Source organism: Schistocerca serialis, chromosome 6, assembly GCF_023864345.2.
Source record: "Schistocerca serialis cubense isolate TAMUIC-IGC-003099 chromosome 6, iqSchSeri2.2, whole genome shotgun sequence".
Classification (NCBI taxonomy): Eukaryota; Metazoa; Arthropoda; class Insecta; order Orthoptera; family Acrididae; genus Schistocerca; species Schistocerca serialis.
Genome location: NC_064643.1, coordinates 394,202,671 through 394,274,759, shown reverse-complemented (window position 1 = coordinate 394,274,759; position 72,089 = coordinate 394,202,671).

Genomic DNA, 72,089 nt, shown 5'->3' with positions numbered 1-72,089 from the left:
TTGTATACATCGGTAAAGAATGCTAAAATTTTTCTCCAGGCTAGCGTCTTATGTTATTTTTCTCGGAGCCAGCAGGCGCACGCGGCTGCCTGCTGTGCGAGTCATTGTCTGTCTCTTTGTTGGCGCGCGCCGTTATTGGGATTAGGAGACCTAACTTCTACAAATTCACTCTGACGAGAAGGCCCTGCCCTGTTTGAATCCCGCCAGTTCTGATGCAATTCAGGTCCGTCGTTACGAATATATCGTCTGTCGTCATGTCAGTAGATTTCATAGTTTCTTCCTTGTCCGTCACGTGGTGGAGAATTTCTCCCTGAATCGTAACGGTGCGCCGAACTGTTGCGTCTGAAGTTATTCTGCCTCCCTTGATAATAATTGTTTTGGTTACTATTGTCTGTTTCTCTGATTGTCTCTGTGATAGTCATTACTACAGAAATGCGATCTTTCTCTGTAACTATTATTACTCTGCCAGTGGTTGTCATATGGGTGGTGTCTGTTTTGGTCACGATTTGCGTTGTAAGAATAGGCTTGTCGTGTCCAGTTATTGCTTCTGTCGTCACGGAATTGTGACGGATGTGATCTGTAATTGTTGTGCTCCTTCGTTCCGCGATTGTCAGTGTCACTTTCCAGTTCTTGTAACAGTCCCTGAAACGCTTCAATGTCGTCTTTGCAACGTCCTGCCAAAATAATATGTCGCAAATGTTCAGGCAATTTGAGTAAGCAAATGCGGATGAGTTCTGAGGGGCTGTATGGGTCTGAAAGATACTGATTCTTATGCAACATGTCTTCAAAATATTTCATAAGACTGGAAAATTCAGATTGTTCGAAACGTTTCATCATTATGATGCTATGTTTTACTTGGCCTTGTGTAGCTTGAGACCAATATGCTGAGAGGAAGGCATGGTAAAATTCTCCTTCACTGTGACAATCGTGAATGACCGATCGCATTCTTACAGCTGGTTCATTCTCTAAGTAGCCACACATAAATTCTAATCTGTGCTCTAATGACCAGTTGGGAGGAAAACAATGAGAGAATTGATGGAGCCACGCTTGTGGATGAATGTCGTTGCCGGAATTCTTAAATGTTTTGAATTTATGTGTAGTAATGAACAGCTTATAGTCAAAATCATCATGTCGGCGAGTCGCATGTCGGTCATTGTTACGTCGTGTCGGCTGTTCAATCTCAAAATTCGGTGCACATTGCCAATTTCTTTCATAATTTCCGAAATGCGCTGAGTTATTATTTTGTGGTTGTTCCGTATTTCTATGTCCCTCTTCCCGTATTGGGGCGCGAGTGTCCTCTGAAATACGTAATTCTTGTACTACTTGTGCCAACTGATCTTGCACTTCCTGGATTTCTCTTTTGTACTGTGTATTGATTTGATTTTGATTTTGTTTGAATTTTCTAATTTGTTCATACTCTTCTGTGTCAGTGAGGGCTACGGGTCTTGTGTCATTCAGATCATCATCTACCTTTGTAGATAAGTTAGTGACCTGATCCGAAAGTTCGGCTACTTTCTCCGATAGTGAACACATTTCCTCAGTGTGTTTTTCTGAACCAAGTTTCAGAGTGTCCATTTGTGTTGAAATCGAATCTACTGTGTCCTTTAAGTTTTCCTGAGTTTTTGCAAGTTGCGTAACCGAATCGGTAGATGCACCTGAGTCAATTTTAGCTTGCAAGGTCTCATGATTTTCATGAACAATAGTTTGCAGTTCTTTTATGGCTGCTTCGTGATTCTGTAATACATTTTCATGACGCGAAAAAATAGGTTGGAAATGCTCACAAACTTGTGTTTTTACGTCATTACAGACCTTTTGACATTTCGATTCGATGTTATGTAACTCAGTGGTTAAATCTTCACGTGTTTGTTCAAGTGTAGTGTCTAACTTTTGAAGATTTTGTTCCATTGTGTCTAACTTTTTGAGATTTTGTTCCACTGTGTCTAACTTTTTGAGATTTTGTTCCACTGTGTCTAACTGTTGCTTTGTTTGTCTCTGGTGTTGTTCCATTATGTCTAACTTTTGAAGCTTTTGTCCCATTTGTTGCATTAATTGTAATAACAATGCACTGGTGTCTGAAACATGTTCCTCAGTGTTTTTCGGCAGTGAATTTGCACCGGCAACATTCACATTTTGACAAGCGGAAAATGTATCTTGACTCATTTGAGAAAACGGTGAGGACGCAAAACCTGAATCTACAGTATTTGCAAAATTGTGTCCTGTCATTTCGGATTCCTGAGGCGAGCTGTTGCCGACCGATCGATCGATAATGCTTCCCTCTTCACTAATTGTTTCACTGTCCACGCCATTGTTTCCCGCCCGCTCCATTTCCCTATGCACAATTACCAAATTACTACTTTGAACATCAGTTAATTCATTACTCGGTGGCGCTAACACACTGCTTTCATTTTCACTGTCATTTCTCAGTTTACTTTGGAGCCTAGTATTACGTTTTTCACACGCCATTATTGTCACAGTATTTCACGCGATAACACAGAAAAACGCAATTTGAAGAGCAAAATAAAATAACATAGCAATGGAAATAATGTCTACTTAATTGCCAGCGCAGCTGCGAAATACTTGGTGCAAATCTACATGCATGCCACAACTGTTTTACTGTACAACAATGAAAAACTACAACTACAAAGGAAATTCTCTCTATAATTACGCGCTAGCAATAAACAATAGCTACACTAATTACACAAACTACAAGAAAAAAATCAGAAGATTCCAGTGAGGTATCCTAGGCTAAGGGTCGACATATGAAACGTCCCCTTAGAACAATTATACACGACTGTCCTTAAACTGATACACAATATTTTTTTTTTTTAGCGCAACGCAATCTGACTTTGAAAAATCCCTACAAAAGAATGGCCCTGACTAACATTAAACTATACCTTTCACAAATCACTTACCTCACAAAAATCTTCGCTGCTCAAGCAACTGCAATACAGCGAGCGCCACTACTGCCAGCTAAATAAAAGATTCAAACTATGGAAGGCACTAACTACTGATAGGGATAGTTAGCAAATGAAAGATATTAGTAGAGAACAAACAATGTATTTACCTTGATATCATCATATATAAATATAGCAGTTCATGACAAATTACAAATCTCCGCCATCTCTCTCCCCACATCCACCACTGCTGGCGGCTCACCTCCAACTGCGCAACGCTACGCGCTGTTCACAACCAGCTGCCTAACACTACAATGGCGAGTATTACAACAATGCAAAGCAGCCACAGACTGCACACAGCGCAGCCAGTGATTTTCATACAGAGGTGGCGTTACCATAAAAAAACCTAAACAGCCTACTTACATAGAGAAAACATAAACAGCCTACTTACATAGAGAAAACATAAACAGCCTACTTACAGAGGACTTACTTAAAGCAAAATTTTAGAACATGTTGTCAATTTACAAAGTACTTACTTACGTAGTGGGAGTGTAAGCCCTGTTACAGTTACACGACGCTAGCTTTTTCACGTACATACATGATGCAAGATCAGTGCTGTCGACCGTGTTAGAGCAGAATGAGAGGATATCCACCTGGATAGAGTTACTGAAGTGTGTAGGTGCTGACGAGGGAAGTGGCATCGTACAAGAAAGGTAAACGCACTTTAGGTTTCGTAGCTCACGGGCAAGTTGGCATGACAGTAGGGTCCCTTTTCTGTACGTTCACCTATTAGTGTAGTAGTAAGGGAAACTATGTGTAGGTAATTTGTCCCTGTGGAAATCAGGCTTTATAGTTGTATCATGAAAGCTGTAAGCTCCCCCTACTAGCTATTCTTCTGTCCACTGCTGTTTTCTTTTTAAAAGAACATTTATTCTTTTCAATTAGCCTTCAACTTCTTTTTAATTATCATGTGTGGCAGTCATTAACCTTGTCCAAGCAACATTCGTTGATACTTTGTACAGACCTAACTGAAATAATGATTGCGTCTACTTCATTCAGATACTAGTAAAAAATGTTAGATTCAGGAAGAATGGTCGTTTGGAAAGACTTGACTGTGAAACATGAAGGCAGCAAATGTATACAAGAAGACGAGACAGTTTGGTGCTACTTAGATTTTGGTATCTGGGAATAGGTAACTGCCCACCGAAAGGAACAATAGAACCAAAACATGTTATGGCTGACATAGATTAGCAATGCAAACTGTAGGAACAAAGTAACTGGCTGTATAAGGAAAGATTAGCATATAAAAGTATAAAATGCTGGAGAGGAATGATCGTAATACTCATATGACTTACTGATTTTAACTGTCTTGTGGTTTGTAGGGGCTCGGCCTTGACGTTATCAGCACTCTTACTAAAATTAGTAGAAACGAATATACTTAAAACGTCTCAAGTACTATAAAAGAAGTAACAGTAAATCTTATACAAAATTTCACTCACTCTCTCCTAATCTTATTCATGTTCACCCGCACAGTGACAGTATCTCGCTTTCTTTATGATGCTGTAAAATCGGCCAAATCTTCTATAACATTAAATTAAAAAACATGTGACTGAAGAAGAAAGCTAAAATTGATCCTTAAGTCTATAGGCCTGGCTGAACACTTGTATAAATGAAGCATGAAAAGCAAGCGTGATAATGCATTAAAAATTTCTCCCTAGAGTATCTAGGACAAGTCGGACTTTCACAGAATTTTAAAACTGGTAACACATTCGTTTCACTGTTAATTACAATTCAGAGGACACCTCTAATTAAATTAACTGCTGACCTTTTATCCTAAGATAAAACAGTCAGCTTTGTGACCTGTGCACCACAACAACCTAACATTGGACATTCTTCTCACTGAGGGTAGAAGCTAGGCATCATTGGGCTATGTCCTACGAAAAGACGATTGAGAAGGACCTAATCTTCTATGCTTCACTATGTCCACGTTATTGAATTATTGGGTGCAGCTTTTTCCTCCTACTCTTCTTGCCATCTAGGAATGAGTGTGTGTGTCAACGGCAAGACGATAGCGTGTGTACACTGAACTATCTGATTATCGCTACACCTCTCCATGGCTGCAAAGTCTCCTCGTCCGTTTCTCTTACTAACAATGTGCTCGGGTAAGCCAAATAGCGTCCTGGATATTTTATACTACTGTATCTCCAGGATAATAGTGTTGAAGAGAATGATTGGCATTCAGGGACTTGGGATGGACGATAAATTTAGCTGTAGCAACACATCTTATCTGTTCCAGTACATATCTTAAAGACACGAACAGAGAAAACGACAGAGCGTCTTCCATGGGAGTCCCCATATTTAGGTTCATTAGTGAAAAAATAAACTGCAGTACACCACCAGACACAAGCAAGAGGGTTGCCATGCGCCACCGCCTCCGGCAGACATTCATGGTATGAAGATGATTTTATAAACGATCGAAACCGGTCACCACATTTAAAAAGTTATGCGATCAAGAGCACTTCCAGTTTATTTACAATAATTAAAGATTGCTGTTTTCCTATATAGGAACAATGTCCTTTAAAATGTTAAACTCATTAGCGAATATAGGGAAATAGTTGTGTTGCGCACTGAAAATGTAAAACATCGTATTAAAAACCACCACCTCTGTATCCAGAGTGGCTGTGGACTCAAACCATGGATTTGGGCTTGCACTTGCCCCATAACAGTTAACTATAGCTAATACTTTACGCTGATCTTTATGACCATGCTGCTCTTGGACACTACGAGAATAGGTATTCCACATTCAGGCGAACAGTAGTACGGTACGCTCGTAGATTAGGAACAGGGAAGAACTTACGTGCTCGGTGCGCAATGAAGAGTTGCCGCCAGACAGCTGGTGGCCCTGGACACACTATATGCGTGGACTGTTCCTGCAAGCACCCGTAACCAACGTGGTCCCCTCACGGTGCATAGCGTCAACGATTGTTAGATGTGTCGCTGGCCCGCACAGTATGCTCCTGTAGCGTAGGAGGGAGCTCACGAATGCCTCATACAGGGTGATTCACCTAAAGCTTGCACCGCAAATATTGCCGAAATGGAAAGTACTATTCATGTACGATTTTCGCAGAATGTCAGGGGCTCGTATTGTTAGTCAGTCCATAGATAGTAATAATCCTTAGAAAGTGTATTGTGCAAAAATACACTTTTTAAATGGAACATTGTCTATTGACATTAACAAATTACAAGTAGCGTAAATTAGAATGTCAGTGGTGTTTGTTGGAGGATTTTAGTGCGAGTCTATCACGAACGATATTTTGAAAAGTTTTCAGATCGACACTTGTTTGTATCATTCAACCTGCATAGTTGCTAGGTACGATGATATATTTTTTTACAATGTGTTTGTGTGTTCCTTGAGTGCGCTGTGACAATCTAATCAGTTAACGTGTGAAAGCCAAAGCAGAAGATCGTGAGTGGACGGTAGGATTTATCAATGCAAAGAAAGCGAAGTTCATGGTGCATGGAGAGCGTAGGAAGAATGCAGTTCATTCTTGTACTGGGTATGAGGTACCGATCCCCACGGGCGTCAACCATCTAGGCAGTTATTTATCAAACTCTTCAACCAGTTGCGTGAAAGTGGTAGTGTAACACCTAGGCAACGTAACAGATGGAAACCAGTGAGGACACAAGAGTGGGAAATTAATGTTCTTGCTGCTGTTACAGTCAATCCGCACTGTAGCTCCTGTACAATCGCACGAGTAAGTGGCGTGAGTGAGGAAAATGTCCTGCTCGTTATCCATCGACATAAGTTTCACGATCATCGCATCTGCCCATCAAGAAACGGTTATGAGAACCGTGTTAAGTTCTGTCCATAGGAATTAAGGCAACATAATCTAAATGTATCATGTCTCTTGTATAGTAATGAAGCCACATTTACCAATAAGCTCCATAGGTCTGTTGACAGTTCTAGCTGTCTTTGTCTGGTGGAATGCCAGTGTCCATGGAGTGTAAAAACGTAGTGCAGCATAGTGAACTATCAGCTCATAGTCCCGTTTCTCATAGGCAGAACAATGAACGCCCACAACTATCTTGGTATCCTGACAAACCATTCTCCACGGATGCTAGAGGACGTTCCTCTGCAGACCAGGAGGAACATTTGGTACCAACGTGACGACTGTCCAGCTATCAGAGCACGAAGTACTATAGCATGTCTTCACGAATTGTTTCCAAATTGTAGGATTGGACGCAGTGGACCTGTACCTTGGCCGGCCCGTTCCCCGGATTTGACGCCTGTAGACTTTTTCTGTGGAGGAAGCTGAAATACGCTGTCTACAAGAACATACCAACTACACCCGATGATATGCAACGACGGATTACTGCAGCCTGCTCCGACATCTCGTATGAAATGCTAGTACGTGTGCAGCAGTCGTTCCATACCCAGAATGTAAGCATGTATTGAGGCTGCCGGTGGCCTTTTTGAACACAACCTTTATGGACAATTCTCTCGTTACTGGGCATAATCCATACACTGTGTGACAGTTATTGAAAGATATAAAACGTAAATTAGTTACAAAGTACTGTGACCACACACTTTATTCAGCATGTAAACGTAACTACAGATATTTGTATTTAAGTTATGACATGTTCTATAAGCCTGCCAAAGGCGGTGATGTGGCGCAGACGAATAGCGAAGTTCTGCATGACCCGCTGACGTGTCAGAACATCGATAGTGTCGATGGCCTCCTGATTGGCTGTTTTTAGCTCAGAAATGGTTTTGGGGTTATTGCTGTACACCTTGCCCTCACAAAAAGGAATCACATGTGTTCAGATCCGGAAGGTATGGCGGCCAATCGAGGCCCATGCCAGTGGCCTCTGGGTACCACAGAATCAGAATGCGGTCCCCAAAGTGCTCCTCAAGGACATCAAACACTCTCCTGCTTCTATGTGGTCGAGCTCCGTCTTGTGTGAACCACGTCTTGTCGAAATCCGGGTCACTTTGGACGATGGGGATTAAATAATCTTTTTAGCACACTTCCGGAACCGCGCGGCTGCTACAGTCGCAGGTTCGATTCCTGCCTCGGGCATGGACGTGTGTGATGTCTTTGGGTTGGTTAGGTTTAAGTAGTTGTAAGTCTGGGGGACTGTTTACCGATTGATTTCCACCTTTTGTGCAGTTCATCTGATCGATTTCCTGGTGCTAGTTTGAAACACAGTGCGTGTCTTCTCGATGTTTTCATGCGTTTTCGCCCTAATTGAACGACCGGCATTGCTAGCTCTGTCATCATGAACACTACCTGTTCTCTCAAACTTACGAATCAAATTCTTGATTGTTGGCACGCTTGTCTTCAGCTTGAACTCAATTGCAAATTTCCTTTTAGCCGCAATTATGCTGTTGCTCCCATAGTAGGCCTTCACAAGCGCTACACGTTCAGGCGAGCTGTACCGTGACATTTTCACGTGCAAATGGCCGACAACAACAAGGTACGTGCGCATGCGCGTACTAAATCCCTTCGTACCCCGCCGAGAACCGTCCAGAAGTAATCAAATTTTATTTCATATTGTTCAATAATTGTCACTCTGTAAGTAGCGTATGTGTTTGGGTTGTCCTTAAGTGTGCGCCACAACAGGTATTGTACAAGTGTTGGTGTGAGAACTTTCCAAACTACGATTTAACGATGCTTCTGCAACTAAGACCACCGACATTCTAATTTACCCGACTTTTAGTTTGTTAATGCGAATAGATGTTCTTCCATTTAAAAATATGTATGTCTGCACAAAAATACACTTTCCATGTCTTATTACAAACGTGTTGATTAACTAACAGTACGAGCCCGTGACCACCAACCCATTCTGTGAAAGCTGCACATCAATAACATTTTCCATTTCCGCAATATTTGTGGTGCAAGTCTTAGTTGGTACAACCTGTATAAACAGGAGCAGATAAGCTCTGTCCGCTCCCAAAGGCCTGTGGTTAGGGCACTTTAAGGTAATGGATACTTTTGTGTTCTCTATTTCATGTAATTTACGTGCGGTGGACACGACGTTTGTTGTTGTTGTTGTGGTCTTCAGTCCTGAGACTGGTTTGATACTGATCTCCATGCTACTCTATCCTGTGCAAGCTTCTTCATCTCCCAATATGTACTGCAACCTACATCCTTCTGAATCTGTTTAGTGTATTCATCTCTTGGTCTCCATCTACGATTTTTACCCCCCACGCTGCCCTCCAATACTAAATTGGTGATCCCTTTATGCCTCAGAACATGTCCTACCAACCGATCCCTTCTTCTTGTCAAGTTGTGCCACAAACTCCTCTTCTCCCCAATCCTATTCAATACTTCCTCATTAGTTACGTGATCTACGCATCTAATCTTCAGCATTAGTCTGTAGCATCACATTTCAAAGGCTTCTATTCTCTTCTTGTCCAAATTAGTTATCGTCCATGTTTCACTTCCATACACGGCCACACTCCATACAAATACATTCAGAAACGACTTCCTGACATTTAAATCTATACTCAATGTTAACAAAGTTCTCTTCTTCAGAAATGCTTTCCTTGCCATTGCCAGTATACATTTTATATCCTCTCTACTTCGACCATCATCAGTTACTTTGCTCCCCAAATAGCAAAACTCCTTTACTACTTTAAGTGTCTCATTTCCTAATCTAATTCCCTCAGCATCACCCGAGTTAACTCGACTACATTCCATTATCCTCGTTTTGCTTTTGTTGATGTTCATCTTATATCCTCCCTTCAAGACACTGTCCATTCCGTTCAACTGCTCTTCCAAGTCCTTTGCTGACAGAATTACAATGTCATCGGCGAACCTTAAAGTTTTTATTTCTTCTCCATGGATTTTAATTCCTACTCCGAATTTTTCTTTTGTTTCCTTTACTGCTTGCTCAATATACAGATTGAATAACATCGGGGAGAGGCTAAAACCCTGTCTCACTCCCTTCCCAACCACTGCTTCCCTTCCATGTCCCTCGACTCTTATAACTGCCATCTGGTTTCTGTACAAATTGTAAATAGCCTTTCGCTCCCTGCATTTTACCCCTGCCACCTTCAGAATTTGAAAGAGGGTATTCCATTCAACATTGTCCAAAGCTTTCTCCAAGTCTACAAATGCTAGAAACGTAGGTTTGCCTTTTCTTAATCTAGCTTCTAAGATAAGTCGTAGGGTCAGTATTGCCTCACGTGTTCCCATATTTCTACGGAATCCAAACTGATCTACTCCAAGGTCGGCTTCTACCAGTTTTTCCATTCGTCTGTAAAGAATTCGCGTTAGTATTTTGCAGCCGTGACTTGTTAAATTGACAGTTCGGTAATTTTCACATCTGATAACGCCTGCTTTCTTTGGGATTGGAATTATTATAGTCTTCTTGAAGCCTGGGGGTATATCGCCTGTCTCATACATTTTGCTCACGATGTTTATGAATTAAAAATGTTGCCCTGAAAATACTTGAAAATATAGAATGGTGTACCTCATATGGAAGTCAGGTAAAATAAAAATAGGACGAGAAAGACTAAAATTAACCCACACAAGCACTTATCAGCAGAAAATTTGTAACCAATAGAGCTTAAAACGTGCTCGCCCACTGTAGAATGCAGAGGAAACGTAGTACACTCATGAAAAAGTATTATCTTTTCTAACAGTGAATTGCTCCCATATTATCTTATGACACCAAATATACATAAACTGTACATGCAGTCATGTTGGTTCAGAACCAAAAATCTAAGAACGGTACGTTGGATCAACAAACGTTACGTTACAATGAATGTCTTTCTGAGATACAGATAAATGTATAAATTAGTCTCCAACACAGAACTGGAAAACTGTGAAATAACATACAACAATGTAACTTAACCAAACTGCGTGTTTTCATTTTATTTATTAAGATATCTTAGACAAAAATTTTAAAGATGGTATTAAGTGGTGGTCGAACACGACAAGGTGAATGGCAAATGTGTAAAGAAATCAGTGGTACCCATTAGAGAACGAAATATATACTTCCCTTCTCTGAAAGAACACACCACAACAGGAGCGGATGGAAACAACAAATACAGCGTGAATAATACTTGGATGGAAAGTTACTTCACGAAAATATTGAAAAATAATTTTGACTGAAAGAAAATTCCTGTCCTGTAAAATGAATGAAGAATAACTAGCGATGTATAGGCAAAAGAACAGTTATGTGGTTACAAAATTATTCAACAAAACTAAGAGAGAGGCAATGGCACTATAAATTCACAGATGTTGTCTTTGATGATCCCGAAGTCGCTGATATTAACTGCTTTACATTACATGTTCGATAACCATGACAAACTATACTCGATAAGAAGGAGAGTCACAAAGTCCGTGAACCATCTGATAGAAACAAATACTATTATTTCATAAATGTCTTTCCAGAGAACGATATTCATTTTGAAAACTGTAGAACTTGACATAATACAAGGTAAGTATTGGAATATACAGAGAGCTGTTTAAAATGACAATCATTTTACTTCAGAGTGGAAACAAATGTTGCCTATGTCTAAATGACGGAACCAACGAATTAATTTGGAAAAATATGGTCTGAAATGCGTCACTAAAAGGAATAAATACATGAAATTGCTTATTACAAGCAGACAACTGTATTTAATGAACAATAGGAAACAACATTCCTAATTAATATTGGGAAAATGAAGTGATTGGCTTATGGAAACACGGAAATCAACGAGTGCGCATAAGCCCCCAGCGTTAAAATAAAAATTGACAATACGAACTGCGGCACGTTTCACCAGCGTAATAACAGGATTACCCCTGCCTAGTCGTCGGGAAATTACAAATAACACGATTAAAAGTGACCGTTTGGATATACGTAGCCTCAACCGAAAGAGAAGATTTTATTTTTGGTATCGAGTAAATAATATTGCAATAGTAACATTCTACGTACGTTTAGTCACGTCTGGTACTACAGAAAAGAGTGGGACAGCGTAATGTTTATCAGAACGCAATACGATGTTGGTCTCACGGAAATTGATTCACTGTTTGTAACAGTTCCTATGTATTTCAACGTGATAAACCAGCGATATGGTATGATCCGTCTCTATAAACACAATGCGCATCGAATTTTCGCTATTCTATATTATCTGTCATAAAACTCAGAGAACGTTTGGCCTTAGTTCATCCTTTCAGTATTTTATACCTTATAGCCCCATATTTGGATGAAATTCCGTAGGTGTAAAGTTATGTTTAAATGAGACAAGAATTAATTCAAGTTGTAGTCAGTAGCATAATAATTATAAGCTATCGCATGTTTAGTAGTGATATTACATGCAATTGCTCTGTCCAACATATTGAAGGACCTGAGAATCGCTATTTTGAAAGACAGGCTCTTGCTAAAATTACGGACATTCAATGTAACTGGCCTGATTAAAACAACCTGAGACAATCAAAATTTAATTTCTGGTAATTATAACAACGTAAAAAGAACATATCGATGACGCTTGAAAAAGTCTTTGCGGTAGGTCTCCTATTGTGTAACATGAAAATGGAATACATTCAGCTAGCAGCAAAAATCCTCGGTGCGATTAACAGGTTTTTAGTCCAGTGTGCCTGGAATCAATGTTTCTCTGGGAAGAAAATGGCACGGGTGTTTTGGGTGCATCTCCGCTCTAAAAGTCTGTAGGACGCAATCCCCAACTTTACATTTCGTCAAAAACTGGTCAGAGGGAGCATTGTTGACTTTCTACAGTCGGCAGCGATTTTCGTATTTCATTCGGAACGTAAGGCAACGGTTCATGTCATAAAATGTTTGATGAGAAGTTGAGCATAATGAACGACTGAAATCGTTCGTGTAGCTACTCGTACTTTCAATAGTTAACTCCGTCGATATGGACGAACAGATTTTAAGCAGCGTGGTGAAATGGCCGTTGACGCACGACGCTTGCATTGTAAAGTAGGAGCGTACTAATGCCTGTACAAGCAACCAGATTATATTTTGCAGTGTTTTCCCTTATACCTATTAATATGAATCCCTGGATGGTCCCTTTGAGAAAGACTCTGCCGATCTCTTTCCCACTTGCTGAGTTCTATCCGTAAAGACCATGCCATCCGCAGAGCGTGGGATGTCAAAGTGATGAATCCAAGTCAAAGTGAACATTCATACTTATTGCTATGTTCTAAACTCTCATTCGCTACTTTTAGATTAGATAAGATTTACTTTAATTCTAATTGATCCGTAGTGAGGAGGTCCTCTGCGATGTAGAATATGTCACTTCAGTCATCTGTCTTCATCCACATTTACAGTTAAGTGTGAATGTCCTTTTGTTTGATTAAATTTGCGTGTTTTTCTCTGTGTGCTTCATGATGTCTTGAGGGAGAGGGAGATGGAAAGATTAAGACTTGTCTTCTCTTCTCATTGTGAAGAAGATCAATTACAGGAAGATTACAGGTCTGTGCAATAGCTCTTTTCTTCACGAGTTCTGTAATATTTTTGCAATCTCCATTCGTATTAATTTGCTTTCCGTATTATCTATTTCTGATGAAATATCATCTTCAGTAGACTTTCCCCTTCTTTACACCTCGTTTGTGATTCAGAGTGCCCTTTTGAAATACATACACATTTAAGAAATTTTTGATTGCTCGTAAAATTCTCTGAATTCCTTCAGCCATTGTGCCGTCAGTGATGTTAATTTATAAAATATGGCCTGCACCTAATGTGCTGTTACCGTATTGTTTTCTTCACACATACTTTATTTTCTAAAGGTCACTTACGCCCTGTCATGCCCCAAAGAGGACCATTCCGAGTAGTTAAGCTTATTATTTGATGTTTATAGTAACGTAAGTTTCAAATTCTCACATTCTTCTTAGAAGCCTCGTTGATGTATTGGAAATTTGTTATTATTTTGCTTTTTTCTTGCATAGATAACCCTTTGGGGTTTGACTAAGGACCTTTGTTATATTAGTACTTCCTTCTTCCATACATTGATAAACTTCATTTTCCAAGATGCTGATCTTACTGCAAAAATTTAAGATTTATACTTTCTTGTTCTCTTCATAATCTATGGTTTTTTTGCCAGAAGAGTTGTTATCTTTAAATTTTTGAATATTTACGTAATTTCTTGGCAGACTGTGCTCACTTCACTCCGTTTAATGGCAAAAGATCCCCGTATCCCTTGCAGGTTGGGATTGTATAGTGAAATACTGTCAGTTTGATTTTCAGCTCTTCATCCTTCGCAAATATGACTTTCGTTGGGTTCTTTCCCCAAGAATGTGGTAAAGACGTTCATATTTTTCGTCTCAACAGTTTCTACTAACATATGACATCTTTTTTTCTTCATTTATCAGAATCATGTTTCCCACTGGTGAATATCTCCATCAATTTTGTTCTTCTTTTACATTAAAAACCTCACTATCATCTAGAGGTTTGTGGTCACTTATCACCTTGTACAACTTTCCATAGGAGGAGAGGAAACATCGACAAAAAATCAAAGACTAAAGAAGAATGAAAGCTGTAGTTGTGGCAGTTACGAACATCGAACGAAAATAGGGGTAAAATGTAACCAGGTGAATGGATGATGGACGAAGGGATTTCTTTGCTTCATGTTACTTGATAAAATTCCGAGAAGCTGAGCAGATGCTAGGCAGACATGTAATTAAGAAACCAATAACACGGATGCATGCAAGTGAAGAACGTCTTGCATAGAAGGATCTATAGCAGTCATTCTTGCAACTAAAGATGCATATGTCGTATGAAATATATGTATACAGCTACTTATTAGTTCACGGTAAAAAAATTTATTATAATGGGCACCACAGAAACATCATTTTATTGGACAAGTCATCTCGTTAAAGACACCCCAGCAAGAAACATTATTTAGTTTCCACGTTCTCGACTTTTTTGATGCTATCCTCTAATTTTCCTGCCCAATTTTTTTTCACTTTTACATAATTACGAGGCCCAGCGTTCCGTGTGCTGTGTGTATTATTTATTGTCTATCCCTACCGAATTTCTCCCTCTGTTGACTTTTCTAGAGCCAAGTTAAGAAATCTTCAATATCATAATGTCTCACTAACCTGTATGATATCTTGCAAGGGTCTTGATTAGATTTCATTCCATACCTATTGAATTTAATACTCCACCATTCCGTACGATATTTGTCCACTTAATTGTGAACACGCTACAACAGCACCACGTTTCATAGTCTTTCTTTTCATTCTTCTATGGATTTCCTACTCCAGATTTATACTTTCCTCAGTTATAAATTGCAAAGGGAATGTATTAAATCCTGAAGCACAAGTCCGATATTTATCAAACTTTTGCAGATTTTCATCAAGTTATGGGAATTAAATAATTAGACTTTCACTCGAATTAGAAGTCATGTCCACCGTCAACATTATTTCAAATTGTCCCCCATAAACGAATGAATCTACTGGCTGTGGTATTGACGCTAACACCCTCAGAACGTTATCTTGAAGTGTTTTTCATGCCTGAAATACACGATGTGTTATTTTATGAAGATTTTTGCTGGATCGAGGTACGAAAGTATTGTCTCCCCATCACATTTCACACCTGCCTTGTGGATGACAGGAAAGCATCCTCACGTTTTTGAAGGCATTTATTAGATGAAATGTATTGTGAGATTTTGTATTATCCTACTCGAATATGTCATTTGTTACAGTGGTTGTGAAGGGTACGCAAAAGGGCTTAGCATTTTTACAACATACTAGGGAACATTCAGCCTCCGCTCAACAATTACCAAATCAGTCCTATCGTTATATCCAACAGCTCCTAGTACCATGATCCCAGGAGAGGTTGAGATATGGCTTTCTAGGATCACTCCTTCCTATTGCCTCTCACCAGGATGTTCTACTGTGAAGCTAGGATCTACCTGAGCATCACAGACAAAAGCGAGATTTATCGAGGAACATCACAGAACGCTGGGCACACTTTTCCTCTCATAGTTTCACTTGTTCCCTAGTAATAACAGTCCACTTGTTTAAAAATATTAATTTTTTTACACGTTTATGGCATAGTTCAACATATGAGCACCATATAAATGTACTTTATTCGTCGTATTGTCTCACATGAATACAAAATTAACAATGACACAATACTACGTATAATGTCCTTTTGTAAGATGCACTGAAGATGTGCTATGCCCGGCAAATGTAAGTAACGAAACATTTTAAGTCTGCGCGACTTCGTGTCGCAACTTAAACCCTAGAGAGCTGCTCCAAGTCCCAGTGGTCTTTGGCTATACGTCATGCTAGTCTGTCTTGCCTGTGGTGTAAAATCAGTGCTAGAGGAGGCAACACTCTGGGTCTCTACACAGCGCCCAGTGGTCTGTTTCTCATGGTTTGCGGTGACACTCCAGGGGAACTTCCAAGGTGAAAAATTTTGTCCATAGCGGAGATGACATCCCTAAAAATCATTTCAGTTGTAGCGTAAACGTCTTACGTGTACCAATTCCCGAATTTCGTAGTGAACTTCCATAGAATGAAGTAGTATGAGAACTAAGAAACTCAGAAATGGCAATGAATTATACTGGGTGATTCCGTGAGGATGTTACAAACTTTCTGCGATCATGGAGATGGAAGAAGTACCCCTTTAAGTTAAGGGACCTGGTCCGGTAATGACCGAGTCGGAAGTTGTGAGTGAAATCGTTCTGATACCTCTGACAGTGGCCTCTTCTACTGCAAGCTGTTTGCTTCCATATTTTGGAAGAAGGTGGTACGGCGTACAACAAGGAAATACTGGATCCAAAATGGATGTCTGAAGAGCTGTCAACAACTATTTAGTAGCCGGCCGGAGTGGCCGTGCGGTTCTAGGCGCTACAGTCTGGAACCGAGATCCGCTACGGTCGCAGGTTCGAATCGAGCCTCGGGCATGGGTGTGTGTGATGTCCTTAGGTAAGTTAGGTTTAATTAGTTCTAAGTTCTAGGCGACTGATGACCTCAGAAGTTAAGTCGCATAGTGCTCAGAGCCATTTGAACTATTTACTAAAATAGATGCCTTTCACAGTAGCGAATATGACCACGTTCTCATAGCTCTTAAGGTATGCACTTTAGAGCTCATGTTTATCAGACATGTTTTCCTGCTTTGATCTATACTATCTCCTCCGAAAAAAAAGAAAGCAAAGAGTTTGCAGTAGAAAAGGTTCAGTGTCAGAGGTATGAGAACGAGTATCGCTTATTACTTTCTATTCTTCGTTTCCAAATCAGGATCCCTTACCTCAAGTAGATAAATTTACCCTTCTCCACCGTCCCTGATAGTTTGTAAACTCATCAGGGAATCAACCTGTACAAATTACAACATTCATAAGCACAGGATACAGCTGAATGGTATACATTTCTCCATCATTTTCGGAAGTTTGTAACTCCATCACGAAATTATGTTGTATAAATTACAAGCTACAGAATAACTTTCCGTTGCTTTTCGAGGATCTGACCACGTGGGCTTATTTAAGATGTTACCGGTTAACTTATGGCCAGATAAAGGCGCACATTCTCACCCTGACTGTACCTTCACAGTTACAGTCAGACATTCTTTAATAAATGCTTCACAGAGTTCTTGCTGCGTCAGATTTATCAATCTCGAGCTTTCGGTGACATCCACCGTCTTCATCGCCAGGAGTACCGTAGTTCACTTACCCGAATTATGCCATGCAAACGTCACGAAATCACGGAACTTCTATAGCCTACCGGAGATTATGTTGATGTCTTTAGCTGAAGAGCAATGATAACGATGCTTATGTCGTTACATAATGGATGACTCAGGTGATTTCTCTATTGCCTTTCAGCATCAAGCATCCGTTCCACGGACCGCTAAAGTTGTAGCCACTGTCTGTGTTATTGTTACACATTATGACCTTCAAACTACAGAGATTGCTGTGCCCGGTAAAAGATAAGCTTGGTCTCTGATTTCCTGGAATTTATAAAACACGTGAATGTGGTTGCAGTTACGTTCGTGAGTCAGTTCAAACGACTTCAGAACGCACGGACGCAACATTAACTGTAGCCATTTCGGCAAATCTGCTATTGCCCAACACAGCCTCGTGAACAAACATAGGGTTACGTTTCATAAAACGGAATTTTATCCCAAGCGTCTGACCGCTGGGATTCTGTCATAAAAGGACCCATTGACATCAGAATGTGTAACAATAGTTTTAACCGAGAAGGCTATGCCGTTAGTGGTGCATGGAAATTGGTTCTTTATGGTGAAAGGTAACAGAGAAATCAGCTGAGTCAACCACCATGCAACGAAATTAACACCAAAAGTACCATGCGAGTCATTTTTGCCATACGAGGATTTTTCTAGGGCCTTACCTACCTCCATAATAATAGCAGGACCCGTGATTTTTCATTATTTATGAGGTTGTAGAACTCACCAAAATTTATCCCCCAATCCCACGTTCAAGTACCGAACATTGACCTATTATGCCAGTAATACCTTGTGGGTAATTTTTGAGCCATACATTTTAAGGCAATTTTGCATCAGTAACACTGATTTTCAGACACTAAATAGTTTCTCGACCTGCCTCAACTTTATTCACGAGACGTTGGAGTATACAACGACACTTTGGGCCAGAAAGAAGTGGAAGAATGCGGAGGTTTAGCGACACTTTATATCAGCGCGGCTTTCTGTTTTCTGCGGACTGGTGACATGCCGGCCTAGGAAGTGACGCTGAGAAACCACAGAATAACACATTACACAGTGGCCCCCTACACTGGACACTGCTAATAGTTCTCCTACACGACAGAGGACGTCACGCGCGTCACCCTTACGGAAGTTTGCTGTCAGTATGTCATTGTCTGTGATCAAGCCGAGCGGGCTACGGCAGACTTGACGCCAGCGACATGAGTTTGCAGTTCACTTTCACAAGTTCGTCTCATGGCGAAATGACGTGACCTCACGGAGCCCGAGATTCTCTACGATCTGGAGAACGTTTCACCGATGCAATCGAGAGATGAACCCGGTAGAGAGAAGAATACAGAGGAGGACGACGATTCCGTTCAAGTGGAAACTGCAAGCTGAAATTATTCAGACGCATAGAAAGGTCAGACAGCGGAATGTAATCCATCTGACGACGACCTACGTCTTGTACAACGTATGTTTGAACCATTCTACCTACGTTTTTGAACAAATGGGCACACAGTCAACTGTATCGCTTTCTTTATTCTACTCTTTAGGTGTCGGATTTACAGAGTCCACCTGGAGGCGTTATTGTCCCTCCAAATGACGAGCCAAACTCTGGTGCACTTCAGGATTGGGTTTTCGAGGATGGCTGGACGGAGCAGTTATAGGCCAGTTAACTGATAGAGTCATTAGTTCACCGATAAAAAATCTTTAGTTAAAATGTAAACGCAATTTCACGGATCACACAATGTAAACGCGTAAGTCAATTTGTGTCATGGCCGGTCTCTTGCAATCTTTCCCTATCTCTCACATTTACAAAGAAGGTTTACATACGATTCAATTTGCGGGTGACAGTGGCAATGATCCAGGTGCTGTGAACGACACACAAGGTGGCGACGGAGTGGCAGTCAGTGCAGTTGACGTGGTTGCAGCACACTCGGTGCCTGACGTGGGTGCAGCTCATAATGGGCAGGGAAGAGGAAGCTCCACGTTGCCTCCATTCCCTGGCAAGAAGTAGACATAGATTGAGCCAGGCGATAAATCAGGTAGGCGAAGCATCGAGTATGCGTTGTGGGACATATCCAGGCCGAAAGGACGTGCCACAAACAAGTTGCAGACGACATGCCATTCTCTGCTTTGCGGCTAAATGTCATCGATGTGATCCTGAAACTGATAGAAAAGCACACTGAGGCGGCTCACAGCACAGTTGGTAATCATGGGAATGGAAGAACTAAATGCTTGCATTGGATTACTCTACAGTAGTGGAACATATGGAGCTCAGGGTATTTCATACAAAGTCTTATGGAGCAAAAAGTGGGGACCTCGTCCCTTTCAAAGGAACATGTTACGGAACAGGTTTCCGGAAATATGCATTAGTCTTAGGTTTGATTCTATGTCATCAGGAAGACAAAGTAAGAAAACTGATAAATTTTGCCTTTCTTCAGATATATGGTATCTACTGATATTTACATTGCCTGCCACAAGCCAGGTCGGAACATGACTGTTGATTTGCAACTGTTTCTGCAACAGCAGGTGCCCACTCATACAGTACATGCCAAGTAAACGTAGTAAGTATGGCATATTAAACTGGCTTTTCTGTGATTCATTTAGGTTCTACATCGTGCAAGGTTTCCTTTGCCTTCGAAAACATGACACACTCATGATCAAAGCAAGGGTCTTGGTCACCATATTGTTATGAGTGATTCCTCAGGTGTGGTCATAACATCACAATTGAGATCTACTTCACCTCCATGAAACTGGCGGATGAGCTGAAACAGAAAGAAGGAAGTTTAGTTGGCACTCTTCAGACATCACTCAAAAAGGTCCCTCCTGCAGCGCAAAGTGGAGACAATGAATTTTATGAATCTTCCTGGCAGATTAAAACTGTGTTCCCGACCGAGACTCGAACTCGGGACCTATGCCTTTCGCGTGCAAGTGCTCTACCATCTTTTTTTTTAAATAAAATAAAAATAAAAACGCGGTTCCCCCGCTTTATGGTCCACCAACGCGACCACTTTTCTTTTTTTTTTTTTTTGGGAACGGGAAGACAGGGTAAACAAACAATCTTTATTCGTGCAATTGTGCTGTCCTAGGGATAAGAAAAGCATCGAGACACAAAAACAATTTGGAAACCTTTTTTTTTCTTTTTTTTTTTGTAACAGGAATAAAGTAAATGACAACCCTAGTCACGGGCGGGAGTGAAAATGAAGTTATCATCTGCATCACAATCTCTGCAGCACGCGGTGTCGCATCATAAACCTAGCAGAAAGCCATATAATCTTGACCATTTCTGCCAGTGTGGGCGGTATGTATTTCTCCTGCGTCGACCATTCGAAGGACCATTATCTGAGGCGGTTCCGATGTTTACCATCGTTATGTGTGTGTGTGTTTTTTTTTCACGTTAACATAATCCAGTCATAACAGGCGCCAACAGGTAGCGGCCAGTTTTCTTTTCAGTGTGCTATATGCCAATATAATTGAACCGCGCAGTACTGTCTCTAGTCGTTCTGCTGCAGGAGTCTTCTCAGTTCTGGGACATCCCAGCTGTTGGGCGGATTGTGAAAAACACTTCCTAAAAAATTGGAAAGGTAAGTCCTGTATTTCGTATGACTCCGTATGAGCTCGTGTTGTTCTTGTAAATACATCCAATAATCCATCACGGACTTAATATCGGCCGGCCGCGGTGGTCTAGCGGTTCTAGGCGCTCAGTCCGGAACCGCGCGACTGCTCGGGCATGGATGTGTGTGGTGTCCTTAGGTTAGTTAGGTTTAAGTAGTTCTAAGTTCTAGGGGACTGATGACCACAGATGTTAAGTCCCATAGTGCTCAGAGCCATTTGAACCGTTTTTGGACTTAATATCGTACGAATACAAATATTTCGTCGCATGTCCAGCGATCCAGTTGACCGTATACGTCTTTTTTTTTGGGAAAAAAGGTTTTGTCCGGTAGAAAAAGTACATCCGATGTGATTTCTGTGTAGTCAGTGTGCCGAAGGAAGGCCAGTATTCGACGCGTCAGCATCCAGACGTCCCTCGCTGCGCCACACACTAAACCATGTTCTTCCGTTGCTAACAGTCCACAGTTTGTGCAAAGAGGAGAATCGACCATATGAATTGTATGTAATCGACTCCCGATCACAAGTTTACGGTTGATAAGAATATACCACATCGATCTCGCTGCTGTTGACAGTAATGGAGTATGCACTGCACACCAGATGTGGTTCCACGTTCTCGACGGGTATTTGAATTCCATTATGTTGCGGCCATGGTGATCCATCAAGCATCTATAGATCTCCCGAGTCGTGGGTTTTATCGTCGAAGGTACTTTCAGACGAACATAACTGTAATCAACAAGAAATGAGGCAATGTGTGCAAGAGAAGGCGAAATATTGCCCACCGCAATAGGGGGTTCGTTCGAAGGCGGAACAAGTACTTCTATCAGAGCTGACGGAATGGTATGCTTTCTTTGTTGCCAATTTCGTATCATCGCTCGCATGTAAAGCGCCAGAGCTTTGTTTCGCACGTTTGTGAGGTTGAGGCCACCGTTCCGGAACTGTAGCGTTAACGTATCATATTTGATCTTAAATAACATCCCAGTACTTACATAGTAACCAAAGGCAGCCATGAGGCGGTCTGCAATACCCTTCGGTATTGGTAGGATCTGCGCTAAATGGGGCAGTCGTGACGCTATGTGAACGTTGGTGTATGCCACACGTTGGATCATGCCAAAGGCTCTCAGTGATTTGTGGCGTATCGTCAGACGAACATTCTGCAGAAGCCGCCTAGAACTCGCCGCCGCTGACCGCCGTAGTGAACGGGTAAATGAAATCCCCAGATATCTCAGCGATTCCACTGTCTGAAACGGTCCCGGTACGTCTTTCAGACCCCTTCCAATGTGCATAACTTTGGATTTCGTCATGTTAACGACACTGCCTGCCGCCGTCCCGTAAGAGTCTAGATGTTCAACAGCCTGACGCACTTCATGTCCTGATCTGACAAGAAGGATCAGGTCGTCCGCATATGCGCCACAAACGAAAGAGTTCTCATTAAGCGCTATCCCAGTAAGTGAGCGCCTCATAACACACATCAGCGGCTCAAGTGCTATCGCAAACAGCATCATGGAGGGTGGGCACCCTTGTCGGACTGAGCTGTTAATAGGAATCGAGCCCGCTTCCCGACCGTTTACAATCACCTTCGATGTAGCCCCTCGTATTAGCCTCGTAACGGTGGAGATGAAAACAGGTGGAATCGCCATTCGGCTCATGACTGACGCCAAGATGTCATGGTTTATGCTGTCGAATGCACGATCGAAGTCCACAGATATCATCGCTGCTCGCATTTTACACGTTTCCTCAAGGGCAATAACGTCACGGTATTCACTTAACGCCGAGGAGATGTTGCTTCGCACCCCTAGGCAAGCCTGATCAGGGGATATTGTCCTGGATATCGCCAGCTTGAGACGAGACGCTAGTAGTCGTGCAAAGATTTTATAGTCGGTGTTCAGCATAGTGCGAGGCCGATATTGATTAACATTGCAACTCCACGCCATCTTCGGGATGGGAAGAAGAAAGCCCGTCACAAAATCCGACGGTAGGCGCATGTCCGGACGCTTCGCCTCATTGTACATCGACACCAACTGTGGCATCATCATGTCCACGAATTCTTGATAGAACTCTAGCGTAATCCCATCTGGCCCTGATGAATTATGGGCCGCTCCTTTTGTGAGTGCCACCTTTATATCGTCTTCTGTGAGTGGCTCCATAAGCGCTGCCTTATCTGTCTCTGTCAGTGTCGTTTGCAGATGTTGCAGTATCTCTTCCCCCACCAGACGGTCCGTCGGTGTACCGGCATAGAGGTGGCGGAAATGCTCTAAAAATTCATTTGCAATGTCCTGTTGTGTTGTCAGTTGACGGCCATCTAAACCGTGGAGCACTGTTACCAATGCCCGGCGGTAACGTTTATGCTCCCGCGACACATGGTGCATCGAGGTACGTTCCCCAGTGATGGTGTCGAGACATCTTGCCCGAATTGGGATGCCACCCAGTCGTCGTCGCGTGATCGATAGGATTTGTGCCTTGACACGATGAACTTCCGTATGATGTTCTGCAGACGGCACCTGGAAGGACAGCTCTCGAAGCATGGTGCAATAATAATCAAGAGTATCTCTTTGCTATCTCATCTTATCCCGACCACTCTGTATGAGAGCCGTTCTTATTGCCGGCTTAGTACACTCGAGCCACCATTGAAGCACGGAGGTATATGTTGGTAGACGGCGTTGACATGTGGCCCATACCTCCTCGACTCTCTGACGACATTCGGGGTCCGCCAAAAGTGACGAATTGAGCTTCCATGTCCCGCGGCTTCTCTACACACTTTGCCTAGGGAGTGATATGGTACAAATGTAAGCCAGGTGATCAGTAAATGCTGCAGGCCATCGTTCCGCGTCGACCACCTTATCCTTTAGGCCAACCGAAACATATATTCGATCGAGTCTGCTCGCCGAGTGACTGGTATAAAAAGTATATCCCTCACGGTTCCTATGAATCATGTCCCAGGTGCCGCTTAACTCCAGATCCTGGCATAGCACATGCAATTCACGACAGGTATTGTAATGTGGGGTCTGGTCTTTTTGGGCTAAAACACAATTGAAGTCACCACCTATAATGAAATGATCGAATCTGCCGGTAAATAAGGGCAAAATCCCTTCCGAATAATATCTCGCACGCGCCCGTCTGTTGTCTGTGCCGGAAGGGGCATAAACATTGAGAATGCGAATTTCATTAACAGTTTGCGCCCATCCCGGGCCAACATCGCCGTTCCACTGTCGTTATTCGAGTGCGGCGAGATGTAGGAGATGTATCCATGGACTTCCTGGAACTCAGGAATGTAAATTTCCTGCACCATCAGTATATCCACATTCGACGCGTATATCATGTCCCTAAACAACTGCTGTTTCACGGGCGATCTGATGGTATTTACATTCACTGTCCCTATTCTGTATGCCTGGGGTCGAGTAGCTGTCATTTCCACATGATGTTAAAATGACAAAGTTTCACCGTATCGATAGTCCCTTTGCACATCCGCAGAGGGTCGCCCGACGGACGTGTCCCTGCGGCATTAGGTTTCTTGAGATGCGGACGGATGCGAGTCCCCACCAGCAGAATGGTCCGCATCGGTGATTTAGTCGTCCTGCTCATACCAGCTGATATTATTGGGGTGCTCCAAATTTTCTGTGCGGCATTGATGTGTGACATCTGTTGTTCTTCCGCAGCTTTAGACTCCACCGCAGAAGGGGCAGCAGGCCCCTGAGCGGATGCGTCGTCTGAACGACATGACATCTTTTCATTGTCCGAATTCATATGGTCTGCGACATCCGAAGCTTGTGGTTCCAAGTCAGACAGGTCCATAGTGTTAGACTCATCTGGGCTCCCAAGAAGAGGAGGGAGCGTCTCCGCAGAGTTTAGTCGGCGCTTCTTGCGGCACTTTGGCGAGCGTTGTTTGCGGGCCCTAACCTCGGCCTCTGGTGTTGGCGAATCTTGCATCACCTGCGTTCTCACCGCCGCCACAACGCCCTGGGGCCGTTCCACTTCAGCTTCCATGCCTGTTGTGATGCTGTCATCCTCTTCCTGCACCACCTGTAATGTCTGGGATTGGAGGTTGGTCGGAGCCATTCCTTCTTCAGTGGGGTCCGAAGGCGTCTCAATCAACTGCGGCGTCGGTTCGATAGTGCGCTCCGACCTCGGCGTCACCTCCCCGCGAAGCGCCGCCACGCAAGTCATCGACAGTGACGTTGGTGTAGTCGGATTTTGGAGGTCTCCGCTGGGGAGTTGCACGAGTCTGCATACAAGCAGATCGAAGATGTCCTTCACCACCACACCCGGAGCATGTCCGGGGCTGTCCATCATAGATGACAATAGCTCGACAGCCGCCGATGTTGATGTACGATGGCACATGTTTCGTAAGGGTAATTCGCACCTGTCGGACACCATTGAGCACTGGATAGGTGCTAAAACTTGCCCAACGTTCGGCCGTATGACTGATAACTCTGCCATATGGCTGGAGCGATTCAGTAACCAATGATTCTGTTACCTCGAAAGGCAGCTCGAAGACTCGAATCGTACGCCGCCCAGGCCCGAATGAGCGACTAAAACTTCGCCAACATGACCAACGGAGTGTCGGAACTGGAATCCTCGTCTGGCGGCTTCAATGATCCTATCACATGCTGCGTCGTCAGTCATCTTTACGTAAAGAATGCTGCTCACCATTGATAAATGAATTCCAATAATCTCCGTGTAATTAAGGTGCACTTCGTCCCTCAAGAAACGTTCGATTTCGAAAGCCTTCGGTCGTGCATACTCGTTACAGAACGTGAACTGTATCGTAGTTTTTCGGAAATTGTGTGCCATTGCGTTCGATTCAAACAGTAACACACGCGAGTGACGACGGTGTAAACACCGCTTCTTCCGCGATCGTTCGCAGCCGGGACGTAAACAAGTCCGAGCTGCTCCGCGGCTAAAGACGGACTGCTGAGCTACCGAAGCACGACTCACGCCCCGTCCTCACAGCTTTACTTCTGCCAGTATCCCGTCTTCAACCTTCCAAACTTTACAGAAGCTCTCCTGCAGAACTAGCACTCCTGAAAGAAAGGATATTGCGGAGACATGGCTTAGCCACAGCCTGGTGGATGTTTCCAGAATGAGATTTTCACTCTGCAGCGGAGTGTGCGCTGATATGAAACTTCCTGGCAGAATAAAACTGAGTGCCCGACCGAGACTGGAACTCGGGACCTTTGCCTTTCGCGGGCAAGTGCTCTACCATCTAAGCTACCGAAGCACGACTGACGCCCGGTCCTCACAGCTCAGATGGTAGAGCACTTGCCGCGAAAGGCAAAGGTCCCGAGTTCGAGTCTCGGTCGGGCACACAGTTTTAATCTGCCAGGAAGTTTCATATCAGCGCACACTCCGCTACAGATTGAAAATCACATTCTGGAATGAATTTTATGCTATACACTTGTACAAGTCAGATGACACTCACCATATGAACGGGAATACCGAGAAGAAACCTCCAGAAAACATAACGTTTTATAACGAAACTAACAGTGGAGTTGATGTAGTTGTTCAAATGGCTAGACACTACAGTGTCCGAGCTTGCACTCACCAATAGCCTGTGCGTGTCTTTTGCTATATACCTGACCTTGCCATGATCATGGCCACACAGTTCATAAGTTACTTACCTTTCAGAAGATTTCTGGCATAGACTTTATTCTGAGAGTAGCACACGAGCTTGCTGCCCCCTACAAACTGCTGAGTGGAGCTAATATTCCATTCCAGGCAATCGATATCAGCGCTGGGATATATGGAAGCAGGTGGTGTTGTCAAATTCAGGTTAAGTGCAAGCAACAAAAGGGGAATAAAACATAAAGCGTTTGCTTCAAGGGCAACAAGCATGTGTGCAAAAGCTGCCTGGCAAGCAAAAACTCTTGTCGAATGGTTGAACTATGAGACTATCCCAGCTTAGATAAATATGTCAACTCTTTGTTCCTAAATATATCGTAATATTTATAATTATAGACTGAAGCTGTTTGCATGTTTAGTTCCTTGATTGCAATAAGCAATACACATGCAGAGCATTTTATTCGCCTACTGCGTTTTAGAATCTTTGACAAATTGTTGGTACTTACCTCATATGTTTGTAAAAGTAAAAGTACTACTCAGATAAAGAGTATGTTTTTACTCTGTTTAACTTGCTTTAACAATGATTGATGAAAGACTGCGGCATTTATTCTATAAATTTTAAAACAAAAAAAGTAAATTTCTGAAAATTTATGTTTGAGGGTGTACTATTCGTTTTAGTGACCGAATTATCTTTTGGTTACACTTTAGAGTGTTGCTGAACGTATTGTCAGCATGGTGACATTCAAAACACTATCCAAATAGGAATAAGGCTGTGGTTTCCTACTGTGAATCAAAAATGACCCATACAATACTACTATGGGTATGGCGAAGTCTGGTACTACTAGTGCTAATATGGCTACCCATGTTCATCAGTCACAAATATCGACATACTCTCGGTAGCATGTGATCCTGAAACTGATAGAAAAGCACACTGAGGAGGCTCACAGTACAGTTGGTAATCATGGGAATGGAAGACTTCGTGAGGTCTCCATGACGTAATCATTCCAACTACAGTACCTAAAAATCTATTGAAATCTCGTGATGGAGACAACAGAAGGTGTTGCCGAAAGATCGAGACTGACAAATCTGAAGTGACAAGAACTCCTTGAAGATCACATTCATTTACCTTCTATTGGACAGACCGGCCACATTAATATGACCACATCTCACAAGCGTGAATAACCATCTCCCGGAAGAGTCAATAAGGTTCTGGAAGGTACCGACAAGGATGTGGAGACATGCCAACTCCAGTGATCTGGCTAACTGCTCTATGTGTCCCGGTTGAGGATTCATAGCATGAACGTTCCGATCAAGGTCGTCTCCAGGATTCCCAATTTGGTTTAAACCTGAGAGTTTTGGTGAGCAGGGAGTACCATAAACCTATCCTGGTGTTCTCCAAGCTACACACGTGCACTGCGAGCTCTGTAACATGTTTCATTGTCCTGCTGGTAAATACCATTGTGCGACGAGGTAAAACCTTATGCAAGTAGCGTTGGAAATTATCCCCAAGGATATATGCACGCTTATGTTGATTCACTGTGTCTTCCAGAATTACGAGATCAGCAGAGAAATTTACGGAAACATTCCCCAGACTATAACGCCCCCTTCTCTGGCCTGGACAGTTCTGACAATTGTTTCAGGTCGCTTCACGCCAATGGTCAACTGTCCAATGGTGCATGAAACGTGATTCATCTAAAAGGTTACCTACCACCACGCAGTGGACATCCAGTTGCGGTATCGGCGTTCAGATCCAAACCGATGAACAACGGTCAGCATGGGTGGATGAACCAGACTCTTTTGAACGTCAAGTCATTCCCTCCTCTTTGGCGTTATGAGATTGAACGCACTGTTATCCACGTCCCCCTGCCACCCCTTATAAATCTTCCACTGCTCTTGTTGCCACCTATCGTCTATGCTTGGATATTGCACATTGACTTGGAACATAGACAGTGGTCATATTAATGAGGCTGGACTGTGATTTAAGTTGGCACATTTTATATATTGAAAATTCCTGGCAAATTAAAATTGTATGCCAGACTGGGACTCTAACCATGGACTGGTAAGTGCTCTAGCGACTAGCGCTATTCGAGCACGACTCACGATCCGCCCTCACAAGTTCACTTCCGCCAGTATCTTGTCTCCTACCTTCCAAACATCACTGAGCTATCGAATCATGTCTCTTAGGTTTTAGGAGATGAGGTATTAGCAGAGGTGAAGCTGTGAGGATGGTATAGAATTGCGCTTCGATAGATCAGGTGGTAGCACACTTCTCCGCTAAAGGTAAACATCCAAGGTTCGAGTTCCCATCCAGCGCACACTTTTATTTGGAAGAAAGCGCTTAGTCCTCGGCAGAGAGAGAATTATTTTGGATTTCACTCATTACCCATATGCGTTTGGTAGTCCTCCATCACTGATGTTGCTAGGTGGTAAGAGGGGAAATGTCCCACAGATAGAGTCGGTATCGAGGAAATCAAATACTCGGAGCGGACGAGGACCACCAGCGGAGTGGTAGATTGAACTCCACAGTCTGGAAAGGTAGTGAAGTAAGGGAAGAAACCCACGAAAAAAAATCGGTGCCTCCTGGAAGAATGTTGGAGCGTTGGATCTGCACCTCATCTGTGGAAAATGATGTGCTTCCATTCAGTTCCTATCACAGATTTCATACAACAAGAATTGACAGACTACGTCTTTCACTTTGCAAAACAACAGTTTGTCTTAGAAGTTGAAATATTTGCAAATTACTGAAATGGCTGTGTGCGTAAAGATAATTGATAATTTTACATCACATAATGTGCTATCAAGTGTACAGTACAGCTTTAGAAGTAGTTTAACAACTGAAAATGCTATATTCTCTTTGCTCTGTGAGGTCCTGGATGGGTTAAACAAAAGGTTTCGAGCACTAGGCATATTTTATGTTTTAACAAAGGCTTTTGATTGTGTTGATCGCAAAATATTGCTCCAGAAATTGAACCATTACTGAATACGGGGAGTGTCTCACAATTGGTTCCTGTCTTACTTCAACAGTAGACAACAAAAGGTCATTATTCACAGTGTTGGGGAAGGCTGTGATATGGGGTCTGCGTGGGGTACGGTCAAATGGTGTAGGTGAGGGAGTGGGGGGGGGGGGGGACGGGATCAGTGATGAGGACACTCTAGTTCTTTATTTATATAAATGATATGCCCTCCAGTATTACAGGTAACTCTAAAATATTTCTGTTTGCTGATGTTACTAGCTTGGTAGTAAAGGATGTTGTGTGCAACATTGGCTGGGTTTCAAACAGTGCAGTTCATGACCTAAGTTCATGGCTTGTAGAAAATAAACTAACGTTAAATCACAGTAAGACTCGGTTTTTAGAGTTTCTGACACAATAATTCAAGAAAACCCGACACTTTAATTTCACAGAATGCTGAGCAGCTCAAATTTCTAGGTGTTCAAATAGATATGTAAACTGTCGTGGAAAGCCCACATTCAGGATCATGTTCAAGGACTTAATACTGTCATTTTTACTATTCCAATGGTACCTGAAATAAGTGACCGTTCGACACGAAAATTAGTATATTTTGCTTATTTTCATTCGCTTATGTCGTATGATATTATATTGGGGGCAACACTTTTTGCATTCTTAAAGGATATTTTTGGCTCAGAAAAGGGCAGTTCGGGCAATAAGTGGTCTAAATTTGCGAATCTCTTGTCGACTCCTGTTCACTAATCTTGGTATTTTGACACTGGCCTCTTATATATATATATATATATATATATATATATATATATATATATATATATATATATATTCTTTTCTGTCGTTTCTTGTTAACAATATCAGAATGTTTCCCAGGCAAGTGGCATTCACTCAGTTAATTCTCGGTAGAAATCCAACCTGCATTATTTTGATCGGACTTCCTTAACACTTGTACAGAAATGTGTGCAGTATACTGCTGGATCCATTTTCTATAGGCTACCACAAGAATTCAAAAATCTTAACAGTAATCCACACGCTTTTATATCGAAACTGAAGAGTTTTCTCATAGATCACTCCTCCTATTCTCTTGAGAATTTCCTTGAAAAATTTAGCGGATTCTTATGTTATATTGTTTACTGAAACTTATGGCTTGACCTTTTTTCGTTCATAAACATTTCATTTTTATCTATTATTACTTTTATGTTGTAATTTTCTGTAATGACACGTTCCATAACCCTCAAGATTTGCTCATCAATTTGGTCCTACGGAACTTGACATGTAAATAAATAAACAATACAGCGATAAAATTCTGTACCTAAATAGGTTCCAGAATTAACTTTGCGTGGAAAGGACAGAAGATCCCACTCCTATGCACGAACACCTGAAAGGAAATCTTTTGGAAGCAGCAAGAGAAGCTTTTTGAAAGGGTAAATTGAAGGAGATATATGTAAAACATTTTTCCAGTGAGCTGAAAGACACGACTCAAGAAAACAGAGAAGCATGTATGAAATGATTAAGTGATAAGATTTGGTAATTATGAGACATATATGTTGATATCGGACAACAGGATCAGTGGATGGAAAGGAGTAAACACTGGGACAGGCTGTGTAGGAACATAGACGGGACAACAGGATATAATAAGTCTATTGAAGACATAACATTATTCAACATTATTTCAGGAAAATAGGATGGATTACAAAGGAGAAGGAGAAGTTAAGATCTTAGAAGAAAACAATATAAAATTAACGGAGGAGGATGTGAAAGAACAGCCTCCGGAAGCAAAAGTAAATAAATCCGAAAGACCAGGCAATATATGAATCGAACTTCCGGAGTATGGAGGAAGTGTAGTGGTGGCATTACTACTTGAATTTTCTGGCAAAACAGAGGCGACAGAAGATTCACCGATATTACGGACTTTGCCATATATTCGCTCAGTATTAAAAAACAGGTAGCAACAGGGTACAATCAAATTATAGAGGAATAAGTGTTCTGCATGAAACAAATTGGCTCTTCGCGGGTATTTTGAGTAAAAAAATAGAAAGCGCTGTGATGGATTTAAATGAAGAACAAAGTGGCTTTAGCCGAAAACATTAACGTCTTTACGACAATCATAATATCTGGGAACTACTGGAAAAATGCAACGAATACATTACCTTTATGCAGAAGGCTTATGACTATTTGCTACAATAAAATTATGGGAAGCAGTGAGGATTAATCTGGTCAACAAGTTATACAAGAACACAAAAAAACGATTAAAATGTGAAAGAAAGTTACCCGTAGCATTTTCGTCCTTGAAGGTCTAAACCAAGGGTGTTGAATGTTATCTACTCTGTGTAACATTCATTTGGAATTAGCAGTGAATGGATGGTACTGGAAATGCTCAGGCATGGGAATAAAGACTGGTGTCTATACTCTCCTCTCTTACGGATGGCCAGGTAATATTCTCTCAGGATGAAGAAAATGTGGAATACATGCTGACTAAGCTTAAAGAGGAACATGGCGAATGCGGTTTGGGAATAAATCTGGACACAACGCAGAGTATGCGTGTGGGACAAGATTTGATGAAAACTGACACACAGGATGGAGAAATAATGTCATGCAGACGCTACAAATACAGGGGAAAAATAGTAGATAACTCCAGAACTTGGGAAAAGGATATTAATTCCAGAACAGCAATGAAAAACAGAGCTGCTAAAGCGTTGGAAAGGGTAATACAGAATAACAATACCCCTCACAACAGTAAGAAAAGAACATTTCACAGTATGGCGGAGAACACAGTACTATATGGAGCTGAGACGTGGCCTCAAACAAGGAAATTTAAGGAGAAAATTGCAACAGTGGAATTGGCGTATGTGAGAAGATGTCTGTAGTTAACAAGGCAAGACAGGATGCGAAATGAGGAAGTATGGAGGCGAATGGAGATAACGTGCTCCGTAAGTAGAGCTGGAGAACAGAGCGCCAACGAAGATTTCGTAGTGGGAGCCGTCATGCAGGAAAAGCAGAGGAAGGCCAGTGCTAAGATGGGGAAACAGTGATACCGGAAGCAGTGGAAGACATTAATCTGGGACTGGACGACAGAAACGATAGAGGCCTGTGGATGTCGACAGCATGTAACACCTGCGACACATCGGGCAGGGGGGGGGGGGTGCACGCCGAAGAAGAAGATGTTGTTATTGTTCTTATATTCATATGCGACCGTGCCATGTTAAAAGCGTGGATAATCGCGAGTAATATTTTAGCGGAGACTAGGAGAGAAAAAGCAGTGACGACCCTGGATCTGCACCTGTTGACAGACACTACTACTGCAGCCTCTATCCAGGCATCAGCTGTTGTCATCCACCAAGTCGTCAGGGTCAGGTCGGAGAACGCCAACCAAGTCTGCTATCCTCTCATCATACACTCCTGGAAATTGAAATAAGAACACCATGAATTCATTGTCCCAGGAAGGGGAAACTTTATTGACACATTCCTGGGGTCAGATACATCACATGATCACACTGACAGAACCACAGGCACATAGACACAGGCAACAGAGCATGCACAATGTCGGCACTAGTACAGTGTATATCCACCTTTCGCAGCAATGCAGGCTGCTATTCTCCCATGGAGACGATCGTAGAGATGCTGGATGTAGTCCTGTGGAACGGCTTGCCATGCCATTACCACCTGGCGCCTCAGTTGGACCAGCGTTCGTGCTGGACTTGCAGACCGCGTGAGACGACGCTTCATCCAGTCCCAAACATGCTCAATGGGGGACAGATCCGGAGATCTTGCTGGCCAGGGTAGTTGACTTACACCTTCTAGAGCACGTTGGGTGGCACGGGATACATGCGGACGTGCATTGTCCTGTTGGAACAGCAAGTTCCCTTGCCGGTCTAGGAATGGTAGAACGATGGGTTCGATGACGGTTTGGATGTACCGTGCACTATTCAGTGTCCCCTCGACGACCACCAGTGGTGTACGGCCAGTGTAGGAGATCGCTCCCCACACCATGATGCCGGGTGTTGGCCCTGTGTGCCTCGGTCGTATGCAGTCCTGATTGTGGCGCTCACCTGCACGGCGCCAAACACGCATACGACCATCATTGGCACCAAGGCAGAAGCGACTCTCATGGCTGAAGACGACACGTCTCCATTCGTCCCTCCATTCACACCTGTCGCGACACCACTGGAGGCGGGCTGCACGATGTTGGGGCGTGAGCGGAAGACGGCCTAACGGTGTGCGGGACCGTAGCCCAGCTTCATGGAGACGGTTGCGAATGGTCCTCGCCGATACCCCAGGAGCAACAGTGTCCCTAATTTGCTGGGAAGTGGCGGTGCGGTCCCCTACGGCACTGCGTAGGATCCTACGGTCTTGGCGTGCATCCGTGCGTCGCTGCGGTCCGGTCCCAGGTCGACGGGCACGTGCACCTTCCGCCGACCACTGGCGACAACATCGATGTACTGTGGAGACCTCACGCCCCACGTGTTGAGCAATTCGGCGGTACGTCCACCCGGCCTCCCGCATGCCCACTATACGCCCTCGCTCAAAGTCCGTCAACTGCACATACGGTTCACGTCCACGCTGTCGCGGCATGCTACCAGTGTTAAAGACTGCTATGAAGCTCCGTATGCCACGGAAAACTGGCTGACACTGACGGCGGCGGTGCACAAATGCTGTGCAGCTAGCGCCATTCGACGGCCAACACCGCGGTTCCTGGTGTGTCCGCTGTGCCGTGCGTGTGATCATTGCTTGTACAGCCCTCTCGCAGTGTCCGGAGCAAGTATGGTGGGTCTGACACACCGGTGTCAATGTGTTCTTTTTTCCATTTCCAGGAGTGTATATTGCTTCTGGACGGTCCCGTGTCAACATCACTGTTATCCTGCCTCCATCTCGACACCATTTTCTATGCAGTTAATATATGACGGTCAGCTGTCTATACAATATGTGGCTATGATGCTTCCATGTCTCTCATTCCAATGACGTATGACTAGGGCCTCCCGTCGCGTAGACCGTTCGCCGGGTGCAAGTCTTTCGATTTGACGCCACTTCGGTAACTTGCGCGTCGATAGGGATGAAATGGTGACGATTAGGACAAGCCAAAACCCAGTCCCTGGGCAGAGAAAATCACCGACGCAGCCGGGAATCGAACCCGGGCCCTTAGGATTGACATTCTGTCGCGCTGACCACTCAGCTAACTGGGGCGGACTCTCAGTCCAATGCTTCAGCTTTTGTCAGACTCCGAAAAATGTCGGTAATCTGCACTTATGCGTGCTATGGGCAAATTAACTAAAGCCTTTGATACCGTTTCGCCAGTTCGCAACCAAAGTGCGAATTTCCATCCTAACGTATGCTTAGACCTACACTATTGATTGATTTTACACCCCATTAAAGACTGCGTGTTCCCATTGCTCGGCTCTGACATCTCACAACAAAACTGTCACCTGTCATCTGATATTTTGGGCTAAGCTACTCATTACTTTGTAGCCAGAATCTGCATTGAAAAAATTAAAACAGTCGTAAGAAACTATACTGTCAGTATTCTGTTCTCTTCCTGTTAGTGCACGTATTACTTGATAAACAACAATATCATCTACATCATTGTGTCACGTGATGAAGCTGACATGCGATAGAGGTAGATTCAGCAGACCCTTCTGGGACTGCTGTGCTGCAGTCGCTGCCCGAAACGTACTAGTAAAGTTGGTTTGAAAGATTGAAAGGTGGCAGAATTTTCCCAAAGCTGTATAGAAGGCTTAAGTTACTCCCACACTCCACAGTCATCATGTACACTATTCGTCATCTTTAGGAACGGTTCGTATCTATAACCAAAACACGCTCGAATTAGCCTTAAGTGGAATAGACTTATCCCACAATCAGCGTCAGTTTAAAACGATATTTGACAAGAATAATGTTCTTTTGTTGTATTATTGAGAAAGAATGTGTCGCCTATGATAATCTGCTAAGGTACGATAGAGGTACTGAAAAATTACTGTTGTGACTGGCCATACGGAACGTGTGTGTCAGGATTGGAGACTGCGTTAGTTCGGTCTCGGCGCGAACCGTTCTTCTCAGGCGAGCTCTCCGGCAGAAGCGGCGAGTATGTACTTTGCGCCCGCATGGCGCGCCCGCATGCTGCCTTGCCGCCGGATTCAAGCCAATCAGAATGATCACACAGTGCAGGCGGCCATCAAAGGTTAACCGTCCATTACGGCCGCGGGCGGCGCTGTGCATTAGTCGCCGCGAAAGTGAATCCTCTAGCACGGCGTGCGTTGCAGCGTGGCAGAGAGGCGCATGCGCGGTGGTGCGGTGGCGGTCGCTCGCCGGCCATCCCTGCATCCCGCTGGCGTGGCTGGCTGACTGCGCCCCTAGACCGGCCGCCAGCCAGCTTGCTCGTCCGCTTGCTCTGCGCACCAGGCCGGAAACCCTGCTGTCCAGTTCCTCTCCCTCTCTCCCTCTCTCTATCAGTGCTAAGAGTGATCGACCGTAAACACGCAGCGTCAGTGTAGATCTACGCGTTGGTCATTCTGTTTAGGTCGCAGCAGAAGGCAACTGTTACAGAAATAAAACAGGAAACAGAACGACGGGCGGACTTCCGTTGCTTTACTTGTTTACATTTCGTGGTAAAGTTTTTCCCAAACCGCTCTCACGCTAGGAGCCTAAAATACCTTTTGGAGATAATTTCACAGGTACAATTGAGAGAGTCCAGATAGGCAATGGACGGTCAGAATGGTTTGAAATAAAGAGAGATTTCCAAAAAGGAACTGCCCTATCACCTATCTTGTTTTTAATACCAGCCAACAAGATCATAAAATATATCAAAAAATAAACAATGATCCAAATGCCCCGGTTTTTGCTCATGATTTGATAGTATGGGGACAGACAAAAGCTGAAGCACAGAAGAAACTGATTGACTGAAACAACACATTCAAAAATTTCGGAATAAAAGCTTCTAAAACAAAGACAGTAGAAATGACCATCAACAGGCAAAGGACAATATCAAGCATATTTCTAGAAGGAGTCAAAGTACACTTCTGGTCGTTAAAATTGCTACACCAAGAAGAAATGCAGGTGACAAACGGGTGTTCATTGGACAAATATATTATACTAGAACTGACATGTGATTACATTTTCACACAATTTTGGTGCATAGATCCCGAGAAATCATTATCCAGAACAACCACCTCTGGCGGTAATAACGCCTGGGCATTGAGTCAAACAGAGCTTGGATCGCGTGTACAGGTACAGCTGCCCATGCAGCTTCAACACGATACCACAGTTCATCACGAGTAATTACTGGCGTATTGTGACGAGTCAGTTGCTCGGCCACCATTGACCAGACGTTTTCAGTTGGTGAGAGATCTGGAAAATGTGCTGGCCAGGGCAACAGTCGAACGTTTTCTGTATCCAGTAAGGTCCGTACTGGACCTGCAACATGCGGTCGTGCATTATCCTGCTGAAATGTAGGGTTTCGCAGGGATCGAATGAAGGGTAGAGCCACGGATCGTAACACATCTGAAATGTAACGTCCACTGTTCAAAGTGCCGTCCATGCGAACAAGAGGTGACCGAGACGTGTTACCAATAGCACCCCATACCATCACGCCGGGTGATACGCCAGTATGGCGATGACGAATACACGCATACAATGTGCTTTCACCGTGAAGTCGCCAAACACGGATGCGACCATCATGATGCTGTAAGCAGAACCTGGATTCATCCGAAAAAATGACGTTTTGCCATTCGTGCACCCAGGTTCGTCGTTGAGTACACCATCGCAGGATCTCCTGTCTGTGATGCAGCGTCAAGTGTAACCGCAGCCATGGTCTCCGAGATAGTCCATGCTGCTGCAAACGTCGTCGAACTGTTCGTACAGATGGTTGTTATCTTGCAAACGTCCCCATCTGTTGACTCGGGGATTGAGACGGGGCTGCACGATCCGTTACAGCCATGCGGATAAGATGCCTGTCATCTCGACTGCTGGTGATACGAGGCCGTTGGGATCCAGCACGGCGTTCCGTATTACCCTCCTAAACCCACCGATTCCATATTCTGATAACAGTCATTGGATCTCGACCACGCGAGCAGCAATGTCGCGATACGACAAACCGCAATCGCGATAGGCTACAATCCGATCTTTATCTAAGTCGGAAACGTGATGGTATGCATTTCTCCTCCTTACACGAGGCATCACAACAACGTTTCACTAGCCAAAGCCGTTCAAGTGCTGTTTTTCAATGAGAAATCGGTTAGAAACTTTCCACATGTCAGCACGTTGTAGGTGTTGCCACCGGCACCTACCTTGGGTGAATGCTGTGAAAAGCTAATCATTTGCATATCACAGCATCCTTTTCCTGTTGGTTAAATTTCGCGTCGGCAGCACGTCATCTTCATCGTGTAGCAATTTAATGGCCAGTAGTGTAGAATCTGTTTCCCATTTCAAGTACCTAGAAGCATGATCTGGAAATACAACACCATGAAGCATAAAATACTCAGTAGGACCCAGAAACCATCCCATTTTTACAGTCACATCAGAAATCTTCTCTGGGATAATAAAATGCCATGAAAATAAACAGCTACCATGTACCACACCTACTTCGCATCAATCCTATGGTGGCAACATGTACTACACTTAACAAAGAACTGAGTAGTATACAGGCAACAGAAATGAGATTCTTTAGAACTCTGGACCAAGCGACTAGAAAAGGCGAAATCAGGAATGAGGTGAATAGAAAATTAGCTAGTATTGAGGTTTATATTACAAGTGTCATGATGAAGCAACTTCAGTGGTATGCGCACATAAGCAGAATGAAGAGCGTAAGACATCCCAAAACGTATTTCAACCTGAAGCTCGTAGGAAAAATACCACGGGGAAGACCAAACAAAGGCTGGATAGAGTCTGTAAGATCAGTAATATCAGATGTGGAGGTGAAAGGACACCAGCAGGAAGTAACCCTGGAGCAGAAGATTTATGACGACAGAAGGAGATGGCGAGCGCTTGTACACCACACCCGGGAAAATAGAGTTGGAAATCGATGACGACGATGATGAGTACAGAGAGCATTCTCTTGTTGTAGAAAGAAATGAAATACGTGGGTTTAATTTAATTTAAGCGCACTACAGTGGAATGGCTATGCAATACTGCAATGCAATGCTAATTATAATTATAAGTTAACGTTAAACAATATATTTTAAGGTTTCTGTGAAAAGTGGAGCAAATTGTCCAACATAAACTTCTTTAATTCAGTGTTAGGCATCACTACATTATCTAAACAATATTTAACCCATTAATTGGCAGTATTTTTTTCTTCAATCTTCATTTATTGCTGGGTTGTCTGATTGAATTAGAGTCTGAGAGAAGGAATGTAAACTGAAAAAAGGAAATAATCTTGGAGTAAAAGCTATATTTTAGTCGAACCTCAAATAGAAGTAATGACACAGGCGACTCTCTGTGTTTCGCAAAACTGAAACATCACTTGAATCCGATTTTCTCTCATAGACAGACATACGACAAAAGTAATCGCTTTGGGAACAGCACATGGCCCACTACTTGAATCCGAATTTCATTGGTTTCCATGGAATGAATTGCTTTAGATACTTATGTCCGTAATTTGGAACCATTAGCTCATCAGTACTCAGACTATGAGATAAAACTTTAAATTTTATGAAATTATTATTATTAAGTAAATTCATCACCGGACGAATTTTGACAGTTTATGCCTTTCCTCAGCTGGAATTCAGTACAGATCTATACCGTAACTGAATTAAAGATAGCACCTGATTTCCAGATACCTTTGCAGCTCATACACCGTCGTTAGCTCATTATATCATAGTCATCATCTTCGTTCCAATATTATTGTTCCCGTGTGAGAGCATGACATCCAGTGAAGAGCAGTATGCTTACGAATATTTTCATGCATTTCTTGGATAACTCAAAACTGCGATTATTCTTCTGTGCATCATATTGGACACTGGCAATAAACTTCAGTACTTTTTCTTAAAAACTTCTTCAAAGTACGAAACGGCAGACTTTTGTTTTAGTTCTGCTACCAAATGACATTTACACTGTTCAACTTCTGCTAGATGAGGGATAGGTTTTACTGTGAACTGTACTCGCTGTTGGCCAATTAGAAATGAAATTAGCTTCCATTTCTTCTTGCGATGACCTGAATATTCTTTGTCCTCCCATTCTTCATTAGTATCAACTTTCAAGGTGCCTGAAAGTGTATCTTCGATATCATCATAGATATTTTCTCCTGGCGACTTCGAGGGATCTCAACATAGTCAATGGTCTCACTCACTTCAACCTCATCATCAGAAAAATCCATGAAATTCTGATCATTCACAGTTTATTCAATTTACATTACAGAAAATGCTTTATAGCGAATCATTGTGGCCAGGAGAAAAGAAAAACAAAAATTAATTTAGGCGAGATCTGCCATGAGTTCCAAATCGAAATCGAAATTCTGAAAGCCCTCGTGGGAAAATAAAATGTGCGTTGGAAGTAAATAACAGATAAAAATCTTCTAAACAATAACAGAACAAGCCAGCACACAGTGCTGGAAGTTATCTACATATTAATGTGATGTCCTCAGCAGTATAGTCCCTTAGGAATTCACACATTTGCTTAATATTTTAAATTACGCTGCTTTGAAAATGTTCTACTCTTGTTACATTGACAATCTGTATCTCTTCATGCAAATAATCCATTGCAGTCCAATCGTTCAACAATAGCTGACTACCAATAAATATACCAGCTTGACAAAGTTCTAAAGGAAATTGCAAAGTTCTCACAAATGCTGCCAAAATAATTACAAATACAAAATTTCTCTTACGAAGACAAATTCCCCAATGGGGATGATGCCAGTTAATGGGCTACGTGCTCTGGTACACTGCCGAACATTTGAATCCTTGGGCGCCGCTTATACGGCCTTTTTTAATTTTCGATAATCTTTTTTTTTCCAGTTAGGCTCGATTTCATGTAGAACCCAGCACGACGAGGGAAAAGGATGAAGTCCTTGCAACCAATATATTCTACTTATTTATATCACATTCCATATTTGAAGAAGTTCTCATGACGGGTCACAGACGCGAAGATAGATAGAGAGAGGAAAGAGCGAATCGTGCTCGTCCCTTTGATTACCCAACCCCGTCTGCCCCCACTGACTTTCACTTTCTGGGGAGGGTAGCAATCATAACATGTACTGTATTCCCCTCCAGAAACAGTTTACAGAAGATTATGTATTTATTCAGGAATTAATTAAAATTAAACTGCCATTTGTCAAGGAAATTTTGTGGTTCCCCTTTACAGAGCCACACTAGCTCTGCTGGAAGTCATGATCCGTTGGGAAAAAGCACAAATTCCTGTGCTGGAGCTGATACACTGCAGGCTTAAATTACAGTGTTCGTATCATAATGGAGACATTTGCAAAAGAAGCTGAAAGTTCAGGAAAAAACACAAACGTAAGACGTAGATAATGCTTTGTGCATTATAATTATTGAGGAAGATAGCCACGAAAGGTTCGAAACAGGGCCTAAACTCATGCATATAATCTTTCGCTTGTCATCAGAGAGAGAGAGCCTATGAGTGAGCAGAGATGAGAGTGAAGCGAATATGAAATATAATATTTCTTTAAGTACTTAGAACAAAAATTTTTCATGTAAACGTTTTTCGCAATAAAAGAAAATGAAAATTACAACTAGTGTACATTCGATGCACGTAATTTTAGGCACATTTGCATTATTTAACTTACTATGGGAAATATATGGTAAAAATGCCTATGGAACTCCTGCAGATTGATATTTCCAGTCCTAAAGTATTGCATTCGTTTCCAGAGCAGCGAGCATCAAATACAAATACATACAGCGGTACTTGTCTTTTATCTGGAATTTTTTAGAGTAAAGGTCATTTCAGTTATTATGAAAGCATGAGATGCAAGTAAAGCTCATTTCAGTTATTATGTAAAGCATGAGATGAATAAAGTAATTCTCAGAATCAATTTTGAGAGAAAATGTCCTTTGGGAACGCTGAACGTTGAACGTTTACAATGAACTGCAGTCACTTTTATCGAAGCACAATCTCCCTGACCCAGAAGCTATCACGCGAGGTGAAAGGCGGAAGTTATTTATTTCTAGTAATAATTATGTTTCCGTTATGAATCTGAATTATAGTACAAGAAGAGAAAGCTATAACTACTGTTTATATTTTCCGTATCACAATATGTTGAAGATCATACTGCGCCCTTTCTCAAGCCAAAGCACCGTATATATGTCCTGTTTGTGATGCCTGTCTCGCGTCCTCGCTCGGTGGCCGTGTTTCATCCTGCAGTAAGTCTTCTGAATCAAAACTAAAAATGGTCAACTCGTTGAGTGACAAAGCTGAACAACCGGAAAAAATATTAAAGGTTTTGATCCAGAAATTCATCAGATCCAGCGAGTTGTCAATAATGAGTTTAAACAGTTTGTTTGTAATAAAATGCGGATATATTTTACCGGATGTGATTTTGGTGACCAATTTCTTAAGACAGTTCCTTCGCAGTGGCACGAAAAACATCATGCGAGGGTCACATTCGTCCGTAAGTTTCGCAAATCTCTGTAGTTCAGTAACAGATTTAGATGACTTATAGTGTATTGTGTGTATTAAACCGGGGACCTAGAAACGACGGAGAGGCTTCGTCCCGCCGTAGCCCTCAGTGGTTCACAACCCCACAACAGGCAAAAGCAGTCCAACCCCCGAGAAATGTCTCATGCCAGGCGACTGTAACTCCGAATGTTTTCGCGGTAGAGGGGGTAGAGTAAGTATAGTGTACGCGTACTGGGTGTCAGTGCTTGCGCAGCAACCTCCAGTATAGTGTATCTGAGGCGGAATAAGCGGAACCAGTCCGCATTCGCCGAGGTAAATGGAAAAGCGGCTAATAACCATTCACAGGCTGGTAGGCACACCGAACCTCGACACTAATCCGCCAGGCGGATTCGTGCCGGGCACTGGTACGCCTTCCCGCTCGGGAAGCAGCGCGTTAGACTGCGCGGCTAGCCAGGTGGGCAGTGACCTATAGTAGTAATCACGCTTACTTGAAATTTGGTTGAATCAAGAGGCATTAGCAGTTCTAGGCAGTGGGTTTACCATCCAAGTTTTCGGTTATAGCTCTCAGGTTTCAATATTTTAGAAACCGATTCTCATAACTTGTGATGTTCTTCAGAGCTTGTCATCTGCGTGTACTTGTCGAAATTCAGTGTTAATACATTTGCCTAGAAGCATTTTTTAATGTTTTCGAAAATATCATCAGCTCAGAGAAATCATTGTCCTGTCATTTATTTTTGAAATAAAACAGTGTATTACATGATTTTTCACTATTAGCTAATTTCTTCTCCTTGAGCATTTGAAAGCTACCAGGACTTGAAACAAATGACAAACGCCACAGCACATTCAAGAACAGTAAAATAGTCAGAAACATAGACAAAACTTTTTACAGACTTGCTTCACAGTGAAATAATATAATCAAGTATCCTATTCTACACACATTACTGGTACCAGTAATGAATGTTTGCAATGAAGGTGGTGGTAAGGGGCACAGCTTATATTTACATCACTAGTTAGCACCGTTCACATAAAAATCGTAATAATACGAATTATATTTACTGCTACCATAAGATGACGTTACAACTTATTTACAAACAAGTGAATTTTGTCTGTAAAATGATAAAACGCAACACTTGCGCTGTTCTCAGTCTATTGCACTAAAATCGTTGGTTCACATTTGAAACAAATCCTTACATCACACGGTCGACGTCCAAACATCCAATGGAACAGTTGTCATAGAATTTAACTTTGCGATTATTTCGTCACAGATGCAATCATAGCTTCAACAAAACAATGAACACATGGTCAAAATCATTACTACATATGCCTAAACCAAAAGTTATTCAAAAATCTTTTTAGTGAAACATGTTTATATCGGAGATATTTGGAGCCTCAAATATTTTGAAGGAAAGTGCGTAGTGTACAAGCCTTTTATTACGTTCATGAGGGAGCAAAGAGCAGCCCAAAACATAGAAAGAACCTAGCACAGTCGCAAAATTGCTACAATACGCATACGAAACCAAGGACTGTGTTCTCCAAGTCTTCTGCCTGCTCGATGAACGATTGCATACAGTACTTCCACAGTCATTAAACTAAAAATAAATATAAACAAATGATTGCTAGAGTCCCCAAAACGCTGCTCAGGCATGCAAAAATTAATACGGCATTGTCGATATTAAAACCTTTTTTCTCTTTCGAATTGGTTTGAAAGTAGTGTAGTCGACCAACTGGTCAGTAACAAGCAATGTCATCATGGAACTATACATCGAGATATATAAAATAGTTTTGTTTTCATAAGATTCGAGTACACATCAGTTTTCGCTCTTCTAACTCTTTAGGCAAAATAATTCGGGACACCATACAAAATGGTAATCCGTTTACCCAATCGACGATTTACAAAGTCAACTGTGACACTAGCGACAGCTTCAACAATGAACTGACGGGCAAATCATTCAGGGAATGATTTGCGTCTCACCTTCGTAGTAAGTTCTATTTGAGAAAAGATACTGATGACGCTCTGCGTATACCACATGAAACAGATAAGGAAGGTGTCAGGAACGTTTTTATAAGATATGCAGTTTTACAGCCAGTTTAATAAACACCCAAAAAATATTTTGAACGCATAGATAGAGTTGAAGAAAACGGTATTTAGACAATGTTATACAACTTTGAAAAACTTTTACTTTTATGCTTGGAATCCTATGTATAAATCCTATCTAAAATTCCTATCTAAAAAATGCGTAACATGTAACATTCTCTAATGTTGCTTCCTTCCACATTGACTCTGATACAATTATTCTCAGTTATGCGGACCTTCCTGCGAAGAGTGCTGTATGATTCCCGGGTACTTGAGGCAGCTATGTTTCATTGCGTTGTGTCCATATCTCCATCCATTTTAATACTTTTGCAAGCTACCACGCAGCGACTATTTGAAATGAACTTTCTGTGGGAGTATTGCATTCAATCCCTCGTTGAAGCTCGGAGAACACAGTCCTTAGTGTCATACGTATATTGTAGCAATTTTGTAACTGAGTCGTGTTTTTTTTCTGTTTGTTACGTTTTTGCATGCCGTTGCCCCCTCACACACGAAATACAAGGCAATCTTCACCTTTCCTCAAAACATTTCAGGCTCCACTTGTCTCCGTCATATGCAAGTTTCATTTACGAAACTTTTGCGTTGCTATTGTTTTGTATCTTTTAGAACACAATCGTATAGTTAAATACACTGACATATATGCAATTTGCCTTTTAGACGTTGATCGTGTGATATGAAGTTATATTCTAAATGTGTACCAACAGATTTAATTAGGCTGGTGCTGGCACGGCACAGAGACCCGCATAATTGGTGCAATTTGTCAGGCGGAATTCACATGTGCGTAGACAAGAGGTAACGTCATCTGATGGTGATACCAAATGAAAGTCATATTATCACAGGTTTTACATGAATTGTATTCACTGATGATATATGTGCAAGTTGCGCCCCTTACCACTATGTCCACAGACAACTTTCATGTCAGGTACAATCACATGGACCTTCTTCCGCAATAATGCATGGAAAATAAGATACGTGAATACAGTATTTCACTGAGATGGAGGTGTGTAAAAAGTTTTATGTACATTTCTGATTATTTTTCTATTCTTGAATCTCCAGTGACTTTTAGCATTTATTTCACTACCAACAGCAGATCAGCAGTCGAGCTGAGTGGTATACCATGTCTGATTGCTTGGAATTCTGAGTGGCTATTACTATGTGGTCGACACGCAACTGCTACATCTTGATTTCTGTCATTCAGATAAGAAAAAACCATGAACCTTATGCAGCTTCTATTGTGTAATATGTTTACTTGTGCTATATCATGAAACGTCCCCTTTGGAAAAATGAAATTACTGTGCTGGAACACCTTTTACGTTATTTGATTTGCAAACAGCTGAGCAAAACTGAACGTATTCAGACATTTCTCTCTTTACTTATTCTGATCATCACATCGCAACGCAATCTGACTTACAATAATCCCAACAAAAGAATGGTCCTGACTAACAATAACCTATACTTTTCATGAATCACTTACCTCACAAAAATCATTGTTACTCGAACTACTGCAAAACAGCGAGCGCCAATACTTCCAGCTAAATAAAAGGTTCTAACTACTGAAGGCAGCAACAACTGATAGGCATAGTTAGTAAATGAAATATTTTGATAGAGAACGAACAATGTATTTACCTTAATAATCTTCAAAAGTCATCATATATATATCTATCAATTGATGACATCCATCTTTACAAATTTCCTTTTTCTGGCGGACCCACGTCCATATCGTCCGCTTATAGTAACCTCTCAAAACTCCGGCATCTCTCTCTCCACATCCACCACTGCTGACGGCTCACCTCCAACTGCCCAAAGCTACGTGCTGTTCACATCCCACTGCCCAACGCTACATAATAGAATATTCCAAAAATGAGTCCAACGAGCCACAGACTGCACACAGCACATTCAGTGATTTTCATACAGAGCGCTACATGGCGTTACCAACATAAGAACCTAATCAGCCTATTTATATAGCCCTCCTGCTCCCCACAAAAAGTTTTACAAATTGTTTTGGGCAGTGGTCAACAGGCATTTGCTAACTTTTTTAATATTAAGGATAACAAATATATCAATTGCACACAATTATTGATATCATGTTGGTCAAAAGGAAAAAGTGTTCTCATAAAGACAGTCCTGATCATTCATCACAGTAGTAACTGCAGTTTTTTTCTCAAAGTCTCAGCAGTAAAAGAAAATGCACACGAAAGTAGTGGCTTTCCATTCAGTCTTTAAGAAGTAGTGTTGTCCTTCCAGCGGAAAGACGGTGCTGACTCTTGACATGCAGACAGGTAATGGGCCACAACAGAGCAAACCCACAGCAGACTCAGTCGAAGTTATGAACTATATTGGTAGGAATGTCATCACAGAGCAGACCCACTCTACTTCTTGTGGTGATTATGGTATTGGTGGACCACCAGAGGTGCTGATCCACTGCAGGCCTTGTGGACATAAGGGCACTGGTGGGCCATCAAAGTGCAGGCCCACTGTAGTCTTTGTTCAGATAATGGTATTGGTGGGTCACCAAAGGTGCAGACCCACGGTAGTCCTTGTAGAGATGGCATGCAACCACCTCTTACAACTGTGCAGCTGCACAATCACCATCGAAGTGTCTTGCGGATACTGTAGCAAGTCCATGAACCACCACTTGTGTACTCACAAAAATTTTGTTTGTAATTGTCCTTAGAACCAGCAGTGCTGTTAACCAGTCCCTTACTGAATTATCGACACACATACGAGGACTAACAGTCCTTTTTTTCGTCATATATTGTGCATATTCTATGACCAACAGGAAAGTGTGCAGTGAAATGAAAATAATTAATTTGAAGGACTGGTGTCGATACAATTACAAATTTAAGACATGAGAATACAATTACAAAGGTACAAAATACATAATTAAAGAACATAATAGTGGGAATTAAAGGAGATGGGACCTAGATAAACTGACTAAACCAGAGGTTGTACAGAGTTTCAGGTAGAGCATAAAGCAACAATTGACAGGAATGGGGGAAAGAAATACAGTAGAAGAGGAATGGGTAGCTCTGAGGGATGAAGTAGTGAAGGCAGGAGAGGGTAAAGTGGGTAAAAAGACGAGGGCTAGTAGAAATTCTTGGGTAACAGAAGAAATATTGAATTTAACTGATGAAAGGAGAAAATATAAAAACTCAGTAAATGAAGCAGGCAAAAAGGAATACAATCGTCTCAAAAATGAGATTGACAGGAAGTGCAAAATGGCTAAGCAGGGATGGCTAGAGGACAAATGTAAGGATGTATAGGCTTATCTCACTAGGGGTAGATAGATACTCCCTACAGGAAAATTAAAGAGACCTTTGGAGAAAAGAGAACCACTTGTATGAATATCAAGACCGTTGAAGGAAACCCAGTTCTAAGCAAAGAAGAGAAAGCAGAAAGGTGGAAGGAGCATATAGAGGGTCTATACAAGGGCGATGTACTTGAGGACAATATTATGGAAATGGAAGAGGATGTAGATGAAGATGAAATGGGAGATATGATACTGCGTGAAGAGTTTGGCAGAGCACTGAAAGACCTGAGTCGAAACAAGGCCCTGGGAGTAGACAACATTCCATTAGAATTACTGACGGCCTTGGGAGAGGCAGTCCTGACAAAACTCTACCATCTGGTGAGCAAGATGTATGAGACAGGCGAAATACCCTCAGACTTCAAGAAGAATATAATAATTCCAATCCCAAAGAAAGCAAGTGTTGACAGATGTGAAAATTACCGAACCGTCAGTTTAATAAGTCACAGCTGCAAAATACTAACGCGAATGGAAACACTGGTAGAAGCCTACCTCGGCGAAGATCAATTTGGCTTGCGCAGAAATATTGGAACACGTGAGGCAATACTTACCTTACGACTTATCTTAGAAGAAAGATTAAGGAAAGGTAAACCTACACTTCTAGCATCTGTAGACTTAGAGAAAGTGTTTGACAATGTTGACTCGAATATACTCTCTTTCAATTTCTAAAGGTGGCAGGCGTAAAATATAGGGAGCGAAAGGCTATTTACAATTTGTACAGAAACCAGATGGCAGTTATAAGAGTCGAAGCGCATGAGAAACAAGCAGCAGTTGGGAAGGGAGTGCGACAGGGTTGTAGCCCCTCTCCGATGTTATTCAATCTGTATATTGAGCAAGTAGTAAAGGAAACAAAAGAAAAATTCGGAGTATGTAATAAAGTCAATGGAGAAGAAAAAAAAACGTTGAGGTTCGCCGATGACATTGTAATTCTGTCAGAGACAGCAAAGGACTTGGAAGAGCAGTTGAACGGAATGGACAGTGTCTTGAAAGGAGGATATAATATGAACATCAACAAAAGCAAAACGAGGATAATGGAATGTACTCGAGTTAACTCGGGTGATGCTGAGGGAATTAGATTAGGAAATGAGACACTTAAAGTAGTAAAGGAGTTTTGCTATTTGGGGAGCAAAATAACTGATGATGGTCGAAGTAGAGAGGATATAAAATGTAGACTGGCAATGGCAAGGAAAGCGTTTCTGAAGGAGAGAAATTTGTTAACATCGTGTATAGATTTAAGTGTCAGGAGGTCGTTTCTGAAAGTATTTGTATGGAGTGTAGCCATGTATGGAAGTGAAACATGGACGATAACTAGTTTGGACAAGAAGAGAATAGAAGCTTTAGAAATGTGGTGCTACAGAAGAATACTGAAGATTAGATGGGTAGATCACATAACTAATTAGGAGGTATTGAATAGAATTGGGGAGAAGAGGAGTTTGTTGCACAACTTGACAAGAAGAAGGGACTGGTTGGTAGGACATGTTCTGAGGCATCAAGGGATCACAAATTTAGCATTGGAGGGCAGCGTGGAGGGTAAAAATCGTAGAGGGAGACCAAGAGATGAATACACTAAGCAGATTCAGATGGATGTAGGTTGCAGTAAGTACTGGGAGACAAAGATGCTTGTACAGGATAGAGTAGCATTGATAGCTGCATCATACCTGTCTCAAGACTGAAGACAACAACAACAACAATAGTACAGATAACAATTGTAGTAACACGAGCTTTACAAAAGAATAGAAATAAACATATACATCAATGTTACATGAATTATGACACAAGTAAATAAATAAAATATTGAGAATACTTTTTGAAACATTAACTTCGCTCATGAGCATTAAAACAGAACAGAGTAAATAATCCTTGAACATCTTTACAAAGTGAATAAAATATTATTAATGCTGAATGTTGCTTAGTATTAGCAAAATTCTACAACATAACTTTTATCAGATAAACACATGAAGACAGGAAGAGCACAAATACACAAGGGTCAACAAACACATAGCGGAATAACACAAAAGGACAGCACAGGGTTTATTTTGAGTGTGTCATTTGGTACTGCAGTATTTATAGTATTTGATTTGCAAACAAAATTTTCTTTTCTTCTCGGAGATCTGCCTTAGTTCATCATTTGTTTCCGAGAAAATCCTACCTAAACCTGTTGTCCCTAAACCCTACATTTTTGTTGATATCCTCTTCCAAAATAATTATTCTTCATTGTACACTACTTTTTTTGCCAAACCTTTTTCTTATAGTTTCTCAATGCATTTTTTCCAATTGATCGCAACTCATTCTCTTATACAGATTACCGCTTTGATACAAATAAAATTTCACAGGTCGAAATATTTGCGTTACAAATCTGTAGAAACAAAATCTTACAAATGTAACAGCGTCCAAAAAATTTTCGCCGGCATTGTGATACATTCACGCATTTACACACGTTTTATAACTCTTAAAGTACGATTCTTGGTTTCCAACATCCTTTTTCACAAGTCAGAGTCCCTAACCACTACTCATTATTCCTTACCTTATTACACATATACATATTTGTCGACACTTCTTCAATATTTCATCACAATAAATATGTAGCATAATCAAATTTTTCGTATAGCTTCAGCTTATTGAACATAAACATATGTTAACAGCATAATACACATCGTCATCACAATAATAACATCATAACACCTCAGTCAAAACTCAAAAATGTCGTAGCATTCCGAAATAATTTCAAAATCTAAAAACAATTATCTGCTAATTTCCATCCGTCATTTACCTCAAACGTACTTCAGAAATCATGATCCCATATCAAATATCTCATTCAAAGCTTTCATAGTATCACAATGGTTCCTAAAAAAATATGAACAGTTTACAAAGTACTGACAAAATACAGTTTCATAAGTGCAAAGTTATCCAGCTGTGTAACTGCGTAAACATCTGTCACTGACGTAGTAAAAAAAAATGTTTGTCTCTCAGTTAAATGACCATTAGCTGTGTAATTCTGTGTTACAGAAATATGGTAATGATGTGTAAAGCTGTATAAGCAAATACCACATTACCTAGGGCTCCTAGCGCTTGCCACGCGCTTAGTACACTAAGTAGGCACGTACACCCTCAGGATTAATGTAATTATACCCTGAGGTGTTACAGATTATAGCATCAGAATGAAACGTCTCACTGAAAACCTTCTTTCTATCTTTGTAATTCAAGAATCTTTCGAAAAATGTTTTGAGCACAAAAATTAATCAGCCAAATGCGTGTCTTGTAGCGCCGAACTGTACATCTTACTGTAAGATAATTTCTGTCATTACATAACGGTAAAAATGTGCCAAGCGTCGTAATTATCATCCTCCACATGCAAAGTTATAGAAAAGTCAATGTACTTCCATCGTCATAAACAAAAGTGAAATGCTATGCATATAGATGTCGTAGTTATTACGTACATTACCGTGACCAAGAAAGTACGGTACTGTAACATGTAGTTGTGTAACAAAAAATACCTATCTCATTGTAGCTATACCACAAAAGTTACTACTAAATATGTTTTACTTTCCAGAATAATACAGAAAAACCGTACAGATATAAAAGAGATACAGCGCAAAAGTAACAATGTAAGTTGTGACACTCATTAGTAGCATCGTGATATAATCGTATAGCTGTCAAGCAAACCAAATACTAAGTCATCTGTAATCTCACAGAAAGTACTTTAGATCCAGAATGTATTTTGAAGTAAACCAAAATGCTGCATTAAAATCACGTTATCAGTATGTGTTCTAAATATGTAAGCCTTATAGCTGTTACGTAATCATGCAACTAAGAAACAAGAATGAACACACAATAACACTGAGCCGCCTGTTCACTACAACAATGCATTTGTAATTACCGTCGAAATAAGTTCCCTAGGTCCTTGCCTCGATAGTTCACTTCAAAACATTGTTGCATGTTAACAGTTTCTAAGTTTGACAGAGCGTACTAGTAATGTGAAGTGAAAAATTTTATGGCAAAGACTAATTTAAAAAGCAGATTATCTCTCAATGAGAGGTTTTACGTGTGTAGTATGGTGTAATTCTTCACTCTTCCTAGTATGCAGAGTTTCAGCTTCAACGCAATTATCATGTGGTATACGTCGGTAAGGAATGCTCAAATTTTTCTCAAGGTTAGCGTCTATGTTAGTTTTCTCTGAGCCAGTCGGCGCAAGTGGCTGCCTGCGGTGTGAGTCATTGTCTACTGTCTCTGTGTTGGCGCACGTCGTTATTGGGATTAGGAGGCCTAACTTCTACAAATTCACCTTGCCGAGAGGGCCCTGCCCTGTTTGAATCCCGCCAGTTCTGAAGAAATTCAGGTCTGTCGTTATGATTATACCTTCTGTCGTCATGTCGGTAGTTTCTGTAGTTTCTTTCTGTCGGTTAAGTGGTGGAGAATTTCAACCTGAGTCGTAACTGAGCGGTAGACCGTTGCATCTGAAGTTATTCTGTCTCCCATGATAATAATCATTTTGGTTGACATATTGCCTGTTTCTCTAATTGTCTTTGTCATAGTCATTACAGCAGAGAGGTGATCTTTCCCTGTAATTATTATTACTCTGCCAGTGGTTGTCATATGGGTGGTGTCTGTTTTGGTCACGATTTGCGTCGTAAGAATAGCCTTGTCGTGTCCAGTTATTATTTCTGTCATCACGGTATTGTGACTGATGTGACCTGTAAGGAATGTTTTCCTGTTTTCGCATCCGGTGACTGTCTGTGCCAATTTCTAATTCTTGTAAGATTCCCTGATAAGATTCAGTGTCGTCTTTGCAACGTCCTGAAAAAATAATTTGTCGTAAATGTTCATACAATTTGATTAAGCAAATGCTGATCAGTTCTGAGGGGCTGTATGGGTTTGACAGTTACTGATTCTTGTGTAACATGTTTTCAAAATATTTGACAAGAGTGGAGAATTCAGATTGTTCGAAGTGTTTCGTGATGCTATGGTTTACTCGGCCTTGTGTAGCTTGAGACCATATATGCTGAGAGGAAGGCATGATATAATTCTCCTTCACTGTCGCAATCGCGAATGACCGATTGCATTCTTACAGCTGGTTCATTCTCTAAGTAGCCACACATAAATTTCAATCTGAGCTCTAACGACCAGTTGGGAGGAAAACAATTAGAGAATTGATGAAGCCACGCTTGTGGATGAATGTCGTTGCCAGAATTCTTAAATGTCTTAAATTTACGTGTAGTAATAAACAGCTTATAGTCAAAATCATCATGTCGACGAGTCGCATATCGATCATTGTTATGTCGTGTCCGTAGTTCCACCTCAAAATTCGGTGACTTTTCCAATTTGTTTCATAATTTCAGAAATGCCCTGTATTAGTATTTTGTGGCTTTTCCGTATTTCTAACTCCCTCTTCCCGTGTTGGAGCGCGAGTCTCCTCCGAAATATGTAATTCTTGTATTACCTGTGTCAACTGATCTTGTACTTGCCGGATTTCTGTTTTGTACTGTGTATTGATTTCATTCTGATTTTGTTTAAAATTCTTAATTTGTTCATACTCTTCTGTGTCAGTGAAGGCTACGGGTCTTGTGTCATTCAAATCATCATCTACCTTTGTAGATAAGTTAGTGAAGTGATCCGAAAATTCGGCTACTTTCTCCGATAATGAACTGGTTTCCTCCGTGTGTTTTTCTGAAACAAGTTTTAGAGCATCTGCTGTGTCCTTTAAGTTTTCCTGAGTTTTGCAAGTTGCGTAACCGAATCGGTAGGTGCTACTGAGTCAATTTTAGCCCACAAGGTGTCGTGATTTTCATGAACAATAGTTTGCAGTTCTTTTATAGCTGTTTCATAATTCTGTAATACATTTTCATGGCGCAAAATGATAGGTTAAAAATGCTCACAAATCTCTGCTTTTAAGTCATTACAAACTTTTCGACATTTCGATTTGATTTTAAGTTACTCAGCAATTAAGCCTTTACGTGTTCGTTCAAGCATGGTGTCTAACTTTTGAAGCTGTTGCTGTGTTTGTCTCTGATTTTCTTTCATTCGTTGCATTAATTGCAATAATAATGTATTAGTGTCTGGAATATGTTCCTTTATGCTTTTCGCCAGCGCATTTGCAGCGGCAACATTCGCATTTTCAAAAGCAGAAAATGTGTCTTGACTTAATTGAGGAAAATGTGAGGACGCAAAACCTGAATCTATGGAATTTGCAAGATTGTGTCCTATCATTTCGGTCTCCTGGGGCGAGCTGTTGCCGACCGATCGATCAACAGTACTACCCTGTTCACTAGCTGTTTCACTGCCTACACGATAATTTATTGTCATGTCCATTTCCCTATGCACAGTTACCAAATTACTATGTTGAACATTAATTAATTTACTACACGGTTGCGCTAACACACTGCTTTCCTCTTCACTCTCATTTCTCAGTTTACTTTGGAGCCTAGTACTACGTTTTTCACACGCCATAATTGTCACAATATTTCACACGATAACACAGAAAAGCACAATTTGAAGAGTAAAATAAAAAAAACACACATTAAATTAGCAATGAAAATAATATCCAATTAATTGGAAGCGTGGCTGCGAAATACTTGGTGCAAATCTACATGCATGCCACAACTGTTTTACTGTACAACAATGAAAAACTACAACTAAAAAGGAAATTCTCTCTACAATTGCGCGCTAGCAATAAACAATAACTACACTAATTACTCAGACTACAAGAAAATAGCAAAAGATTCCAGTGAGGTATCCTCAGCTAAGAGTCGAAATATGAAACGTCCCCTTTGGAAAAATATAATTACTGTGCTGGAAAACCTCTTACGTTATTTTATTTTCAAACAGCCGAGCAAAACTGAACGTACTCAGACATTTCTCTCTTTACTTATTCTGATCATCACCAAACTGCCACACAATATTTTTAGCGCAACGCAAGCTGACTTTCAATAACCCCACAAAAGAATGGCCCTGGCTAACAATAAACTATACCTTTCATGAATCACATATCTCACAAAAATCTGTTACTCGAACTACTGCAATACAGAGAGCGCCAATACTGCCAGCTATATAAAAGATTCTAACTAATGAAGGCACTAACTACTGATAAGCATAGTTAGCAAATGAAAGATTTTGATAGAGAACATACAATGTATTTACCTTTACAAACATCCTTTTTCTGGACGACACACGTCCAGATCATCCGCTTATAGTAACCTCTCGAAACTCCGGCATCTCGGCATCTCTCTCTCCTCATCCACCACTGTTGGCGACTCACCTCAAACTGCCCAACGCTACGTGCTGTTCACATCCCACTGCCCATCTCTACACAAGCGAATATTCCAACAATGAGTTCAAACAGCCACAGACTGCACACAGCACAGTCAGTGATTTTCATACAGTGCGCTACGTGGCGTTACCAACATAAAAAACTAAACAGCCCACTTACAAGCATATCATGGCTCACGCAATCAAATACCTTACCAAAGTGCAAAAATATTTCCATTGATGGAATCTTATGATTTATTGATTGTAACATATCGACTGTCAAGGCAAGTACAGCCTGTTCATGTTAACATTCTTTTATTTTTCAAATTCAACCGGTTTAGTATCGAATATGTTTTCCTGTGATAAGTGGTAATAATCGAATTTGTAGATTATCTCGAAAATTTTGGAAAATATTCATAGTAATGAGATTCATTGGTAATTATTTCATGGCGTCTTCTCTTCTTTTTGTAAGGTTCTGTTTCGCCGTTTCCCTTTCAACCAAAGTGAGAGAATTATCTGTGTTTTCTGATTAATGGTGACCGTCTACTCGAATAAGCCTAACGAGAAATTGGCCATAAAACTTAACTAAAGAGATGCGGCCCCGTCTTGTGTTTTACATCACGACCTTTATCATACTGAAAATTTTTCTATGGTCTGAGATTCATACAAAGCGGTAATTACAGTGCTTTATAGCAGTACTGCGGGCATCTCATTTTTATACTGGTATCACATGGTTCTTTTCTCTGAGTTTCTGATGTCAGTCTCCTGGCAGGCTTTGTGCGGCCCGGCAGGATCGCCTCCTTTAGCTCAGACTATTCATCTGCGAGTAGTACTTCCACCCAATTACCTGCTTTATTTTTTGGATATGTTTTTCAAAAATGGTTCAAATGGCTCTGAGCACTATGGGACTCAACTGCTGGGGTCATCAGTCCCCTAGAACTTAGAACTACTTAAACCTAACCAACCTAAGGACATCACACACATCCATGCTCGCGGCAGGATTCCAACCTACGACCGTAGCAGTCGCGCGGTTCGAGACTGAAGCGCCTAGAACCGCACGGCCAATCCGGCCGGCAGGATATGTTTTCATCTCTGTCTTCCTCCGCCGTTTTTACCCTCCACAGTTCCATCAGATACATAAAATTTATTCCTTGATGTGTTAGCACATGTTCTATAAATGTTCTCCTTCTTGTCGTGTTTCTCGCATGTTCCTTTTCCTCATATATTCTGCGGAGATTCCACTTACTTTCGCCTTATCAGTCCATCTTATGTTCAGCACCAAGATACAGAACCAAATCGCACGCTTCGCATGTCTTAGTCTTCGTTTCCCACAGTCCAGCATTCACTGTGATACAGAGCTGTGCTCCAGGCTTCCATTCTCAGAAATTTCTTCCTCAAATTATTGAAGATATTTAATAATGAAAGACTTCTTTTGGGCAGCAATGCCGTCTTTATCCGTCCTATCCTACTCTTTAGGTCTTCCTTGTTTTGTGTGTCATGCGTTACATCGCTTCCAAGGTAGCAGAAGTCTACCACATTGTGATTCTCAAATTTTATATAAATTTTATCGCTGTCCTAGTTGCTGCTTTTTGTAATTACTTTCTTCTCTCTAAGATTTGCTCTCAATCCATAGAGTCTTCTCAGTTACACCGTTCATTCCATTTAAAAGGTCCTGCAATTCTTCCTCAAATTCTTTGAGAGTGAAAATTTCATCAGCTAAGCTTGTTATTGATGTCCCTGAATTTCAATCCTTTTCCTGAATCTTTAGATTGCTTCTTAGATGTACAGATTAAACAGTGTGGATGAAAGACTTCACCTCCATCATGCACCCGGTCTAGTCCGAGCACTTTATTCTTGGTCTTCCCTTCACATTATTTTCTATTTGAAACATCTTGCATCATTTTACATTGCCGACCACATTTTCTATCTTGATAAGTTCTAAAATATTATCTTCACACGACCTATGTGTCTTAAAAAGTTGCTTTGACATTAGGACGCCTGTGCCTGACGCTTTCGAATGAAAATGCTTTATATGCAAGCATAACTCAGGAACGCCTGGAGCAATTATGGTGTATGCATGAAAGCTACTGGCGAGAGTACAAATTCCCTTAAAAATCAGATATAACTGCAGGATGAAAGTCGCTACAGATAAATATGTACTACGTGTATAAATATGTGTGAAATATGTTTTTTGTACGCGAAATATATATAACTGTACAATATATATGACATACATATCTGCTTTGTTCATGTGCACCTGCTCATGAGGAAAAGACGCATTGCAAAGCATGCCGATCACAGCTAGTCCATTGTTTAGTGAATATCTTCGCTTTTGCTTTTGGGATACTGGTGTTAACATTTCACGCTATTAAGACACAATTACGTAAAGCATTTATCTCCTGTCAAAGAAGAAACTATCTGGAAGATCCAGTACCTCAAACTATCTGGAAGATCCAGTATCTCTGGCAGCTTTTCATTACAACTTCATTTTTTCTGACATTTATAGAATGATGAAAAGTTTATTTACATCAGTTCTAAACAACGCACCTATGATGTGTACAGCATTAAAAAAATCACACTCATTAGTTAACTAAGTGTGACTGCTACTGTAGCTTTTATGACAGAATTATGATTATAAACTGATAATAACGATTTCAGATCGTATGGAAAAATCAGTAATAAATAAAAACAAAAATTAAGCCGTTTTAGTATCACAGGGAACTGTTGTGGTAATACAAAATCCCCTAAGTATAAAATGAAAATACTGTCACAGTGACTGTTGAAGTGAAAGAGGTCATCTATTTCTGTAAATGGCAATGCACTAGGAGTGGAGTGAGGATAAACAGAGAGAAATAAGAATAAGACCAAATATTGGAAATGATAACTCTTAAGATATTTGGAGATGTTCTGGATTCTGAAACTAAGGCGTCTAATTTTCGTCATATTTTGATTACGATGTTACTAAGCTGGTTATGTGATACAGCTAATTCTTGTAAATGAAGAATGTAACAGAGAGGATAGTAATGTGCGAAATTCGAGAATTTCCACTTAGAGGTCTACCTTGAATTAATAAGGTTGCAAACAAATAGAAAGGGTTGCAAAAATTATCATACGTGAAAGTCAGCATTTGTTTATTACCGTCTGCCCTTGACTGGTGGTATGAAAAATAACTGTTATCTCGTTCATAATGGACAGCTTGTAGATAACAAGAGCGTGCAGTGACAACCTTGTAGAGTTCGCTACTGGAAATACTGCATATATATTTGCTCCAGTGAGTACAATTTCCACGTACACACAGCGCAGTCTACATTCCTTACAGGCTCTCAGTACTGCCAACGTTCTCCACTAAAGCAAGGCAATACATAATCTTGTACCACAGCCCTGACTGCCAAACAGACAATACAATGTGTATGTCAGAATCGACCCAATAATTGCAATGGAGTGGTCACCTAAAGGAGTAGTGGAGTTAAAAATAAAGACGACTTATACTGTTTGCCAGTTATTATTTTATCTGTACAAAAATAGTTGCACATATGACGAAATGATGAGGTTTATATTTCAGCTGTACAACATAACCATTAGTTGATGGATCCAGCTGGCATGAACTGACATGTCAAAGTCGTTTTAGCATAACATTACAATAGGGCTCTAATCGAAAACTGGAAGGACTAAGGAGTGTGGATGGTTCATTATTTCAAATGTTGCTCTGAGACAGTTTAAATTACACGTGCGTATTCGTTGCACAGGGTAAAGTTTAATGTGAAGAGAAAATGGACTAAGGGCCGCTACTAGTGCTATAAAAAGTAATTTTAAAAGATATACATAGGTTTGATATTGTTACTATTCACAAAACATTGTGATGCTTCTAGACGCTCATTTTGTATTGTTTTTGTAAACGGAATCAAGTTATTCTTCTATAGCGCAATCATATACTTTGTAGGCAGAAGAAACATTTCTCCTGCCTCTTGGTTGAAAGGTATTCCACTTCACGCTCTAATTTCGTTGTGCGTTTGACCGACGGCTAGCTTGTTTTGCATACCGTTAGCAACGTATCAGCATAGTTACCACAGTTGCGTAATGAGCCGGTATTTATTCACGAGGATCTGGAAAACAGGATGCTTATTAAGTTATTACAGCTGCCCCTTTGCGGAAATTACAGTTGTGCATATTTAATAAGATGGGTACAAGCCGTAAGCGGATGTAGATGCAAGTTTGCGGCCTCAGACGGGTAGAATGTCAGAATACTACTGCCAGTTACTTAGTTCAGACAGAGTACACAACGGCACCCAGAAAAATACAAAGTGTTATCTAAGAAATTTTAGCGACCTATATTTAACAAACAGGCCACTGTTTCCTGTCTCCCAGGGTGATGTATACCGATCACTGATGTGAGCACGAGAAAGAGACATTAAAGCAACATCAAAATATTCTTAACTGAGCTCAACAACAGCGTTCAATTTTTCTGGAGGGGGAAAAGGCACAAAGGACAGTGGCATTACATGAACAGATAGGAATAAATAAGCTAATTACAGTTATTGCCATAAATATAACATATTCCAGCTCTCTCTGTGCTTATCTGGTATTCACGAGGTTCATGTGACAGGATGAATACGGCCTCACTGCGCGTGCGACGATAAGTACAGGAAGTCTCCTGTGTAAAACGACTATCTATATGTGATATGTCCGATAGTTTTACATCCGATTATTCGGAGTTCTCAGTACCTTTCAGTCCGAAAATTAAGTTTCACTCAGTAGTACGGTTTTCGCTAATACTGCCATTCGTATAAGGGCAAGGATTTTACGGTAGCTTGTTAATGAAGCTTCTGGGACAGTGCTGTCTTTTCTCATCGCCGATAACGTTACTTATACCAATAACATTGTTGTCCACCGCATCCGCTCCTCTAACGCCTGTAACTTTCCAACAAAACCACCTAAAAAGGAATACCAAATAGGTTCAAACAGCTAATTTTTGTCACATAATATTGAAAGACCGTGGGAACAGTTGACTTATTGTACATAAAAATAGATAGTAATAAAAATTTAGCTGGCGAGTTGCATCAGAATGAAATAATAGAACTCCCTGATTTTCTGTGAGTAAATTACATACTGATCCTCTCACACGCTAGACCTACTTCTTTCCAACTTAGAGACATTTTAGCACAATTGTATTTGTACATCATTTGCGTATTTTTTATATAAGTTCTGAAAATTCACACCTACCTTATACCAAGAGGAATTACACTCCAGGTCACAGTATCAACATATTTCATGATTTTAGTCTTTTCTGGATACACTTAAATATCACAAATGCGACGTTATTTCAACCGAGAGAGATGAAGTGCCAGTGTTGGAGGTAATCTTCAACAATTTCTACTACTTTCACAGCTTTCTTGAAATTATTTTCATAATATCACTTAACACATATCACACAGTACTTGGTAAAATTGTTTTAACTCACACTGGATATCCTGAATTCATAGGAATATTATACAGGGTGGTCCATTGATAGTGACCAGGCCAAAAATCTCATGAAATAAACGTCAAACGAAAAAACTACAAAGAACGAAACTTGTCTAGCTTGAAGGGGGATTGTGCTATTGTTGACCTGCTAGATGGCGCCGCCATAGGTCAAACGGATAACAACTGCTTTTTTTTTTAAATAGGAACTCCCATTTTTTATTACATATTCGTGTAGTACGTAAAGATATATGAATGTTTTAGCTGGAACACTTTTTTCGCTTTGTGATAGATGGCGCTGTAATAGTCACAAACGTATAAGTACGTGGTATCACGTAACATTCCACCAGTGCGGACGGTATTTGCTTCGTGATACATTACCCGTGTTAACATGGACCGTTTACCAATTGCGGAAAAGATCGATATCGTGTTGATGTATGGCTATTGTGATCAAAATGCCCAACGGGCGTGTGCTATATATGCTGCTCGGTATCCTTAACGACATCATCCAAGTGTCCTGACCGTTCGCTGGATAGTTATGTCATTTAAGGAAAGAGGAAGTGTTTAGCCACATGTGAAACGTCATCCACGACCTGCAATCAATGATGATGCCCAAGTAGGTGTTTTAGCTGCTGTCGCTGCTAATCCGCATATCAGTTGTAGACAAATTGTGCAAGAATCGGGAATCTCAAAAATGTTGGTGTTGAGAATGCTACATCAACATCGATTGCACCCGTACCATATTCCTATGCACCAGACATTTATACAAGAGACATACATGGACTTCCGCAACTCTGTCACAAAAATACAGATACTCATTCACGCAAATACATCTAAGGCATTAAAACATGCATACTAGAGTGAAGTGCTTTTCAAATTTGATTTTTCTTTGTGCTATCCTCCAGACAGTTCCTATGCACAAGATAATGATTTGTTTGTAACTGGGGAAGCACAGGAAATGAGGAAGCCCCTATAATTGAAAAAAGAGGAAAATTTAATAGACCATCAACGTTTAATATAATCATAAACGTTTAATATAAGAAGTTATAACATTGACGTAGATGATTAATAAATGACATTAAACTTAATTATTAATCTGTTCATTTAACTCTATCAATTCAAAATACAGCAGTTCTGTGTACAGTGTTTGCAGTGCGGCACGTATGTTGAAGAATTCAATTTCATTTTTTAGTCTTTCATATGCCCTGAAAACATGTGGTGATACTCCGACCCAACCTGAAGTATATTCACCTTTTATTACTGTAAATAATTTATTGTATTTTCCCACTAGTCTGACATCTGTTGCAGATTTTACTTTAGTCACTAGATTTTGGGCTTTGATGAAATATCCATTTTTGTGCCACTGCAAAGGGTCTGTCTTAATGAATACGTCTTTCTAAACAAACCTGTTGAAGGGTCATCATTTTTTGTTAGAAAAACATACTGCGGAATCCCAGTATCGAAAATTTCTGACATTTGATCCATTTCTTTTTTTCAACCTTTTAATGTTTTCGTCTGATAATTCTGCCTTACAAATCGCTGTATGATTAGTTTAATATTTTAATCAGAAGACAAATTAGGATCAAAGAAAGCAAATACAAAAGTTTCTGGTGACAGGTAACATAAAGGAAACCCATATAGAATGCTTTGCTGTGCAAGTAGCAGATAATAACTCTTCAAAATATGCACTGACAAGGAAAACGACCATCACAAATCTTGTGACAATATTTCAGAATCCTCCCATGGTAGATAGCCCCAGCGGGACGAGAAGATACTGACAGACATTTTACTTTGCCAAGGAAGATTACAGTTATCTCTAGAAATTCTCTAAAATCCTCTTCAGGTTTTGTTCTCCCAAAGCATCTAAAACAAATGTGATCCCTGCAAGGTGCAGGGTAAGAAAAGGGGGCCTTTTTTCCAAACAAATTTCAAATTAAAATCCACACCTTTAAAATTCCAGTTTTTGGTGGTGTTGTGTCAAAAACCATTTTTTTTCTTTAACTTAGGTTTGAGCAGCCCGTTTGGAGAACACTTCATACGCTGTTGTAGCCTGCTCTTCACCAGTAGCAGATCACAATGTAGGCACCCCAAGAAATTTTCTCAGTGGCACAATTTGAAAGTATCACAAAACATCTTTTTACCACGTAGTTCCTTATTAACGTAATAGTAATTTACCAATTTAACAGACGATAGCAAACTGAAATTAATTATTCCTGAGTCCAGTAGCCTTTTCCTCGTGAAGTTTCCCTTGGGAGTAGTGGCTATAACTGCTGTTGACTGAAGATAGTCAGTTCCTTGACTTGGTGTTTATATTGTAGACATCAGGATGTGAACTTCTTTCGTTCGTTGGATCTATATTTATCAAATGTAGCTGCAGGGTTGACATGCATTATTGTTTGACGTCCTACTTTTTTGTCGTAGCACTATCGTCTCTTAGTTGCCTTTGTTCGCTCAGACGGCCTTACCTCTTTTTCACATAGCAGATAATCCTTGGCGATCCTTCCAACCGTTGGGTGATCAAACACGGTTTTTCTTCAATATGATACGTAAAGCATTATGTTGTGATATGTTGAAAATGTCACATAGATTTAGATACAATTTGGTTTCTTTGTTTACGAACGTGCGACGACCTGCCGGGATGGTTTTTGAGTCGCCTCCATTCTTAAAATGAAGCTTGTAACATCTGTGTGAAGTATCTCATCTCATGTTTCGGAAAGGATTTTTTTTCCCAATAAATCATCACTTCCCGTACAGACAGTGTGGCAGTTTGGCGCACAGAAATTTATGTGTTCACAAACAGGAAATGATAATCTTTAACATTTGTTTGATGGATGGTGGCTTGCTTCTAGTTATTTCGTGAGACAAATACCTGAGTAGATACATTTTATATCATAATCGAACTGAAGATAAGGCCAAGATCTTGTTCCTCCCTCGAAAGCGGAAAACTGGCTGAGATGGTCCGGGTTGGTTCGTAACAGGGAAGGTGCGGGAGTCTCTTTGCTCACTCTGCCGGTATTGGGGTTACAAACCCGTCACGTCATTCAACCAGTGCGCCATTAGATGCGCGAAAACATTCAGTTAATGAAACAAAGGCAATAAAACTGCCTTCTTTGGGTAATTAATGAACTTCTCATGGAGAAGTAATATTTAGCGAAGTTGTTGCTTTAATTTTATGGTTTTTCCGCTTTTCAAGGCCCAGGGGTAACCTTTCCCCTTATCTCGATTACCACAGCTACTATACAGTTCGTTGTTGCTTGGAATCAAACCAAACTACGGGGTAGCCCAAGGAAAATTACAAAAAAGTTTAAGAATGTGGCAAATAATAGCTAGCTGTCCGAATGTATACACGCCAAGACACTCATACAGTGAAACACACAGATACATACTCTCAAATGCACACATACATACACACACACACACACACACACACACACACACACACACACACACACACATGTATACCCACACTTCCGCAAACATGCACAGAAGTAAACCAACAAATGCAGTCAGCAGATTGATGCCAATATTCTCCAGGGCGTCTGGTAACTCTCGGAAATTGCTAGGCCAATTACCGGAAACGCAAGAAACACGGTCACCATGTCTCAAGCGCGAGCAGCTGAAACATGTACGCCGCGCGGGATTAGGCGAGCGGTCTAGGGCGCTGCAGTCATGGACTGTGCGGCTGATCCCGGCGGAGGTTCGAGTCCTTCCTTCGGGAATGGGTGTGTGTGTTTGTCCTTAGAATAATTTAGGTTAAGTAGTGTGTAAGCTTAGGGACTGATGACCATAGCAGTTAAGTCTCATAAGATTTCACACACATTTGAACACTGGAAACGTATACAAAAGAAGTGCTGAATCAAGCAAGGCCTTTTTGTAGCATTTTGCTCGAAGTGTGTCGAAGTAATCGGAGAGTGTTGCTCTCAGTTCTCTGTCAGATTAAATGCGAATGTAACGTTATGTGAAACCAAAAGAATCAAGTGACAGGCCGTTGACGTGGCATGAAGATGAGTATGAGCATAGTAGTATTACTACTGATTGGACACATTGTTCATCCTCTATGGCGTAAATGAATAATCGAACGAATACCGCTAGATATACTTCAAATATTCGAACAAAGGGCGAAAGCTTTATAGCTCTGCAGTTCCATAGCGACAGCTGATGTAATGAATACCTACCTAACGCCACAGATCATTGTCGGGTCGTTTTGGAAAATTGCGACTTGCTGAAACCAAAATTATGTAAGAAGTTAGCACGAGCAGTCATCAACTTCCTAGCAAGTACCCATATCGAAGAAGAATAAGAGACCGATCCAAAATCTCGGTGCACGGCATTTGCTGCCACAGGATAGCATGCAAACACTGTCCCTCACCGCCGCAACATAACCACGACTTCAGTGTACTAGCCAGACATCCACGCCAGAAGAACGCCTCCTGTCGTCAGCACAATCAAGGCACTAGCACCGTCTGTCTGTGCATAACATATACTTATGGTGAGATGCCGAAACTAGAATCCCTCAAGAACAAATGCGAACCATTTTAGTTGTGCTTTACCATGACTGTTATTGACATCGATTGAAACAACATGTTTACTACGATTTCGCAGTGCCTATGTTGTTCAGAAATACTATGCAGTGTTCCTTCGGACCTAATCAATATCGTATTTATTTGGTAACGCCGGATAAGCGACTCTCAGTTAAAATGTCTCCTCTCACGAGTATATTCAGAATCAGTGTACGAGTGCAGATTGTAGACGCATGGTTGACGAGATGTGGAAGTTTGGTTCCGTCGGTCAGACGTGCTAGGATAGTCTAATGGTAAGGCAACAGCTGGCGATAGGCGAGGAATTCTGCACAAATTTTCCTTATAATCATTTCATTAAGCAGCTTCTGATTGTCTAGATTAGCAATTGCGAATACTTTTGATGCACAACAAATATTCTGTTGCCAATCACAACTTGATTACCTTCAAAACACGTTTTGGAGGTTTAAATCACCTCAGTCAGGTGGATTTATCTGGACGAATACGACATGTATATGTTGCATTACGCCTTTGGGGTAACCGTTGGTACTATCTAGCAGTAAAAGAGAAAAACAAACACTATTTCAGCACACGGCTAATAGATTTCAAATGTGGCCTTTGACAACGAAAATGGCAGAATAGAAACGAACCACTAAATCTACGAAATTTTATAGATGGTGATTGTAAAACCACTTCCTACACACAAGAAAAGGAAAGAATACCCCGCACACAACGGAAACACTAAATTAAATACGAATTATGTCACATTGTAAAAGGTGAAAATTACAGTACTAATATAATCATCAACAGAGTAACAGACACAGAAATAAATGTAGACTTCTTCAAAGCTAACAATACAACAAAAATACGTATTAATCCAACAGCTACAGACTAAAATGAGTGTAAACGCATTTCATATAACATAAACCTACCACTCACCATTCAAGAAGTAAGTAATATATCAGTACTGTGAACTTACGAACAGTCCAACATTCAAACTCAACAGAAAGCTTTTCCGTATTCTTAAAGAAACATACACATTCAATAATAATACAACACATAGAAATAGAGCAGAGTTTACACAATATGTAACAACATAAAAATTCCAGATGGAGGCACACTGGTCTCATTTGACACACGAAACTTATATTCCCCTTTACCAGTGGATCCTACAGAGCAGATTATTAATATGAAGCTAGGAAACCCCTATAAATACCTTCTATGACATCACTGAAATAATGGACCTAAACGAATTTCGCAAATTCAACAACAAATTTTACAAACAAATGGATAGCCTGTCAATGGGAATGAACCTGTCTGAATTGCTAGCTGAAATATTTGTGAACATCTAACAATAATATTGTGGATTCCAACCGACACCCTCCACAAACATTATTTACTACTTAAGCTTCCATCTTCAGGTGGATTTAGGTACATTAATACCTTATGTAAGTGTATTGTTACAACTTTGAGGTAACCTGTGCCATTGTCTAGTAGAAGAAAAGAAAACCAAAATTTTATTTTAGAACGTGGCCCATAGCTTTGTAGAGGTCTCTGATTTAAATATGAACGAATATGTAAGTGTAAAGTTGATCACAATCACATTTTCCTGGTATATCACATTCACCGTCACACTTTGTAAGACAAAACGATGGAATGATGGAATGTACAGTCAAATAAGGGCAAAAGTCATATCACAGAACACTATTTTGAAGCAGGTCTGAAAGAATTGTGGAGATCTATCGTTGCACAGACCAAAAAAATTCAAGTGTACTTATGTCCAACAGTCACAGATCATTTTTTGACACATTTCCCTAACGTAATATTTGTACACGTTTAACTAATCAGGATGACAATGTTACAAACGTTAAGTATAAATAGCATAGGGAACTATGTTGGCTCCAGTGGCAATATTACTGCTACGTTACATTGGCAATCTATGTCTGTTCGTGTGTGTGTGTGTGTGTGTGTGTGTGTGTGTGTGTGTGTATGTAGTTGTTTATCGATGTGTATGCGTGCATGTAAGTTTAGTAATGTAGCCTGTTGTTTTAATGAAATTAAAAAAAATTAAAAAAATAAATAGTTACCTTTTTTAAATTTGATTTTTGTTATTTGCTCTATTGCTTTCTTTCAGTCAGTGAGAACTTTGTTGTAGAACCTCATCAGTTACCTTTTCTTTAAATATTTGTTTTTTAGTTAATTTACCTTTCTTTCCTTCTGTACGTACGAACTTTGTTGTAGGACCTCTTATTTAAGTGTGGTAATAAAAATTCGTTTACACAGAATTAAGTTCATTTCAAATTACGTGAATTCATATTAACTGATTAAGAATATTTAGTTGAGAATTAAATCCTTTATATAATTCGGCCTTGGCACACATTTTCTAAATGCAGTGGTTTTTTTAAATATTTACTGAATTCTTTCCCGGCGTTAGCTATGGAACACAAGACTGTCTCTATTAGCAGAAAATGGTTAAATATTGCCCAGCCGACGTTTAATTATCACTGATAAAACACACTCCACTATACATTTAAGTTATTTGAAAGAACCAAAATTGTTAAATTTCAACGTTAACTATCCGCCTATGAATGCACAAATGTGAAACCAGTAATAAATTCCGTCAGTCTCAGGATCGCTGTAAAAGAAAAACATTTTCTTAAATGCAGTGCTAATTTTTATCTGCTCCCGATTTACGGGTTTGGTTAATTTTTCCTAGCGGAACAATTTTTTTAAATGTGCCGCCGCTGCAAATCGTTCGGTCGCGGCACAGCCCAGCAACACCGCTAAAAATGCTGATAATTCTTAAAGAAATATTATAGATGACATGGGCAAGCTAATTTACATTAATAATACACACTTTTGATAAATTATAATGTATTTAGACCACAACAATAATTAAACTTACATTAGTTTGTAATTTCTCCTCTTATGGCGGCTAAATCTAGATACAGACAAAAGAAGTCTACCCATTCATAAAATGCTTCGTCACAGGTTGCTCTCACTTTCAGCTCTACAGGGAGACGACAGAGAATACACACTACGTGGTGCTTTTATACTACTGCTGACCATTAACATCTCTTTGTGATCTTACAACATTATTTTCCTCTGTGGCTGAAATTTACATTTTTGTTATCGCAGATATTGACACATTTCGCAATTACATTATGAGTATAGAAATATTACCATCCTAAATACATCGAGGATATTACTACAGAAAATATTACAATAATAACGAATGTCCTTTACACAATATTAAATAATAATTTTTTGTTAAATAATTACAGTATATACAAATTGCTTCATAGCGGCGTATGTGGTACAATTAACGTTTGCCAGGGAACGTTACATTTCCCCCTGGCAGCATTTGGCAAAGAGTTTCTATACTTTGACACAATGGTGCCAGTAACGTTCTTTACAATTCTGTATTTTTTTATGGAATGGTTCTTTTAATTAGTCCCAGGGTTATATATGTTCATGGCTCCCCCATTTGGGTGAAGGCAGACAGGAAACCTGGGCAAAACTGTGCCGGAGCCCAGCCATTCCAGTTGGTTCATGATTAATCTTGTCTCTTTAACAGTCATTCTTTTGAATTGATTTTGCAGTTTGTCATCAACGGTTACATAATATATGTTCAATGTTTATCAAAATGGAGTTCATTGAGCCGGCCGCGGTGGTCTAGTGGTTCTATGCTCGCAGTCCGGAACCGCGGGATAGCTACGGTCGCAGGTTCGAATCCTGCCTCGGGCATGGATGTGTGTGATGTCCTTAGGTTAGTTAGGTTTAAGAAGTTCTAGGTTCTAGGGGACTGATGACCACAGACTTTAAGTTCCATAGTGCTCAGAGCCTTGGAGTTCATTGACATGTTATGCAGTTTGTGTAAATATTTCGGAATATGTCAATAATGCTGTAGTTGGTGAGCGGTGCGGAGTGATTGTTGAGCGGCGCTCCGCGCGGTGCGTCGGCTCCGTGTAGGTCACCGCCCCCGGTGTTGACAGCTACGGCGCGGAGAGGCGTGTGGCTGTCAGGTCTGCTACGGGCTGCTGCGGCCGCTGCATGGCTGAAGTAGCCGGATGCGCGTTGTATATCAGCTCGCCCGTGTGACATCTTCTTGCAGTGCTCCAGCAAACATGCAACAAGTTCACAAACAGTGTGCTATCCTTATTGGCATTTTTCCTGCTGTGAGAAAAAACGCACACAGTTATTGGCAGTTATTATTCAGTAGGCCTTCACTAGTCTGGTTTGCACAATGTTTCGTTGTCACAGTAACACGTTTTATGGTCACACAATATTTTTTCACCATGTCATGACTTGTCATTAGTCACGCGCAAGTTTTCAGCTTACGACAAAATGTATCTCTGTAGTCAATGCGCTTTCCTAGCGTCCCTTGACACACAAAGAGTTATAGTTTGACACTAACTTGGTCCACCGTCCGTTATCGGCTCACTGTTCGTGTCGTGCTAGTTCCTTGTCCACTTGCACACACGGCGATGATACAGTTTCTTATTGCTTGTTCAAAACAACCTCGTGACGTATTGCTGCAGGTTTAACAGTCACTGTCTGTCTCTGCCACACAATACTGCACTTTTGTTTAAGTTTTTTCATTTACAATGTCCGTTGTGCAATTTTTTGTAACAACACATTCGTAACTTCTTTGTTCGCTCTTTACCAAGGTGTGTGATATTTGCGTACATGGTAACAAATATTAAAATTTCGTATTAGTTTGCCCAAAAATCATCTATATTTATGTTCGAGTAGATTTTATTTGTGCATTCCAGCCGGATTCAGGCATATTGTTCAATAACTCCTTTGAAATTATGTCTCACTTTACTTGCAAGGTCCTACGTAACTACAGTGTAGTCTCTGTAGGCTAAAATTGACTTGGACTGTATCAGGCTAGCTCTTTTTTGCTGATTGGATCTGCACATGCTTCAATTGAAGCTTCTTTGTGCGTAACCTTGCGCTACTTAAATTTGCAATAAGTTTGCCTCCCATGATGCCCTCGGGTCACTACTGGGTGCATTATTCTCTTTGATAACACTGGTTTGAAAATAAAGTTCTCAGGTTCTCATATTATCGATATTATTCTGGGTTCGAATCTGTCAATCTGACAGCTACACATATATACATATATATCTATGATAGAAAAGATTGTATCAAAAAATATTTCAAGTTTGACACACATATTGAATATTATGCAGTACACAAACTAATCACTACTAAAATGTTCCTCCTGACTGAACTCTGTCACAATTTAACACTATAAATAATTGCACTAATCAGGTTATCTGTGCAGACATTTAGAGCATGTTTCAGCTAACACTAATTAAAAAAGACATAACACAAATATTCATAAACAAAACAGAAAGTCAATCATATTCTTATAACTAAATACTTCTACATTAGTACATTATCTCTACAGATCACACATCATTAATGTTCATTCATTTTCAAAAGAATGGTGTCCCTTTTTTTTTACACATAACACATACGACTATTAGTCATTTACTGTAGGAATATTTTTACATCCTTACGCGGATACAGTCCCCGTACTCTCCGTGATTGGGGATCTGCTAAGATATAGCTACTATTTCCTTCTTGGACTAAGGAATGGAGTATGAGGCTCGACAGTAGGTTTTGTGAGGCTTCACCTCGATGTTGTATTGATATCCCTTAACAATTCCTGTTCGTTCTGAAAATACATCTGCATAGTTAGATAATAACTGTACCAAATCCTGCTGTTGCATTGAGTTCAGATTTTCGGACTGTGATACTTTGTTCACAAGTGCGTCCACATTTGCTTTTAATTTATCACTTTGTACGTCTGAATAATAGAGACTTTGTCCTAGAGAATGATAGTCTAAATGTATTATCCACAGATTCCTACATTGTATGTTAATAGCATTACAATTAGGCACAGGTACCTCTTCAGATCTGAGCATGGACAATTCTATCCTCCTACCCGCATTCATCAAACTTAATTTTCCCCGAGAAAGGTCGATTACTGCGTCCCTTTCTCTCAAAAAATCTACCCCCAAAATGCAGGCTACCTTTAAACCCCTTACTACCAGGAATGAGCACGCTATGGCTTCTCCCCCTATATACATCTCTACCCGCACTTGGAGTTTAATTATTTGTCGCTGTGCACTGATGGCTCCAGTGACTTTGCAATTGTTCACAGGAAAAGTCAGCATACGCTTTTCTTTCCCCAGTACTCTGAATAAGTCCATACTCATGACACTGACAGTAGCACCTGTATCTACGATTGCTTGCACATCAATATTGTTAATTTTGATCTCTATTATCGCTTGTACTTTGTCTTTGTGCTCCTTTGTGCACGTGGGTGGTTCAGTTATTAATTCATGTCCCATCTGTACCCCGGCATTATTCCTGAGGATACAGATTCCCGATGTTTTGTTCTGTGTCGGGCTGCTCTCACTCCAAACCTCAGCCGACGATGGAGAGCGTATCTCGGCTGAATCTAGTTTGTTGGATTATTACTGGTGGATGGGTGTGGCTGCTCTGTGTCGCTGACCTCCACTATGTGTAAGTTGTGTTGCGTCGGCCGCCACGGTTGCGCAATTGGCGCATTTTGTTGTGGCGGTCGGTTATTGTCATATCTTTCACTGTTTTGCCAGTCCGGACTGGGCCTCTGGTTCTGTGGCCAATTTCGGTTTGCATCGTTATAGGTATTAGTGTTCCACGGCCCCCTGGCATTTTTCCATCTACTATTGCTTGGTGGGCCTGTTTCATGTCGGTCATCAGACCTCCTTTTCCGGTCATTATTCACCGGCGGACTATTGCCGTTCCGGTCTCTACCTCTATTCCCGTTTTGTACATAATCTTGTCTCCTATTGTTACCTCCGCCGTTTCCGTTATTTGGTTGAGGCGTGTTATTTCGACAATTTCTGTAACCGTTTCCGTTACTTCTAGCCTGTTCAGAGGCTGCCTTAACATCCTCCTGAATCAGGTCAATTGAGTCCAGAACAGACAAGAAATGTTCCATGTCGTTCTCCGGTACGTGTATAAGTTTTCCCTTTACGTGTATCGGCAAGTGTGATTTCAAAAGTCTGATCAAATCCCGGGATGAAATCTGCTCGTCCCAGTAGCGGGTTTTATTAATTTATTTCTCAAAATATTTTCGCAAATTGCCTAATCGTGGAGAATACGGCTCTTGATTATATACCTCTTTCCGTAATCTCTCCTGAATACATGTTGACCAATATTTGGCCAAGAATGCCTTTTCAAATTGCTCATATGTATCGCAACTGTCAG